The sequence below is a fragment of the Canis aureus genome, chromosome 14 (assembly GCF_053574225.1).
Source record: "Canis aureus isolate CA01 chromosome 14, VMU_Caureus_v.1.0, whole genome shotgun sequence".
Lineage (NCBI taxonomy): Eukaryota > Metazoa > Chordata > Mammalia > Carnivora > Canidae > Canis > Canis aureus.
Genome location: NC_135624.1, coordinates 54,558,693 through 54,630,781, shown reverse-complemented (window position 1 = coordinate 54,630,781; position 72,089 = coordinate 54,558,693). Strand labels below are relative to the sequence as shown.

The following is a 72,089-nucleotide window of genomic DNA, read 5'->3' as shown; positions in this document are numbered from 1 at the left end:
AATCAGCCTGAAAAAAGTAAATATTTATGAAAGGAAAGCATGATGATTTTCTCCAAAATAAAATTTAAATAAGAGAAACATACTCTTCATAATCTAACAAATTTACTTAGCTCAGAATTAACATCTACTTTTCAGTCATTATTAATATAAGTACCTTCTAGATATATGTATTTTTGAAATAATTGTATATAATTGAATATAGAACACAAAATTTCCATAATATCTCACCCAATTATGCTTCTAACTTTAATGCATGACATCTGAGTATGAGATCAGAGAGGGAATGCTTGTAAGCATTCCATATCTTGAAAAAAAAGTATAGACTCTACAGTCAGAGGGGTGGAGCTCTGATTTAATTTCGGGGTTATAGCAATTTAGTGTCTGAGGCCATGAAATCTGGTGTCAGAAACACATAGGTTTATGCTATTTTTTTTTTTTTTGTGGTTTTTTAAAATACTAGAGGAGGAAGTACAAATAGAAGAAAAGCTTGACACAATTCCTAGAATATATTAATTTTTCAGCATATTATTTTTTGATGAGTTGTAGTAGAATCACATTAGCTATATGACAATGTGTATCAAGATGCTATGGGTTTGCATAAATGTGTGTTGGTATTTTAATGAATAAGGGGTACAGTGTCTATATTAGAGAATTTTGAGAACTGTTAATGAGATAACAGGACACATCGTTTGTGCTTTTATACATAGGAGATAGCTCATATCTATTTAATTTGTGGCAATTAATCCATAATTATCAAAGTCCATAATTTGGGGGGCACCTAGGTGGCTCAGTCAATTATGCACCCAACTCTTGATTTCAGTTCAGGTCATGATATCAAGGTCCTGAGATCCAGACCCTGCTTCTCTCTCTTTTCTCTCCCTCTTCTTCTACTTCTTCCCCTGCTTGTACTCTCTGTCTTGAATAAATAAATCTTTTTAAAAAATCCCGTAATTTTCAAAATCACAAGATAAATAAAAAAGGTATTTGAAACTAAGAGAAAATGCTTTAACTTTAAAGGTTAAAGCTGATATATCTGTTTTATATATCTATATCTACATATCTACACCAATATATATCTAATCTTTATGCTAATTAAGGAGAGTTTCACAGATTTATTTATGAAAGGTTCTTCCTTCCAAAATAGTATAAACTATCAAATCTCACCTCTCTTGGCCTTATGAATGGCATTTCATTTCAGTTTGGTTATATAAAACAGGAATCTTATAAAACTAAAACTACTCAGAGAAACAATAAACTGAAGAAATAAAATATAAGAGCATACAGTATTTTTATTTTATTAATACACATAATGATATTTTAATATTTTATATGTTTGTGGTAATTTTTATATAGATATAATTAACATATAACATTAATTTCAGGTGTATATGGTAATGATTCAATATTTGCGTGTATTATGAAATGATTACCACAATAACTCTAGTTAACATCCATCAGCATATACATGACAAACTTTACTTCCTGTGACAAAAACTTTTAAGATGTACAACTAGCAACATCCAAATATACAATACAATATCATTAACTATAGTCACCATATTGTGACTTTAATACCTATGCGTTATTTATCTTATAGCTTGAGCTTTGTATTTTTTAATCCCTTTTACTCATTTCTCCTACCTCTTGTCATCCTCCACCTCTGGCAACCATCAATCTGGTCTCTGTATCTATGAGTTCATTCTTTTTTTTTTTTTAAGATTTTATTTATTTATTCATGAGAGAGACAGAGAGAGAGAGGCAGAGACACAGGCAGAGGGAGAAGCAGGCTCCTTGCAAGGAGCCTGACATGGGACTCGATCCCAGGACCCCAGGATCACACCCTGGGCCAAAGGCAGGTGCTAAATCACTGAGACACCCAGGGATCCCCGAGTTCATTCTTTTTTTTTTAATTCTATATATAAATGAGATCATATGGTATTTACATTTCTCTGCCTTATTTCACTAACCATAATTCCCTCAAGGTCATCCATGTTGTTTATGGCTGAATGATATTTCTGTGTGTGTGTGTGTGTGTGTGTGTGTGTACTATACTTTCTTTATTCATTCCTCCATTGATAGACCTTTAGATTGCTTTTCGCTATATATATATATATATATATATATATATGAGATAACAGGACACATCGTGTGTGCTTTTTATACAGGGGAGATAGCTCACATCTATTTAATTTATGGAAATTAATCCATAATTATCAAAGTCATATATATCTCTCTATATATATATTGTTTTGCTTGGTTTTGTTTTTGGCTATTATAAGTATTGTAATTAACATAGAGCTGCGTATATCCTTCTGAGTTAGTGTTTTCATACCCAGAAGTTGAATTGTTGGATCATACGGTAATTCTTTTAGTTTTTTTCAAGATCTTCCATACTGTGTTCCGTAGTGTCTGCATCAATTTACATTCCCGTTAGTAGTGCACAAGGATTCCCTTTCTCTACATCCTTACAACACTTGCTATTTCTTGTCTTTTTGATAAGAGCAATTCTAACAGGTTTGAGGTGATACTTCATAGTGGATTTGATTTGCATTTCACTGGTAATTGGTGATATTGAGCAATTTTTCATGTACCTGTTGGCAATCTGTATGTCTCTGGAAAAATGTCTATTCAGACCCTCTGCCCATTTTTAAAATTTGATCGTTTTATTGCAATTGAGTTGTATAAGTTTTTCATGTATCTAATTAGATATATGATTTGCAATTCTTGTCTCCTATTGGATAGATTGCCTTTTCATTTTGTTCATGGTTTCTTTTGTTATGCAAAAACTTTTTAGTGTGATGTAGTCCCACTTATTTTTGCTTTTGTTGACTTTGATTTTGGTATCAAATCCAAAAAGGCTATTTCCAAGACTGATGTCAAGGAGCTTATAGACTATGTTTGTTTTCTAGAAGTTTTATGGTTTCAGTTTGTATATTTAGGTCTTTGGTCCATTTTAGGTCTTTGGCCCATTTGTAAATTTTTTTTTTCCATTTGTAAATTAATTGGCCGTATATGCATGAATATATTTCTGGGCTCTCTAGTCTGTTCCATTGATCTACATGTTTGTTTGTATGCCACTACCATACTGTTTTGATTATTATACCTTTGTACTATAGTTTGAAATCAGGGACTGTGATGCCTCTAGATTTGTTCTTTCCAAGATTGCTTTCACTATTCAGGTCTTTAATGGTTCCATATAAACTTTGTATTCATCTAGTTTTTTTTTTTTTTTGAAAATGCCATTGGAATTTTGATAGGGATTGATTAAATTTGTAGATTGTTTTCAGTAGTATGGACATTTTAATAATATTCTTCCAATCTGTGAGCATGAAATATACTTCCATTTATTTGTATCTTTATTTCTTTGACCAATATCTTATAGTTTTCGATGTACCAGTCTTTCATCTTATTGGGTGCATTTATTCTTAGTTTAATCTTGTTGCGGTTGCAAAATGAAATGTTTTTCTTAATATCTCTTTCTGACAGCTCATTATTAGTGTATAAAAAGCAACGGACATTTATAGATTTTGTTTTCTGCAACTTCAATGCATTTATTCTAATAGGTTTTTGGGGGAGTCTTTTAGGTTTTCTGTATAAAATACCGTCATCCACAAATAGAGACAGTTTTATTGTTTACTTTCTGTTTCTCTTTTCTGGCCTAATTGCTCAGGCTAAAACTTCAACACTATGTTGAAGAAAAATGGTGAGAGTGGACATCCTTGTCTTGTTCCTGATCTTAGCAGAAAAGCTTTCAGCTTTTACCATTCAGTATGATGTTAGCTGTTAGCTTTTCATACATGGCCTTTATTATGTTGAGGTACATTCAAGCTATATCCACTTGGTTGAGAATTTTTATCATAAAAATGTGTTGAATCTTGTCAGATGCTTTTATTGCATCTATTAAAATGATCATATTTTATCCATTTATTTTGCTAATGTGGTACATCACTTTGATTTATGGATGTTGAACTATCCTTCCATATCTGGAACAAATCCCATTTGTTTATCGTGTAGGAGTCTTTTAATTCTATTGTTGAATTCAGTTTGCTAACATTTTATTAAGGAATTTGCTTCTGTGTTTATGTCCTTATCTGGTTTTGGTATCAGTATAATGCTATCCTTGTAAAATGAATTTAAGTATTGCTTCCTCTTCTTAAAATATTTGGTAGAATTTAGTTGTGAAAGCATCCTATCTTGGAATTTTATTCCGGTTGGAAATTTTTTTTCAATTGGATATAAGTGACATCTAACATTGTATAAGTTAGAAATAAACAACTTACAAAAGTAAGTTAATTTGATATGTTATATACGATAATATGATTTTCATTATAGTGATATTTAGCACCTCTATTGTATTACATAATCCCTTCTTTTTAGAGGTTGAGATAAATTTTTGTCTCTTTGCAGTATGATGTTCAGTATATTGTACATTAGATATATGTGGCTTATTAGTATATATATTTACTAGTGTATATATATACTGCATATTAGTGTGTATGTAGATAGGTATATTGTGTGTATATGTATAGTGTGTATATATCAATCTATATATACATATATATGTATATGTATATATACATATATACGTATGTGGATACATATATATGTATACATAGTACATATATATCAATATATATCAGTACATATATATCAATTGATATCTCTCTCTCTATCTATATATATATATATATGGCAGATCTTCAAGTGTGAGAGCTCCAGAGGCCCTTGAGTGTGCCTCTCTTCTGCCCTTTTTTTCTCCTCCTCACTATAGAGGCCTCTCCTCAGAAATAGAAATCGGTTCTTTCTAGACGCAGCTTGTGTGTCCTGGAAAACTTTCCCTCATTACTTTCACTGTCTGCTTCTTCTGTTAGAGGGGTCATCACTGCTGCTGCTCTTGCACCCAACTCCCTTGACACTATAGCCTCCTATGTGGTCCAAACTATCTACCTATAGACGCGGATGGATGAGTCTCTGGTGTCCTGGTGTGCTGTGTTAGAGGTACTTTTGTTCTGTTATGAATGTCTAATTACTTGTAAATCAAAACAGAAAGAAAAGAATGACTCACTACTGTGATACTGATGTCACCAGGAGATTTGTTATTTATGATTCAATCTCCTTGGTAGTAATTGGTCTGTTTAGACTTTCTATTTCATGATTCAGTCTTGATAGCTTCTATGTCTAGGAATTTATTTCTTCTAGGTTGTCAATTTTTTTGGTACATAACTGTTCATAGTGTCTCATGATCCTTTGTATTTCTCTGGTATCTTTTGTAAACTGTTCTTTCATTTTTAGTCTGAGGTTTCTTTTTCTTGTTAAATCTAGCTAAGGGTTTGGCAGTTTGAAAATACAAAGAAAAGAACAAGCTCTCAGTTTCATTTTTCTATTTTTCTTTTTAGTCTCTCTGTCACTTGTTTCTCCTGATATTTCCTTCCTTCTACTAACTTTGGGCTTTGCTATTTCTTTTTGTTATGTGCATGAAGATTTTCCTAAAGACTGTAATAGTCCCTATTATGTGGCTCAGGAATAATGACTAAGTTTTATAAAGTTCTCATTTAGTGTTACACTGCGTTGTGAGTAGGCACATACAATAGTGTCAACAGTTGTATGGCATACTTGCCACTGTTGTGAGTTAAAGAGATATTGAAAATTTATAAATATTCAGAGTTTATAGATGGCAAAACTGATTCTTAACAGGTTGACCTCTCCGCCACATTTACAAATCACTATGCTATATGATCATTTGCTATAATTTCATATAAACACTAATTTATTTCTGAAATCTTATATTTTTTGTAGTTCATTAATCTGTTTTCCTGTAATGAACAATCTCAGTATTTCATAGCTTTTGATATTTTACTTTCTAATACATCTATTGGGATTTGGTGATTTCATCCACTTTTGGCATAGTTCTCATTATAATATTCAACAGATGCCTCTGTGTGGTTTGTTATTTTACAGATTTTTACTAGAAATAGACTATCACTTTCTTGAACTCCCAAATTCTCCTACAGAGAGAGATTTGCAATTCAATAAATATATAGTCTCCTGTATTCAACAGAGTTGAGTGTCTCAATGTTGTATTTATGATTTAATAGTACCTGATCTCAGATTATGGAAAAGCCTAGAACTTGAAAGTAGTATAAGAAAACCATATCAACTTTTAAATTAAGTGAATATGAATAACTGAGTCCTAATAACATCTGACAAATAAAAATATAGCTATTAGGACTGCAGTAAAACTTCTTTTTAGTTCTTTAAATAATTGACATAGAACAGGAAATATTTACAAAATATACTAATAACTTTTTATACTGTTGCCATTAAAAATGTTCTGCTTTCTGAATCCAGATGCTCCTTTTGATTTTTGATTAATTTAATATTTTATATATGGAGGATAGTAGTTTATATTTATTCACTGATTGATTCAACAGATAATCACTTCAATCTTATTATAAGCCTACCATGGTACTAACTAATGGGAATGCAGCCAGAATTAAAACCAAAAAGCTCCTGTCTTCATGGAGTTTATATTCATTGCATTTATTTTCTATGTGCCATATATTGCTTTAGGCAACTGGAATATATTAAAATCAGCTTTTATAATAACCACAAATTCTCTGTGTATATTTCTTTAATATTCTTATTATCATCAAAATAAGACCATCTTTGAATATGTCAGTATTCTATTTTTGGTGTGCCTAAATTTCCTCTGAATTAAATGATGTGATATCTAAGAGAGTACTGATCAACTTGTTTTACTTGAGATTGATTCATATCAGATGTAAAGTATAGGAAAAGTACTAACTATAATCATATAGATTATATTAGAAGGACACTTCTGTATTTTATATGTATTATTTATCATTCAATTGGTTAACTCCAATTTCTCATACTGTCCTGTAATAACAAAAATAGATACAATGTAAACATCTGCAAATACAATTAAGGAAATAGTTCTAGCCTTATTCACTTATGTTAGCAGTTGAGCAGAGTTTAAAAACACAATGATCAAAAAAAAAAAAAAAAAAAACAACACAATGATCAATCATAAACCAGAATATATGTTCAAATAATTCCATTATCACTGCCAAAAAAATCAAATGAACTAACCTGAAAGTTACTGTAATAAATAGTTTACAATTGTAGAACATAACATTAAAAATAATTTAAATGCCAAAACAATTGAAAAAAAGCAAATAAAACTAGAAATTCAACAATTTATTTTGAGAAAATGCATTTGTTTTTAAAAAATAAAAATATAGTAATTTTTAGGAAATAGTATTTGATAAAAATTCTGAGGACATTATTGCCTGCCTTAGAAAAAAAAAAGAAAAGAAAATGAAGCAGATTATTTAAAACTTAGCCATGGACAGACAGAGCTACCAGAAACTTTATAAAATTATAGAACAATTTTATTAATACTTTTTATTTCTGTAAAATGTCCGGATTCCTAAACAAACAATATTTTATTGTATGAAGAAATTACATATTAAAAGGTATAAAATTATTTGCAAAAAACAGCCATTTCTAATTTTAAACATGTAAAAATATACAAATATAAATTTCTTTGATAAAAAAAAACTTATGAAAAATAGGAATCTTATTTAAATATAGGACAAATTAAAATGTCATTTAAAATCAGGAACAGGGCATCCCGGGTGGCTCAGAGGTTTAGTGGTGTCTTCGGCCCAGGGTACGACCCTGGAGTCCCGGGATCAAGTCCCGTGTCCGGCTCCCTGCGTGGAGCCTGCTTCTCCCTCTGCCTGTGTCTCTGCCTCTCTCTCTCTCTCTCTCTGTATCTCTCATGAAGAAATAAATAAAATCTTTAAAAAATTAAAATTAAAATTAAAATTAAAAAACATTAAAATAAAATAAAATCAGGAACTAAATCAGCGGTTTAGTGCCTGCCTTCCATCCAGGGCATGATCCTAGAGTCCTGGGATAGAGTCCCACATCAGGCTCCCTGAAGCCTGCTTCTCCCTCTGCCTGTGTCTCTGCCTCTCTCTCTCTCTCTCTCTCTGTATCTCTCATGAAGAAATAAATAAAATCTTTAAAAAATTAAAATTAAAATTAAAATTAAAAAACATTAAAATAAAATAAAATCAGGAACTAAATCAGCGGTTTAGTGCCTGCCTTCCATCCAGGGCATGATCCTAGAGTCCTGGGATAGAGTCCCACATCAGGCTCCCTGAAGCCTGCTTCTCCCTCTGCCTGTGTCTCTGTCTCTGTTTGTCTCTCTCACTCTCTATGTCTTTCATGAATAAATAAATAAAATCTTTTAAAAAAAGCCTAGATTTAAAAAAATATATAAAAATAAATCAGGAACAGAAAAGACTGCTACTACCATTTGTGAAAAATGTCCTTAAGAAACAAGTATAAAATGTTTTGCTGATAGTTTAATTTTTACAATACAGTGGCTGAATATAAGATAAACAAACAAAATCAAAGGATTTTCTCGATTACAAGTGTTTTGATAAGGAATGTTTAATTTTTAAAAATCACAATTATTAGAAAACTTAAAGACTATGCAAACAGTAAATTAATAAAATATGACAATTATAGGTTAAACTTGAATCTTAACCGACAAAAATCTGAAAAAAGGCAACATTAGATACACAAATGTAATGCACGTGTTGTAAAAGCAAGCTGCAAACATGTAGTTTATAATCTTGCAACTTGACCAAAATAAACACATAAGTGGATATATGTGTATAGATTCTGTTTGTTGATATATATTTATACAGTAATGATATAGTAATATGTTATATAGTACATAGAAAGCTGACTAAACTGACTATGTCATCTTGTGGGTGGCAAGTGGTGATGAGGAATAGCTCTTCCTTGATATTTATATTAGAATTTTTTACTTGTTTTAACAGAAATGGTTTACTCTCCTAATCTGAAAATTTGCAAAATTTACTAAAAGCAAAGTTATTTTTTTTAATTTTTATTTATTTATGATAGTCACACAGAATGAGAGAGAGAGAGAGGCAAAGACACAGGCAGAGGGAGAAGCAGGCTCCATGCACCGGGAGCCCGACATGGGATTCGATCCAGGGTCTCCAGGATTGCACCCTGGGTCAAAGGCAGGCGCTGAACCACTGCGCCACCCAGGGATCCCAAGCAAAGTTATTTTTAAAATAATCTTGCTAAGACTATAAACAAACACATTATAAAACACAATTAAATTAATTTTGTAATTTTGTAATTATAAGGCCTACATCCTGATAACCACAAAAAAATAAATAAATAAAAAGTCAGTTCTAAAGAGAACCTGTGATTTCTTCTGAGCTCTCCTCTCTTTGGAGTGCTTTGACATGAAAGGAAAGGAAATCATGAAAGAAAAAGTATTTGCTTTTATCTCAAACTGACAAGTGATATACATGATGGGAAAAGGAGTAAATACTTGCTGATGATGAAAAAGCAAGAAATGAAGGACTGTTTTACATATTTCCATTTTTTAAAAGAATTACTATAGTCCATATTTTGGAAGTTAAAGTATAATAATTGCATGCAAATTCTGAGATTAAGTACTACCACTAAGTTTAAATTTTATATATGCACAGTAATAATACTAAATATAATGCATTGTACATCTGTTTCTACATACATTAGTGACTTACATTTTAAAAACTTGTAGGATTGGCATTATTGTTTCCAACATTTACTGCATATACTGAGATTAAATGTTTTTTAAAGTACATACATGAAAAAAATTACATAATTGGGATTTGAAGTTAGCAAATTTTGAGGCTCACAGTCCTAAGGTTTTAAATTTAGTAGTTGTTTTACTTAAACAAACAAACAAACAAACAAACTCAAAACTAAGCCCTGAGTTTAGAAAACAGAGCAGTTAAACTATTTTTAGAAAACAAAGCACCCGGACTATTTGCTCAGACTAAAACATTTTCTTCACTACAAGGTTAATCAGCATTTTGAGATTCTTAAACAAGCTTAACAGAGTATATTCAGTCCTTCTGGAACATTTTCACCATTTCAACCTAGGTATGGCATCTTAACCAATTAAGGTTCCTGAAAATACAGCTATAAAACAATTATTGGATCACTTGGAAAAATATTTTTTATAATACACATTTCAAATAAGGTTAAAGTTTTTAAAACTTTAAACTTTGGTTTGTTTTCTAAATATGTAACATGCCAAATAATTAAGAATGAACACTATTACAATAAATAGAGATAGCATCTTAAATTATATATAATCCTATTGTGCATTGTATATGTATATGCTCTATTATGTTATGGATGATTATTAGTTGAGATGGTTTGCTCTAGAATTAGAAATCCAATCTTAAATATATTTTTGAAAATCATCTATGTTCAGTTTTATCTTTCATCAATGAGAACCTTACTTGCTGGCTTTACTTAAAATGTGAATGATTTCTTTAGAAAACAAAACTAATTTGTCTTAAAAGCATCTAATTTCCTGCAGAAGTATTGCCATACTGAGATATATGTAAATATATATATTTCCAAAACCATAAAAATATGAGAGACTATGAATGGTTTCCAAAGAATGTATTTAATATCCTTCACATAAATATAATTCTATTGATAGTTTCTCTTTTCTCTTTTTGTATGAATATATGTTTGCATGTTTTTTTTGTATGTATATACACATTCATACATACTTTGATATACGCATACTTTTTACATTCATGAATACTATTTATGATCATACTGTGAACTAATGTAAAACGGAGTACACAGAAATTACATAGGTCAAGCGTATTTATATTTTTTTAAATTGAAATCATTAATGGAAAAATTTCAAATGTATTTATTGCACCGGGAGGAATTAACCTACAAAATTCACGTGAGCATTTGAGAATAAAATCTAATATTGACTGAATGAGAATCACATGAATAAAAAAAAAAACTCATACTTGCAAAATAGTGTCAGCTAGATAATTTTACATGACTTGACATCGGTTTTGTCATAAGTGTCAAATACTTCTGACTGAGTAAAGACTCTGAAAATTTGATAAAATATGATTATTCCAGAATAAAATTCCACATTAACATATTTCATAAAAGAATCTCAATTCTTATGTATATATTTTATTTTTTATTGAAATGAGTTAGCAATTTGATTAAATTTTGTCATTATCAGTTTCCTATTAGATTAACAGATTATTTTACTGCTATCTCAAAAATAAAGAATAAAATACACAGTTACATGCTTTGCTTATGAGGAAACCCTTATATTCTTTTCATACTTTCCAGTAATTTGTTGAATTTGCCTATTCTTTAATTATATAACATGACCTTGATTAATATTTTTATGTTAATATTCTACATTTAAAAGACTAGTTAACCAGAGTGAAGAAAAAATGAGTTTTCTTAAATAGAGAATAGATTTTGATAAGAATTTAAAAGTTTTTTGATATTTTTCCCTTTTTGTGTTTTTGTTTCTTTACATCATTTGAGTTGGCAGGTCACCTGAAGAATTGAAGCACAACCATATTCTCTAAAACCTAGGAATACAATATGTGGTTTAGAGTTTCATTGTCTTTTAAAGTATTGAAAGTGTGCATTGGCATTAAGCTGAAGCCTATAGATTTTCTGGACCTAGTAATCATAACATCCAAGAAAATTTCCATTTATTTTGCATCCTCTTTAAGCAGAATAAATGCCAACACTCTAACACAATAAAATTGTCTTATAACACAATTAAAAAAAAAAAAAAGATGAAAACACTAAGGCAAAAAAAGAGACTTGGAACATGGATCCAATTGTTGATCTACATGTAAATGTGGAAGTTCCAGAGGAGATAGATATTGTTAATGATGAAGTAAATAACAGAAGACAGTTTTTATAAGCAAGCACAGGATTGATTCTCTTGAAAAGTTTGAATTTGAAGTTAAAAATGTCTGCACATATTCTTGTAGAATTCCTGAATTCTGAGGATAAAGAGAATGTCACACATGTGACAAAATTAAAAACAATTTTTTTGAGGCAGGAAAAAAAGTGTCCTCTCAGTTTTTAAAGCAATACTAAAATCTGGAAGATTAAAAAAGGAGCAATAATAGTTTATTAAAAGCAAAAAAAGCATTAAGAAACAAATGACTAGATTTAGCTTGCCAAGAATAATTGAATATAAGCAAAAAATTAAAGATATATAAAGAATGGGCAGCGTGGGTGGCTCAAGGTTTAGCACCACCTTCAGCCCAGGGCGTGATCCTGGAGACCCTGGATCGAGTCCGATGTCAGGCTTCCTACATGGAGCCTGCTTCTCTCTGCCTGTGTCTCTGCCTCTCCCTTTCTCTCTCTCTCTCTGTTTCTCATGAATAAATAAATAAATCTTTAAAATAAGATATACAAAGAAAAGGAAACAAAATTATTTATAGCAGTAACCATATTATTATAAAGCTATATATAACATTATAAAATTAATAGAAATGACAACTTGCTAGACTTGTGCTTATATAGAGAGAGTTAACATTCATTCAGAAATGGACCAATTTAACAAAAAAATTAGGTATTAATCCATTCTCCAATACTTTTATCATCCTAGGTCATATTTATCTGGATATATTTGATGAAAAAAATCACTGACTTGTGTAATGGCAGGTAGAAAGAAAAGAACTAAATATTCCAAAAAGGTAGACATTTTATAGGTCATGTTCTGTGATCCAAATATAAGTAAAAATGTAACCAAAATATTGATGCATCTTGTGAAATTAATATATGCTCAGATAAATAGTATTTATCTGTACATAAACCAAATGAAGATGATGTGAAACTAAGATCATTTAAAAAGCAATAAAAAGAATAATTCAACAAAGAACAAAGTCCAGTAAAAAACAGATTCAAGGGGAAATATTTGTTTTATATGCCTTTGTTTGACTTCTTGTAGTTAAAAAAATAAAGAATAGACATAAACTAGAAATTGAAATTAATGATACAGAAAACAAACTCAAATTTGTAACCTGAGATAAATAATCCTGAGTATATTTTGAGTCAGAAAGAATGACGTGAACATAGTTTACAAGAGTAAGAATAAGAAATAAACATTATTATAGTTTTAAAAAGTACAGTTAAAAGTAATGAAGAGATTACTACATATAATGCTATGGCAAATTATTGAATACCTGAATAATACTGATGATTTCTTACAATTTTAAGTACCTAAAATTGATCCCAAAATTTCAGAAATTGCCACTAGCACAACTAGGATACATGAGATTACTTAAAATCTAGCCTTGTAAAGAGAATCTGAACTAAAATGTTTCATCTAATTTTTAGAATACTACAAAAAACACACAATTACCAATTTGTTATTCAAGACAAAATAATATTACAATTCTCCAAATCATTATAGTAAGCCAAAACAATTTTCATCCTAAAAGCTTATAACAATTTTCATCCTAAAAGATTTATAAAAATAGTATAAAAGTGACATTTTTCTAACCAAAATACTAAGATGATCCAGTAAAATAACAGTATCATAAGATGCTTGATAAAGCCTATTTTATTTGAATTATGGAAACCTAATTAATTAAAAAAAATTATCAGCATAATTCATTAAGTCAATAAAATCAGATTTCTTTAGATAAAAGTTATACTCCATTCACAAATAAATGGAGAAAAAAAAGATTATTTTTCTTTGTAGTCTAGCAATAAGTGCCATTTAGCAGAGTTAGATAAAATATTATTTGCACCTTAGGGAAAATTGCAAAATAATTAAGAATAAATTAAATATGAAACTGGAAAAAGAAAACTACAAAATCTTAATGAGACAATATAATAGAAAGATATGCTGCCATTGTAATAGGAAGATATAATATAAAAATAAGTTATCTCAAAATTGATGCAGTACTAATTTAAAAATTAGAATCCCTATGGAAATTTATTTAAACCAAATAAACAACCTTAAATTTTATATGAGGGGAAAAAGTTTTCCCTTGCTTCTAAATTATGCATATCATTTTTACACTTACTTAGCTGAAGAATTGTCAAAGCAAGTATGAAAATTAGTGAAAGAAGTGTCACAAAACATAGATATTAGAAATCCACATAGTGTTATTATAAAAATTGACAAATAGATCAATGACAAATCAGAAATAAATCTCACTGTCAGTGAAATATTAAAGTTTTAAGTGGAAAAAGTAAAAATGGAGAAAAGAGATTATTTAATAATGGTGCTTGCATAAATAGCTATGCATCTGAAAGGAAACAAAGCTTCTATCTTTATCATGCATAAAAATATATTCCTGATGATCATAAAATGTATACTTGAATAAGTAGTTAACATATAGCCAGAAAATGTAGAAAAAGCAGAGTTCCTAACCAAGACTAGTACATTTAGATAGATATATGGTATCTATGTATATATATGTACATATATATATATATATATCATCTTATCTATCATCTATGTGTGTATGGTAGCTAATAATTTAGCATTAAATACTATATCTTAGAGTGACTTTATAGTTTAATGCTAAAGTATAAGGTACTTTTTATAACATCAATATGCAGGCAATAGATTTTGTCTTTTTTTTTTTTGGTTGATTGAAGATTTTATTTAGGTAGTCAGGCAATAGATTTTGAAAAAAAATTAGCAATGTGCAAAATAAGCAAAGTATTTGTGTCTATAATATGCAGTAAAATTTTACAATGTCATAAGAAAATATCCAATATAAATATGTAAGTAAAAGAAGGGATTTTGTTTTTTTTTAGATTATGTGCAAGTAACAAATCGTACTTAAAACTGCCCATATTGATAGTAGCCAGGGAAATGCAACTTAAGTTTAAAAAAATCATTACATTAAATTATAAGGTAAAAACAAAAACTCTAGTATCTAATACTAGCTTGGAACGTGAACAAAAGCTAGGGTCACACACTGCAGTAAAAGCAAATGATAACCTCTTGATAGATTAAAAGTACCCATATATTTTAACCCAGTAAATCCATTCCTTAAATTCTGTACTGTAAGCATTTTTTTAATTAGTAAGGCATGTGTACAAGAACATTATTGTGCTTTCTATGGTGTCAAAAAACTAATCTGAGTGACTACAATAATAAAAAAAATAGCGGAGCATATCATAGTCCTCCATACCATAAAATGTTATAGAAAAAAGTAAATATAATTTTACATGTTTAGCATGATTTTCAGAGATATTGTGGGGTGAGAGGAAAAACAAGATACAGAAAATGGATATGTATGTGTGTTTTTAAAATTTTCTAATATGAATATGTGATCATAAAAAGATGGAATATTTATAAAAAGTTATCACAACCAGAGATGAAGGTCAGTACCTAGTAGGATTGGAGGAAGAAAGGTAGAGGGAAAACTCTAACAAAAAGAGCAAAAACAACTGTCTAAAAATATGTATTTTCTATTACATACATATATGAACACCTATGTGTATATGAATATGATATCTGTATATATAACATGTTTTGTCAAATTAGAGAACTATGCTTATATATCATGAAATTATTAAAAATATTGGAAAAAAGAGGCAAAATTTATAAAGACTTTTAGTCTAGCTTTTCAAATTTAATTAAATCCAATCTAGGTACAAACATAATCTTTGACTTTCTTCTTTCCTTTGTACCAAAATACATCTAATTAGCTAATAATGCCCATGCAATGTCTATGCAATGTCTATGCCTTCATACATTTCTATTTCCATAAACCTAAGGATATTTGTCTGTTGCTCATAGGTTGTTACGTAACTTTGTATATCCTGATGATTTGTCTAGAAGTGTGCTGCCTACACTATGAAATAATTAGCTAATGCAAATGTGAAGACTGTCCAACAGACATGCATGGGTACAGTATCTTTATTGGAATTAAAAAGCTTACTACAGACATGTATAAATTTGTTTACAGTAAATAATGACTGCTTTAATGTGCTAGTAAAATTGTCAAATTTTAAAAAGTGTCTGGATTCAACCCAGAACCAATAATTATTTTATTTCCTTTCTGATGATGAATATTTGAGTTGGATTATTAATTAGGTTATTGCTTTTCCTTTCTCTTTGCCTTTGATTGATATGTTCCTTTATTAATTCATTCATTTACTGAAATTGGCTTAAGCATTTTGAGATGCACCTTTATGGTCCTTCATTTTACAAATATAATAACTTGGTGACCTCGAGCAACTGCACTTGTGTGTAAGATAAACTCAAGTTGTGCTTAGCAAAAATTCGGAGAAACACTGAAAATTATTTGAGGTATTTATAATGGATAACATGATGTAACTTATAGTTAGATTTATTAATTTTATTAAAATATTTTAGACTCATGGAGACTCACAATCCTTTTATTTTTTTAAATTTTAATTCCACTATAGTTGACATCCTATATTATATTAGTTTCAAGTGTATGATACAATCATACCACAATTCCATATATCACCTAGCACTCACCAGGACAAGAGCACTTCTAAGTCCCCATCAAATATTTCACCCATCTCCATCCCCATGAACCCTTTAATAATCATCAGTTTGTTCTCCATGGTTAATAGTGTGTTTCTTAGTTTGTCTTTTTTTTTTTTTTTTGCTTTTGTTCATTTTTTTCTTAAATTCCACATATAAGTGAAATCGTATGGTCTTTTTCTTTTTCTTTTTTTTTATATGGTATTTTACTTTCTCTGACTTACTTCACTTAGCATTATACTCTCTACCTCCATTCATGCCATTGCAAATAGCAAGATTTCATTCTTTTTTATGTCTGAATAATATTCCATTGTAAACCATCTCTTCTTTATCCATTCATCTATTGATGGACGGTTGGCTACTTCCATCATATGGCTATTCTAAATAATGCTACTATAAATATTGGGGTACATGTAACCTTCGAATTAGTATTTTTGTAATTTGGGGATGATGTCAGTATTACCACTGTTGGATCATGAGGTAATTCTGTTTTTTTTTTTGTTTGTTTGTTTGGTTGGTTGGTTGGTTTTAGTTTTGTATTTTAAGGAACCTCCATACTGTTTTCCAGAGTGGTTGCACCAGTCTGCATTTCCATCAACAGTGCAAGAGGGTTCCTTTTTATCCACATCCTTGCCAACACTTGTGTTTTTTATTTTAGCCATTCTAACATGTGTGAGGGGGTATCTCCTTATAGTTTTGATTTGCATTTCCATGATGAGTGACATTGAGCATCTTTTCATGTGTCTGTTAGCTATCTGTATATTGTCTTTGGAATAATGTCTGTTCATGTCTTCTGCACATTTTTAACTGGATTATTTGCTTACTGGATATTGAGTTTTATAAGTTCTTTATATATTTTGGATACTAACCCTTTATCAGATATGTCATTTGCCAATATCTTCTCCCATTTTGTGGATTGCCTTAGTTTTGTTGATTTTTTTCCTTTGCTGTGCAGAAGCTGCTCCTGCTGCTGCTCCTGATGCTTCTGCTTTTGTATTTCTGCTTTTGCTTCTCCTTCTTTTTTGATATAGCAAATAGTTTATTTTTGGCTTTTATTTCCCTTGCCTAGGAGGCATATCTGGAAAAATGTTGCAATGTCAGAGACATTACTGCCTGTGCTCTCTTCTAGGATTTCTATAATTTTAGTCTTTAATCCATCTTGAATTTATTTTTGTGTATGGTGTAAGAAAGTGGTCCAGTTTCATTCTTTTGCAAGTAGCTGATCAATTTTCCTAACACCTTTTTTGAAGAAACCATTTTTTTCCATTGGATATTCTTTCCAGCTTTGTAAAGATTAATTGACCATATAATTATGGGTTTATTTCTAGGTATTCTATTCTGTTACATGGATTTATGTGTTTATTTTTGTGCCAGTACCATACTGTTTTGATCACTATAGCTTTCTAATATAACTTGAAGCTTGGCTTTTAGTATTTAAAACAAATTTAAATAACAGCTTGAAAATCATGTGAAAATATCATGCCACTTAAATGAAGCAACATGTTGGGGTGCCTGGGTGGCTCAGTTGGTTAAGTGTCAGATTCTATGTCTCAGCTCAGGTCATTATCTTGGGATTGTAATTTCTTTTTATTGGGGAGGGGGTTGTAATTTCAACCCCACTTTGGATTTTGCACATAGCAGAAAGTTTGCTGGAGATTATCTTCCTCTCCCTCCTCCTTCCGCTCTGCTTCTCCCCTGACTTGTGCTTTACCTCTCTCTAAAATAAATAACATCTTGAAAAAAATAAATGAAACAACATGTTTAATTGGAAAAAAAAGTACAAGTATTTTTATAAACATGGTGAAAGAGTCTCCCAAGATATTGGTCAGCTATTAGCACATTGTTTTGTTGATATCAACATGAATTTTAGATAGCTACAAATTCTATTTGGGGGAAAAAACTATTTTTAAATTTTAGCTGAAGTCTCTAAGAAGTTAGCTTCCTGAACACTTAACCTTAGGTTCTATTCCACATATATTTAAAATATATATAACTTTATACATGTTGTTGAATCTAATATAAGTTGACTCATATAAATTAACCATAAATAATATTGAGAGGAGAGGAAGAGAGTTGGTCAACTGAATGGAAATAGCTATCTTGCTTCATTTATCAATATTTAACTAGTGAGGAAAATAGTATTTAAAAATCTTTCTGAGACGCCTGGGTGGTTCAGTGGTTGTGCGTCTGCCTTTGGCTCAGGTCATGATCCTGGAGACCGCGGATTGAGTCCCACATCAGGGTCCCTGCAGGGGAGGGAGTCTGCTTCTCCCTCTGCCTGTGTCTCTGCCTCTCTCTCTCTGTCCCTCATGAATCAATGAATGCAATCTTTAAAAAAAAATCCATTTACTATAATTCTTTGTGGACATCAAAACCTGGGAGTGGTGATGGACCCACCTATGTTGGTTTTGAATTTATATTGTTCAAACATACACTAAATAGAGCAATCATGTACATGCATTAAATAGGCAGAATTTTAATTTTTAATGATTCTCTGTAATGAGAACAGTCTCTCCTAACCAGTTATAATAGCTTTGCTTTCACCTGAGTCGTTTGGTTCTAAGGAAGTGTGTGTAGAAAACTAGCTTTTCCTATCAGTTCCCAGGAATTGTACATTTTTAAAAATGTTCTGACTCCAGAAGGTGAGAGAGATGGAATACTTAGTGATCTGTGAAATATTGTGTCTCTGCTTTCCTCAAATTATGAGTTTGGCAATGTTAGAAGGTAGATCTAGGAAACTTGAAGCTATTTTACATAGCTTTTCCCCCAATGGGTCAGAAAACATCATTTGCCCATATTAAAGATTGATGTTTGTTGGAAGGTTGAAATGTCTTCTGCTGCAACCTCTTTCAAGTCACTCCTGTGCCACTGAGACCAGGCTATGGTTTTCAGATTCTCAGACTGAATGTTGAACACTATTAGGCTTTAAGACTTGATTCACGTTACCCAAAATGATAAGAGTCTGGTTGACCACATTAAAAGGAAAATTCACAACCTGAGGAAGGGATTCACATATTTTCGATATTTTAACTACTCATTTATATCCTTTAGCAGACTCCTTTCTCAGTATTTGGGTATGTGGAAAATCACGTTTTTATAAGAAAATTGCTTAATGAGCAATTGAGAAAAAGATATGGTGCTCTTGTGAATTCCTCCCTGTGCTGAGGCACATTTGATGTCCTCTAGTTATTCTAAAAAAGAAACATATTAAGTATCTATGAAACAGAATTTCAACATAATTGAACTTATTCAATGCTATTTTATCATGGTGAGATGATGTTTTGTCTACCCACTAAAGAGCACAGTTTAAAATGCAACAGAGGCAGCTCAACCCTGAAAAGATTGATATACTGTTTATTGGCAAGTTGAATTTTCTCTGTTACACAACAGAGGAGGAAGGTGTGATCAGTTATTGAAAATTTAAAGAGCTATATTTTCTTGGTTGATTCAAGTGAAGTGTGTAACTGTGAATGTAACACTATATGCATAATTCAAGTCATAAAATGTTTAAAATATTACTCCTATTTGAATCTAAATTGTTACATAAATACAAGAACACAAGCTTGCTAATGAAAAGTATAGGCAAAAGCAAGTAGTGTAACATTTCTTTATACATATAGATTCTTTGTTGTGTGCTTTCTGTGTGCTTTTACATGCATTATTGTACTCCACTGTGCTTCAAACTTTTTTTCTTCTCTTGTGCTTACAAAAATCCTGTTAGGTTTTTGAATAGGTAAAGATACTAAAGTTCAAAGAAATAACTAAATTTTTTGAGGTTATCTGTAAGTACCCTTCTTCCCACATGCATACATACACATAAGTGTCTTTCACAAATTACTGTTCCCCAACTGTTTTTGTAATTCATTTTTAAAAGATTTTATTTTGAGAGAGAGAGCATGGCAGAGGGAGAGGGAGGAGGAGTAGAGGGAGAAGCAGACTCCCCACTGAGCCGAGAGTCTAGGTGGGGCTTGATCCCAGGACCCTGAAATCATGACTTGAGCCAAAGGCAGATGCTTAACTGACTGAGCCACTCAGGTGGCTCACTTTTGACTAGGTGCACATATTTGCATAAAGGAACCAAATATCAATTTATGATTTGAGCACATATTTGCATAAAAGAACCAAATATCCATTTATGATTTGAGGAGGTTTATGATGTGAGAATTATTATCAAATACTGTGTATAGTACATTTTAGTAGTTGTTTTTGTTTTTGTTAAGAGCGCATGAGAGAGGGCATTGGTGGGATCGCAGAAGGGCCAAAGGGAAAGGGAGAGAGAAAATTTTAAGCAGTTCCACACCCAGCACTGAGCTCCATGTGGGGCTCAATTTCACAACCCTGAGATCATGACCTGAACTGAAATCAAGACTGGTCGCTTAACTGACTGAGCCACCCAGGTTGCCCCAGTACTTCTCCCTAATATATTCTACTACCTCTAATAGGTTCCCAAAAATGTGAAAAGTGAGTTAAAGGATGCACATTTTTTCACCTTATAATGCCAACCCTTTTTGAAAATAGTAGAATAATCAATGTTGATGAAGATTTATTGAACTAACAAATGTGATTGATTCAGTAGCCAATAGGAGGATATATCTCATTTTGTTTACTTTTATGAGATCATATTTTTGCTTATTAGGTTACTGATTTAAAATGCATAAACATAATACATTAAATATTTTATCAGTCGCTGATATATTTTTGATACACTAAAGTGAAATTATGTAATTATAATTATGAATAGTTTCTATACAATTATAATTCTTACCTCTCTCTACAGAATTAGGTAATGTTTTTGTTTTCCAGTATTGTTTATTTTTTAATTTTTTTAAAAGATTTTTATTTATTTATTCATGAGAGACACAGAAAGGGGGAGAGAGAGAGAGAGAGAGAGAGAGAGGCAGAGACACAGGCAGAGGGAGACACAGGCTCCACGTAGGGAGCCTGATATGGGACTTGATCCTGGGTCTCCAGGATTGCACCCTGGGCCGAAGGTAGGCACCAAACCGCTGAGCCACCTGGGCTGCCCTCCAGTATTGTCTATAGTCTATTCTTTAGATGAAAAAAATAGTGTGGCAAGGTGTTATTCCTAACATTTTTTTTCAAATTTGTTATTCATCAAATACCCTCTTGTGAGTTTTTTCTGATATTAGAGTATAATTTAGAAAAGCATAAACATAGAAATTATTTTGTGTGTGTGTTCTGTTTATTAATGTCTTAATATTACTATTTTCATTTTGGTTGAATTTAAATATATCTGATAGAAATACTCAGAAATCAAGCTTATTCAAATTAAATAGTTGATTCATGTTTTCTAGATGAACTTTAGAATGATTTTGGAGAATCTTAAAGATAAAATATTTTAAAGTTTGGATTAAAATGCATTAAACCTAGTGACCTGCCATCTTTCCATTATCCAGTCTTCTATCCAAGGATATAATACGTATCTCCATCTCCATTTATTCAAATCTTTTTATATTACTTAGTAAACTTTTATAACAATCTTTATGGGGGTTACGTTTCTTGGCCATATTCCTTGTTAAGTATAGCTGGCATTTTCTAGTTCCTGTAGCCAAACTCTTTATTGTTTACTGCTGGGTTCCCTCCTGGTAGATGGTTATATGTCATAACTGGAATGACCTATCATTGGTCTTTTGGGCTGCTCCCCCCAACACACCCCTCATACTGACTAATCCTGAGAGCTCTATTTTTAAAGGTCTAGCATTCTCAATTAAAAAAAAAAAAAGCAGAAGAATCTTGTGAGTAGACTGTAAAGGAGAAATGGTATCAACTGTAGCATAAAAATAAAACTTTTGGGGCACCTGGGAGGCTCAGTGGTTGAGCATCTGCCTTAGACTCCGGTTCTGATCCAGGGTCCCGGAATTGAGTGCTTCTACTTATGTCTCTGTCTCTTATGAATAAATAAATAAAATCATTTAAAAATAATAAAACTTTTAAGGCTATTGTGGTTTTTAGGATCTGTTCAGCAAGTTTTCAGCTGGATAACTCTTTCATTTGGAATGTTGTTCTACTCCATTTTAATTTATGAAACCCTACCCTTTCAAACCACACCTTAAATAGTCTTCATGTTAGGTCTTCTCTATTAACCCTTCCCAAGATCTCCCACACAACCTCCTTAAATTCTGTCTGCTCAAACACATAGAATTTATCCATATCTTTCATTGTAGGTACCTTTGCATTTTTTCTTCTAGACTGACAAAATACCAGGTTATTCAATATATAAATGGCTAGCTGGGTGAATACATGAATAATGAGTAAGTTACATACAATAATCTCTGACCAAACTACAAATATTTTCTAAGACAATGAATGCTACAGAGTAGCAAAGAGGAATACTTGCTATAGTGGAGGCTTCAGGTGAGCTTTATACAACTTCCATTGAAGAAAATTTTCAAGTTACACAAACTTAATAATTTACCATGTATGATCTGTACCAAATATATATTTTCTAAACAGTTTACATATATGTATTTGCTTAACTCTATTTCAGGCTAATTTTTTTTTTGCACCCATTTTACAGATTTGAGAACTGAAGGAAGAGACTTTAAGGTCTAGCCTATGGGCACAGAGCTTCCAATAGCCAAAATATGGATTAGAATCTAGATGGTAATTCCATAATTTGTTTTTAGACAATAACGTCTACAATAAGCACAGCTTATGGTAAACAAAAATGTTGGATATTTTCCTTTGTATGGTCATCTATTATAATTGCCATATTAAATATTAATTATTTGGTTGACTCCTCCCTAAAAGCCTTCTGTTCCTTAAATCTAACTAAAAAAGGAATTTAACCTGGATTAAAAAGCTATTTCTTCTAAACTCTAAATTTTTTACACTTTTACACTTTTTTAAAATTGGTTCTTTTGAGCAAAGAATAATTGTGAGAGTAAGGAAATGCTGTATACATCTTTTTCCAAATTCAAAAATCATTTCCATTTTTTCCATTATATACATATATTTATATTTAACAAATCTAGTGAAATTTCTTATTTATCATGGTTATAATGACAAGGATCTGATAACCAGGTATATCACAGATTATCTGGAAAAATATATTTGGATGTATAGTCAAATATGTCATTGTTACAAAAACTCAGATTTAAAATTTATAAAATTTAATAGATTTTTTACTATGTTTTATGTAATGTATTCCATACATATACCATATATATATATATATATATATATATATATATATATATATATGTATATACCATGCATTAATGCATTTTAACATCATGGAGGCTTTAGAACTCATTTTCTATGAGATACTTTTTTTTTTTAATAATAGCATTTATATTCAACAACTTTTGTCTTGGCCAAAATACTTTTTATTGAGTGAAATTTAACTTGGATGACAAAGACCGCAGGGTTACTTTGCATATTTGTAATTATTTGGAAGGTAAGACATGGACAAAATGGTTAAAAGACTTAAAGTAGTTCAGCTATGCACATTTGTACTTATAAAGCTTCTGTTAATATCAAGTAAAGATAAGAACAAATTTAGTCCAAGAAAAAATATAAGTAGGTTACTGAGCATTGCACAAAAAATTATATGAATTTATAGCTGGTGAAGTATAATTATTTTCATATTTACATTCTCTTTATTATTAAATATGTCTACTTGAGAACAAACTAAAATATAAAATACTAACACACTTGGAGTGCCTGGGTAGCACAGTTTGTTGAGCATCTCACTTGCTTTTGTTTCAGGTCATGATCTCAAAATTCTGAGATCGAGCCCAGTCTTTGGGTGCTCACTCAGCATAGAGTCTGCTTTAAGATTCTCTCTCCCTCTCCCTCCCTTGTGCTCTAAAATAAATCTTAAAATAATAAAATACTAACAATCTTTAAGACTACATGTTTTTTTTTTTTTCTAAAAGTTGTTACATGCAACATTTGTACAAAAAATATAGAATAAGGAATCTTTAGAGGCACCTGGGTGGGTCAGTGTTTGAACATCTGCCTTTGGCTCAGGGCATGATCCCAGGGGATCGAGTCCTGCATCAGACTCCCCACAGGGAACCTGCTTCTCCCTCTGCCTATGTCTTTGCCTCTGTGTGTCTCTCATGAATAAATAAAATCTTTTAAAAAAAAGAATAAGGAATCTTTATTTTTAAAAAGCCACTTATAAATGAATATATATACTGGAATAAATGTTTACCAAGATATTTTATTATGATGTTTTTGACTTTTGAAACTTCAAGATTATAGCATCTGCAAAAAATTCATAATACTTAAAATTGTTTTCACTACATTGATACAGGCACTCTTTAATTTAGAATCTGTGTAGTTAGCTATTGAGACCTAATCTTCAATGTACCATGTTTGGTAATATCAGAAAATTAAAAGTTTAAAATGTAACTTAAAAACTTTAGTTGAGATTGTAGCCTGAATTCCAACATAGTTTTTTGAAATGATCCAGCTTCATATAGGTTTTACAAAAGGTGGGCCTCAATTTTTTTTTACTCATATGTCTTAAATAAGATAGTGTAGTTCACTATGATCTGAATATAACATTAGACAATTTTGGTTGAAAGAAATATATATATATATATATATATATATATATATATATATATATAATGTAATAGATTTTTTACAGTGTTTTATATAATGTATTCCATGCATGGTTCCATGCATACCATGATTTAACACATTTTATCATCATGGGGGCTTTAGAATTCATTTTCTAGGAGATGCTATTTTTTTTTTTAATAATAGCCTTTATATTCAACAACTTTTGCCTTGGCCAAATACTTTTTGTTGAGTGAAATTTAACTTGGATGACAAAGACAGATTATATATATATTCGGCAGCCCCTATCAAAATTGCGATTCTGTAACCCAGCTCTTTTCTAGGAGCATGTACAGCAACATGGACACAAAGGTATTATAGCTATATGGCTTTAGGTAATTTTTCCCTTATATTTTTTTAGTGTGTTTTCCAAGTTATCCATAATAAGCATAATTATATAAATTAAAACCCATTAGAAACTTAAATAATAGGCAAAGAGCGTCTATCTTTTGTTATCAGTGATACAGGAGATTTTGAGGTTGTTTAAAGACCGCAAAGAGAACAAGCTTAGAAGTGTAAATTGCCATGATTATCTACATGAAATAACTATGCTAGGTAAGGAACTAATGTCAATCTGTGTTTTCTAGCATGCAAAACCTTCTCAAATTAACTGTTTATCTAATTTTAATAGTAGCTCTTACTTAAAATACTTAGAAATGTACAGATTTACATATAAACATTGATGCTGTAGCCTGCTTATTTGTGTGGTATTTGGAATGTTAATTTTTATGATCCTTTTCTGCTTTTTGGGGATGCAAGACACCTTCAAATCTTTAAATCAGTATTAAATATAGAAATGGAAATAAAAACTTAGGAAGTAGGTAAAGCCTGGGACATTAGGTTTCAAGAAATTATACAATTATGAAGTTGATTTTTAAATTATCAAAAAGGAATATAAGAACTTCTAAAATGTTTTAATTTCATAACTGTATATGCAAATACTTCTAGAAAAATGGTAAGGCTATTCTATAGATATACAAATGTGACTCCAAAAAATTTGCAAAATACAAACCCAACTTTCTCCTAAATTTAGTAGTCTGCAGCCTTTCTCCTTAAACAAAAATGCATTTGAGTAATGCTGTATTTATAGTACAAATTGTATGTTTTTCTACTATGTATTACATGTTTTATATTTTAAAATGAGAATTATGAAAAATTGGAAAGAATAAAATTTTAATTTGTTTTTATTTGCAAAAACTTTAATAGCATGAAGTGAAAAGAGACTATATCCTAAAAGTAATCTTTCAAATAACCTAGGAATTGTAAAATGGAAAAGGCAGAAATCAAATTGCCGGATGTTTTTAATTTTTTTTTTTTCTAAATGAATAAAACCAACTTAAACCATGTTTCAACATGGCCCTCCCATCCTCAATTTTTATTTTTCACTTAGATCAAAATGTTGAAAAATTAATCTATGTAAAAGTTAAATCTATCAAACGTATTTGTTTGGATTTCCGAGCAAACCTAAAGTATATTTTCTCCTCATTTTGGTGACGTTATTTCCCTGAACCTGTTAAAGGTGTTTCCCTATTATTTTAAGTCACAGATGTGAAGATCCAAACCCCCCACTCCCAAAGCCGAATTCTCTTTACACTCATTGCAAAACACATGGTTTGATGCTACAGGATATATCTCGGGGAGAGGGCTCTGAAGGCCAGAGGACAGTGGTAGGGTGCAGGAGAAGAAAGGGATGGCAAGATTGGATGGGACCCTTACCCTCTTCAAGTGTCCTCCAGGGGTTGGCACATATTCCTGGGCAGAGGAGGAGCTACAGTCTCATTCAGGTCTTGCACTTGGATACAGCAAGTCCAGTGAGTCCAGCCAGGCCCCTCGCACCCAGGGTCATGTCTCCAACAGTTTCCATCTTCCTCACGGCCTTGTTAATGAGCCATTCCAGTTCCTCGGCCTGGATGTTCAGGGGCTGGGTCTACAGCAGTCCCCTCACGTACTTTAGGGTATCTTGTATTCCTTGAGCAGGTCGCTCCCCACAGCCAGGAAGAAGACCAAATCCTTCCCTTTGGACAGCACCTCCTCCAGCAGCACAGCGTCTCTATGGACGTCCTCAATGCCTGGTCCTTTGCGCCAGGCACCAGGCATACTCAACTGCATGCTCTTGGATATGGAGCCTGCTGCCTTCTCAGCCTTCAGCAGGTTGTCTCACAGACACCAGTTGGTTCATTCAGCACAGCTGCCCCCTGCAATGCTCACATCTAGATTATTATTGTGCTGCAAGCTCTGTGGCCCACTCAAGATTTTTCAGTTTGGGGAGGTCAGCTGAGTCAGAATTCAATCCAACAACATATCTATCTATTTACTGCCAAATATAACAAGTATTTTTCTAATATGTTAGCAGAAATATTGTCTCCGAAGTCTGTTAAATAGTAATGTATGAATTTTGGAGAACGTACCTCTTCAGTGTAAGAATAGAACTTGTCTTGTGATTTAGATTGTTTAGATGCAGTAGTTCTCAAGCAAGGATGGCATCAGTCTCTTAAAGGGCATTTGGGAAGGAATGGAAATGTTTTTGTTCTATACTTGCAAGTATATGTAATAAAATTTGAAGACAGGGCCAGGAACAGTAATCTCTTTATAATAAGAGGGGCATTCCTATATAAAGAATAATTATCTCACAAAGCCAAAAACTTTCCTATGAGAAACACGAATAGGTAGTATACTTTTTTTTTTTTTTTAATTTAGAAGTGCTGTGTCAAGCAATGACAGGAGTTAGAATAAAATATGAAACATCTCCATGGAGCTATAATACATGAGAAACTGTCAAGAAGAGGTAACAGGGAAGAATTGCATGTTCTAAGTAGAGACAGTATGATGTGGAACTGCCTGCAAAGTGAAATGAAGTAAAGCTCAAGACCAATGAATTGTTTTAAAATGCAGCTTTCTTCCCTGCAGTGAGGGTAAGTCAAATGACTCTGTAAACTATAATACTTAGCATGTAGTAATCCCTTAATAATCATGTATCAATGATAATGATTATGGTTGTAATTGGAGATTAACTTTAAGATCCACAAAGAAATGTGAAGTAAGATAGTCTACTTTTAAATGTCATATTAAAAATGCTTCTTGGACATTTTTACAGTAGAACTGTACCTTGAAAGGTCTTTGTTTAAGGAATTGATGGCATCTCTTGGGGTAATAGAATTTATCTAACTATCGAAATCACTTGAAAAGAAAGTAGCCTTGCTTTATTGTAACTAAAGCAAGAGGATTATTATTAGCTTTAACAACTACAGTGGATAATAAATAGAGCAGGAATACTGATGTAATTAATCAAGGCCTTTTTGTTAGTTATCTTAGATTTTTTCCCCCATACCTTCCTTATCTGCCCCTACTACATAGTTACTCATGGGTTTCCATTTATACCATTTCCCAGAGAACCACCTGATAAAGATCTTAAAACAAATCTCAGCCTGTTGGAAACATGATCTGTTTTCCAAACTTGGTGAAGCTTTGTATTAGAAACAGCTTTAAAGTTTTGTAGAACTGGATACTGACATTCTGCAAGCCAGTGTTCCTCAGCCACCAAACTTCTTTAACTACTGTACCATGGTTGCTTTCCTAAATACTGGATAGCATGTCAGGGCTGACGAGGTTTGCTAATGACTTACATTTTAGAAAATATCAGAAAATGATAATATACTTTCTAATCTTGGAGACTGAAGAGAAATATATGCATAATCCTTTGGTTGTTTTCTATTATGACCAAACTAGGAACTGTTCAATTAGTTAGGGAAGTGCATAAATGAAAGCTTATATATAACATAGGTCTTTAACATACACAGAGACTATTTGTTTATCTATGGGGCTGGCACTCCACAGAAGATATATTTACTAGTGGAGGGGTAATAAATAAAGTCCTTTTTTGAGAAAAAAAAAAGGTATTTATGGCTCCTATTTTGATATTAAGGGAAAAATATATTTTTAAAAAACAATGTTGATTTTCTGGGCAATATCTATTTCTAGGAAAAGAGAATTGGTCTTTTAATTGAACAACTTGACTTAAACTTTGGGGTTGAAAGAATTATTTCTTTTAATCTTGAGCCTTAAAGACAGCATATTCTCTTTATTTCAAGGGAATGATGTTTCAACTTTAATGGCTTTTCTATTGGGAAAACCTTCCTGTGTGTCTGTGATGTAGTTTTGGTCACCAGTAGAGTTTAATGGGCAAAGGACAAGCAGATAATACCAAAGTTCTTCTACTGTTTCTTTCCTAATTTTACATTAAAATATTTTACATAGGAATAGAACTTCAAGCACTTGTTCTAATACTGCCTATTTTTGCTGGGCATACAACATATAACAGAAGAATGTTCTATAGGCTGAAATTAGACTAGAAATCTGGAACTAATGAACAAAATATAGAAAAAAAAAAAAAAACCAAACCCTATTCCCTTAATTTCTATAAACCCTATATACAATCCCAGGTATTTTTGGAGGTGGATTTTACCTAACAAAATGTTTTATTTTTCCTTTAACATAATCTTTTACTCAACTGTAATTGCTTATTTAAGAAGACATATATTCATGGATAATATGAAGTTAAGCTAGAGAGGCCAACCTGGACTTGTAGATCAAATGTGTGGACTTAAAAAGTACAATAATGAAAATCCAGTCTCAATATAAATAGTTATAAAGCACTGAAATAAAAATACAAGATCCAAATCAAAAGTACTAAAAATTAAAGCCACTCCCTTGCTGATGCTATATATGCTAGTTTACACAGGAAATGCCACTCAATTTGTCAATCAGTTTTACTTTTTTTTGTGTGTGTGGGGTTCATTATTAAGCATCCAACCAGCTTCACCTTCTAAGTTAAAAACTGATTAAGAGACAAAGACACCAATAAAATGAAGAGTTTTAGTATTAATGTATTAATGATGATTGAGACTTGGTTTACTTAAATTTGTGGCCAAAATGCACTTCCTAATAATTCAACCCGAATAAATATGATCACTCAAAACTTCAAGCCTGTTCTTTGTAGGGAACAGAGTATGCCAGTGTTAGCTTATGTGGTGCTGCAAGAGCACACTTGATCACCTTCTTTCTGTGACAACAGAAAGAATATAAAGTACCCACCATGAACATCCAAGTAGAAAAGACATATGTTATGATTATAAAGGAGGCCTTAATCATGAAGTCTTGAAAACATTATATTGGGTGACAGAATAAGAGGTATTAATATTGTTGGGCACTCATTGTATATCAGCTGCTATTTTATTTTGTTCTTGAGATGTAGCAGTAAACTGGGCGAAAATCCCTACACTCATTCAGTTTATATTCTAGTGACAAAGGTATATATCACATACACGAAATAGTCTGTGTGTGACAAGTGTCAAGGAGAAAAATACAAAGTTTTGGATGATGATATATGATGTCTCCAAGGAGAGGCTGAAATTATTGCCATCATGGCCATGGACACTCTCACTGAGAAAATGATCTTTAAGCGTTTAAGGAAGTGGGAGACTAAGCCCAAATTGGTAGGTGGGAATAGAAAGCATAAAGGTGTGGAAGAAACAGCTTACGTGTTGCCAGATATTGGGAAGAGGCAAATAGAGAAGGATAAAGTATTAGGAGATATGTTCAAAAACAGTAAACTAATTCATGTAGTGCTTAGAAATCAGAATAACTAGATTTTCTCTAAATAAGAAAGGAAGGAACTAAATTGTAAGCAGGGAAATAATACTGTCTAACTTACATTTTGATAGGGTGAATTCAATTGCTAACAGACCAAAGAAGAAGAAGGACAGAAGCACAAGGACAATTAGGTGCCTACAAAAACAAAACAAAACAAAAAAACCCAGAACTATGAAAGACATATTGGTGGCTTGAGACAGAGTAATGGCAACAGAGATCTTGAAAAGTAGATATATTCCTTATATAAATCCAACAACATTAACTGGAGGATATTAGTTTTTGAGAAAAAAAGTGAAGAGAAATATATATTTCTCTTTTAATTAAATGAGGGAGTAGCCTTGGGAAAGAATGCAAGGAGAACAGAATTGGTTGAAGATTAAAGGCAGATAAAATAACTTTTTTTTTTTTTTTCAGAAAAGGAAGTTTTATAAGCCCTCTAGACACATGTCAAATTTTCAAGTAGTCCATTGGGTATATAACTCTAGAGTCTAAGGTGCCTAGCTTTGAAACATAAATTTAAGAATCATCAATACATAGATGCATGTAAAGATATGCTATTAGATGACATAATTCGGGAATTACCTTAGATATCAAGAAAAAAAGACAAAAACAAGTCTGGAGAACTCTAGTGTTAATCGAATGTGCAAATAAAAGTAAGTCTGCAAAGTAGTCTGAGAGAAAGCAACCCCAAGAAATGATGCAAATTTAGAGTCCTGGAAGCCATGTGCAGAATGTTTTGATAAGAGAACATTAGACTACGTTCAGTGTAGCTTATATTTCAAGCAAGGTAAGGACTGAATTTAACTGCTATCTCTAATAAATGAAGATATTTGTTAAGAGCCATTTTGGGTTATGATTGTGGTTGCAAAAGTTATTTAAGTAAGAGAAAAATATAAGATAAATTTGAAGCATAATAAAACAACAGAAACTTCTCCCTACAACCCCAACTGCCAAGCTAAGTTGGAATAACAAGAAAGAATATTTCTGGAGATCAAAGACCTGTACCCTGAAAACTATGTCATTGATGAAAAAAAAAAAAAATTGAAGATGATACAAAGAAATGCAAAGATATTCAATGCACATGGATTGGAAGAATTAATATTGTTAAAATGTCGCTATTACTCAAAGCAATATACAGATTCAATGCAATTCCTACAAAATTCACAGAAATAGAACAAAGAATTTTAAAATTTGTATGGAACTACAAAAGACCCTGAAAAGCCAAACCAATATTGGAAAAGAACAAATCTGAAGGCATTACTCACTAATTTCAAACTGTACTACAAAGCTATAATAATCAAAACAATATGGAACTGGCATATAAAAATGGAGATTAATAGAACATAAGAGAGAGCCCAGATAAACATGCATATATGTCAATTTAGACCAAAAAGAGGCCAAGGATATATAATGGGAAAGGGATGGTCTTTTCAATAAATGGTGTGCAGAAAACGGGACTGCTATCTTACACCATACACAAAAACTAAATCAAAATGGATTAAAGACTTGAATATAAGAACTGAAACCATAAAACTTTTAATAGAAAACATAAGTGATCATCTATTTCACATTGGTCCTGGCAATGAGTATATGGATCTCCCTTTAAAAGCAAAGACAACAAAGAAAAACAAGTGAGACATCATACTGAAAAGTGTCTGTATAGCAAAGGAAACCATCAAGAGCAAGACAGCCCACTAAATGGAGAAAATATCTGCAAATTCTATCTAATAAAGATATTCATACTCAAAATATATAAAGAACTCATAAAACACAATAGCAAAAAATCTGATTTAGGAAATGAGCAGAGAACCTGAAAAAAACATTTTTTCCAAAGAAGATATCCACATGGCCAGTTGGTATATGAAGAGGTGTTGAACATCATTAATCATCAGGGAAGTGCAAATCAAAACAATGAGATATTACCTTACATTTTTTGGTATGGCTATTATCAAAAAGACAAGAAGTAACAAGTATTTGAAGGATATGGAAAAAAGAGAATCCTTGTGTACTATTGGTGGGAACATAAATTGCTGTAGTCATTGTGGAAAAAAATATGAATTTTTCTCAAAAAATTAAAAATAGAACTGCCATATGATTCAGCAATCCCACTTTCTGAGTGGGAGTAAATGAAAACACTAATTCAAAAAGGTAGGCAAGATATGGAAACAATATATATCCCTTGAGAGCTAATGGCTAAAGATAATTTGGTATATACATACAATAGAATATTATTCAGCCATAGAAAAATGAAATCTTAGTGTTTGTGACAATATGGATAGAACTTAAGGGAATTGTGAGAAGTGATATAAATCAAAGACAAATTTCATTATATGTGGAATCTAAAAAAAAAAGTGGATAAACAAAATAAAAATCACAGATACAGAGAACAGAATGGTGGTTGCCAGAAGAAAGAGGATAAATTATGTGAAGGGGGTCAAAAATACACATTTCCTGTTATAAAGTGAGACATGGGGATGTAATATAGTATATGATGACTATAGTGAATAATAACGTAAAGCATACTTGAATGGTGCCAAAAGAGTATATCCTAAAAGTTAACTTTGTATGATGGCAGATGTAACTAGACTTACCAGAGTGATCATTTTGTAATGCATACAAATATTATATTGTACAACCTGAAACCAATATAATGTTATATGTCAATTAAAAAAAATGTTTAAGAAGGATACTTCTGTGACAGAGGAGCACACATATGCAAGGAAATTTTCCCAGTAGAAGACAGAATTAATGAATCTGAAGACAGGTCAACAGGAAATATACAAAGTTCTCCAAAGGGGAGAAAATTGATTACAAACATAGGAAAGAGTATTAAAGGAAAGCAGGACACAGTGAAAATACTTATCATGTGTGTAATTGGAGTCGTGAAAGCATTAAGTGGAATTAATATATCAAAAAAATAGAGCTAGTAATATTCAAAACCTAATAAAGGCCATCAGCCCAAAGATTCAAGTTCTGAAACCCCAAAACAGAGAATGGAAGGAAGGAAAAAAAATACACGTTTCAGTAAAGTTGACAAAAAACATACACAAAAAGAAAATCTCCAAAAGCAGCTAAAGAAAGTAGATCAACAAATTGTAGTGTATTCATTCAGTTAGCCACTTACAAGTAGCAAGCTTATAAAAAAATCTTACAAACATAATTTTGAACATAAGAAATCAGACATGAACATATAGACTTATTTCACATATGTAGAGTATAAAGATAACCTAAACCATGATTTTTGAATTCATAATATTGTCTACCTCTGGATAAAGTAATGATAGGATGGTTCTCAGAAGGAGTTTCTTGACTAATATTCTAGATTATATTTCTTGATGTAATCTATGGTTATATCTATGTGTTAACTCTGTGAAGCTTGATTTGGTCCCATACTTACAGTTTATATATGGATACATATTATGTTTTACCTCATAAATATTTTACAACATTTATATCAGTAGAGAGGGAATAAATAATAATATTGCTGTGTATCTCTCCTATCCCACAATTTTTTGCCCCAGTAATACGTGACAATCTGAGTGTACATATTTCAGATAGTATTTCATATGCTGTAGTTAAGATGAGACTGAAAGCCTATTTTGGTGTTTCTACTAATTTAAGTCACAGATACAGCATGTAGGACTAGATGTATTTGGCATTCTAAGCAGGATGAAGAAGGTTTATACAAATCAAGAAATATATCAAAAAATAACAAATCAAGAAATATAGAACAGTTTTAAAGCTCAAGTAAGAAGAGTCAACATGAGAGTCATATATATTGTCAGAGACATGACAACTGTATGATAAGAAATGATCTAAACTAGTATATAAAATTATAACTTATGAGAAATGTAAGATGATCCCTCAAGATTCCTGTCCTCTGCTCTATATGCCGTGTATAACCATTCGCCTTTGGATTTGGGTGGATATTATGAATCTGAACGTATATTTACTTCCTTATTTAGGTTATATCACTTGATGACGTATTGGGATAAACACCTCCATAATTATATTATGATTCATAAGACTGTCATAGTAGAGTTAGGAGGAATTATTTTGCTGGCCTTGATGATATAAGCTATATTGCTATGAGAAGACCTATAAGGGAGGGTGACAAAGAAAAGGTAGTCCTTTCTTAACAATTTACAAGAACATTAGCTCTTCATTAGTAAAACTTCAAAAAAAGATTTCTGACAATTAGTGAGTTTAGAAGAAGACTTAAAACCTGAGATGAAGAACGCCTGGGTGGCTCAGTGGATGAGCATCTGCCTTTAACTCAGGGTGTGATCCTGGAGTCCCGGGATTGAGTCCCACATCAGGCTTCCTGCATGGAGTCTGCTTCTCCCTCTGCCTATGTGTCTGCCTCTCTCTTTGTGTGTCTCTCATGAATAAATAAATAAAATTATAAACAAAACAAAACAAAATCTGAGATGAAAATTCAGCCAACTTTTTGGTGTTAAGACTGATGAGACCCTTGACAGAGGACATAGCTAACCAATATTTAAACTATTGACCCAGAGATAATATGCAATAATAATAGTTGTCTTTTATTTATTTATTTTTTTTTTAAATTTTTTAAATTTTTATTTATTTATGATAGTCACAGAGAGAGAGAGGCAGAGACACAGGCAGAGGGAGAAGCAGGCTCCATGCACCGGGAGCCCGATGTGGGATTCGATCCCGGGTCTCCAGGATCATGCCCTGGGCCAAAGGCAGGCGCCAAACCACTGCGCCACCCAGGGATCCCAATAGTTGTCTTTTAATGCAATGGTGATAATTTGTTATTCACCAAAAGAATAGGAATACAATATATAGGAGTATAAATTTAGTACATGTATACATTCTCAAGCAAATGACATATTTCATTAGATGTGCTATGAAAGATACAATCTTACAAAAACTCTTATCAGTTTGCTCATTATTCACATTTGGTAGTTTCCTTTTGCTTTTACAACCTAACTTTACCATATTAACTTTACAAAAAATAGCTAGATGGACACATGAACAAATCTGGCTGTCTATAATGGCCAATAATTTATGAAGTGGAAAAATATCAAAGCTTTATGTAACTGACAAGATTCATAATGGGTTGTTACAGTCCTAACCAATTAAAAAATAGCTTTTGATGTGCTTGTATATCAACTAAATGGAATAAATAAGCAGTTGCAGAATGACCCAAAATGAAAGAATAGCAAATAGAAACAACAATAAAATCCATGAGGAAGCAGATGCCTTGAAGTATAAGAATGCTATAGAGATTAATATAATACAAAGAAAAATATGGGTATAGTAATAAACAGTGAAAGAACTAGGTCAGGAGTAGAGAAAACTGTTACTGTTGGGGTATTAGACCTGCTTTCCTATTCAAAAATCCTCCATAATATGCCAAACACTATATAAAATTCAAGTTTTTAAGAAGTCTACTTTGAAGTTTTTAAAACATTTCTCTGTGTCATCATGCAGTGAATTTCCTTTAACTAACATAGTTTGTAATTTGCTTTTTGCAATTCAATAGGACACAAGTAAACACAAATTAAACTATGGGCAAAAAGGGCAAACTAGATGATTAAGCAATTAACACAAGCAGAAACACAGATTACAAATTAACATATGGAATCCAATTTTCTTTGTAAAAAATGCAAATTTACCAAGCATGAGAGCATTTGAAAGTTTCAAATTAGCAAAAATGTGAAATAATATAGTATTAAATTTTAGTAGGTGTGTGATTAGGTGGTGACCTTTAAAATTCTTTGGGTTATAAATTACCAAAATAATAATTCTATATTTGACCTAGAAATTCAAAATACATGAATTGACACAAAGGGCTGCACACTCCAAGTCCTCATAGGCAGATCAAACAGTATGAATAGAGTGCTAAGCATATGGCAATAGGGAATAGTAAAAATTTCATTAATGAATCCTGACTAAAGGGTTTTAAATTCAATTATAAGGATATTTTGGGAATGATGTCAGTGAATGACAAAGTGTAAGGACCTCAAAAATTTTTGTCATCTGTAAAAGCAGCAAGAGCACTGGAAAGAAATTTGTCAGAGAAACCGTTTTAGAACTCTGGATTTAACAAAAGACTTGCCTGAATCTAAGGCTTACTTATTCAAGGAAAACTGCTGAACCTCATTTCCAAAAGGAAATTGTGTCATTCAAAGAAACAGGAAATTATTTCCCATATACAGGAAAAACAAACAAACAAACGAGTCGATATAAATTGTCCCTGAGGAAGCCCAGATGTTGTACTTAATAGACAAAGATTTAAACCAACTATTTTTATAATATCCAAAGAACAGAAGGAAATAGTCTAAAGACTTAAGGCAGAGGGGTGCCCAGGTGGCTCAGTCTGATAAATGTCTGCCTTTGACTCAGGTAATGATCCCAGAATCATGATCCCATCATCCCTGCTTCTCCCTCTTCTTGCTTGCTCATGCTCAATCTCCTCTCTCTCTCTCTCTCTCTCTCTCTCTCTCTCAAATAAATATATAAAATCTTTTTTTAAACAAAGACTTAAGGCAGATATGGGATTAATATTTCAGCAAATAGAGAATGTCACAAAATAGAAAGTACAAAACAACCAAAAAAGTTCTAAAATTGCAAACTACAATCACTAAAATTTAAAATTTCCTTAGACTATATAGTATCTGTTCTGCGTAGGTAGAGGAAAGAATCAGCAAGAGATTATTCAGTCTGCAGGACCAATTTTTTAAATGAAATTAAAAAATTAATAAAGTCCCAGGGTCCCTTGAAAATTAAGTATACCAATACATGCACAATGGAAGTTCCAGAAAGAGAAGAGAAAAAGGGATGGAAAAAATTGAAAAAAAAAATCTGAAAACTTACAAAATTTAGTGACAAATATTAATCTGTGCATCTATGATTTAGATAAATTCAAAGAGATTCATAATGACATTTAATCAAACTGTCAAAAGACAGGACATAGTGTCTTGAAAGCAGAGAAATGGCTCATCACATTCAAGGGTTCCTCAATAACATTTACAATTGATTTCTCATCTGAAATTATGGAAGCCAGAGTCAGTGAGATGACATATTCAAAATTTTGAAAGAAAGAAAAGAAAACTTATCAACTAAGAATTCTATATTCAAATATATGTATATATATTTGAATGAGAGAGCAATTAAGACACAGCAAGACAAAAACTAAGAAAAATAGTCTCTAAATCTTCTGTGTAAGATTTAATATAGGGGCTCCTTTTGGCTGAAACAGAAAGACAATTAGGCAGTATCTCAAATTCAGTTAAATAAAGAAACTAATAAAGGTAACTAAATAGGTAAATAAACAACAGGCTAATTGTTTGTAACTGCTTTTTCTTCCTATCTGATTTAAAAGAAAACTGTACAAAGCATCAATTAGAGATATGTTCATGGAAACATAATGTATAAAGATATATTTGAACATAAAAGTATAAAGAAGAGGGAATGGAGCTGTATTGGAATACATTTTTGTGTACTATTGATATTTAGTTGCTATTAATCTAAATTAGATTGTAATCATTTTAGGCCAATCACTAAGCACACTTGAAATATCTAGTAAAAGAAATGAAAATTGTGTTAAATTGATATTTTCTAGTATACCAATTTATCAAAAAGGACAGTAATGGAGGAATAAAGAAATAGAAAAATACATAAGGTATATAAAAGTCAATAACAAAATGACAGACATAAATTCTACCTGTGTCTTATGAATGGATTAAACAATGCAATTAAAAGACAGATTGGCACACTATTCCACAACAGCAGACTACATTTTCAAGTACACTTGGAACATTCACCAAGTTAGACCTTGTTAGGCCATAAAACAAATTTCAATAAATTTAAAAGGATATAAATCATACAAAATATGTTCTCTCAACACCGTGGAATGAAACTGGAAGAAAATTTGAGAAAGTCAAAATAATGTGGAATTTAAGCAATAATTTAACCAGTGCATCAAAGAACTAATCACAAGGAAAATTAGAAAATAAGTGCAGATGAATGAAAACAACAACATCATAACTTATAAGATGCAGTTAAACCTTGTGCTTGCAGAAAAAAAATTATAGTTGTAAACACATAAGAATGTTTTCAAATACTGTAGTTTTCACATAAACTAGAAAAATGATAGGACCTGGAACAGAAATATATGTGTTATAGAATAGAACCAATAATACAGAATAGCAACAAAACCAGTTAGCTTTCAGAAATTAAAAATAAAATCAACAAATTGATGAAATTGACAAACCAAAGAAGTGAGAAGATAAAATTTCCTAAACTCACAAATTAAAAAAAGGAGGTTACTAAAATAAAAAGGATTGTTAGAGAATATTAGGAACAATTATATGCTAACAATCATATTACTTAGTAGAAATGGGCAGAATAAAACTATCAGAATTGACTCAAAAGAAATAGAAAATATGAAATGAACTATAGGAAGTACAGAAATTGAATAATCAAAATATTTCCTACAAAGAAAATCTCATGACCAGATTTCTTGTCTGGTGAATTTTACCAAATATTTGAGAATGATATCAATCCTACACAAACTGTTCAAAAAAAAAAAAAACAAACAAACAAACAAAAAAAAACAAGAAAAGAACTCATACCATGGTGTAAATATCACTCTGTTACTAAAACCAGATAAAGACACTATACAGAAAACTATGGACTGAAATTTCCTATGATTAGAAACACAAAATCCTCAAAATAGCAAACCAAATTCAGTAACACATAAAGAGGTTATGCAACATGACTTACTGGACTTTTTCTGAGGAAAACTCAGGTAGTTCAGCACAAAAAAAAAATCAACGTACTACACATACTAATATGCTAAAAGACAAAAAATACATGAACAATTCTATTGGTAAAGAAAAAGCATTTAACAAAGTCCAGCACTCTTAGATGATTAAACACACACACACCAAACTAGGTATATAAGATAATATTCTCAACCCAATAGAGGTCATCTACAAAAAACAAACAACACAGTCATAATGATGAAAGACTATAAGCTTTCCCTCTATAACTTGAAACAAGCAAAGGTATCTGATTTTACTATCATGTTCAAAATTGTACTAAAATTCTAGCCAGGACAACTGAGAAGGAAAGAAAAAAAAGTCATTCAGTTTGAAAAAAATGTCCTTTTGCAGACATTGTCCTTTTGCAATATTAATATATTAATATTGTGTATTGAAATTGTTAAGAAATTCACATAAGCACACATAATTAGAGCTAATAAACAAATTCTGCAAGGTTTGATGATACAAGATAATAAAAGTTAATTGTATTTCTGGGGCTCCTGGGTAGCTCAGTTGCTTCAGCATCCAACTTTGGAGTTTTGGCTCAGGTCATGATTTCAGAATGAGGAGATTGAGACCATGGCAAGCACTGTGCACAGTGAGGAATCTGCTTCAGATTGTCTCCTCTGCCTCTCCTTCTCCCTCTGCCCCTCCCCCTGCTCATGAGTGTGCTCTCTCTCCCTCTTTCTCAAATAAATAACTCTTTTTAAAAAAGTTAATTGTATTTCTATATGCTGACAGTGTGATAATCCACTGAAAATAAAATTAAAACAGTTCAATTTAAAATAGCATCAAAACCAATAAATTATTTAGGAATAAATTTAATAAAGTATCAAATATGTATGCTGAAAATTATAAAAAATAAAGTAAATAAATAAATAGAATAAATAAAATTATAAATAATTTTTTATTTTATTATTTGTCTCCCTCCATCATTTAGCATAATGTTTTTCTACAGTTTATATGGAATAAATTTATAAATAGAATAAATGTGAAGCTATCCCATGTTCATTGATTGGAGTTGCTGCCATTAAGAGGGTATTACTCCCAAGTTGATCTATAGTTTCATTGCAATTTTTTAAAAGATTTTATTTATTTATCAATGAGAGACAAACAGAAAGAGAGAGAGAGAGAGAGGCAGAGGGAGAAGCAAGCTCCATGCAGGGAGCCCGATGTGGGACTCTTATCCCGGGTCTCCAGGATCACGCCGTGGTCCAAAGACAGGCGCTAAACCACTAAGCCACCCAGGGATCCCCGATTCATTGCAATTATTATCAGAATTTCATTTGGCCTCTTTGTAAAAATTGACAGGGTGATCCAGGAGTTCATATGAAAATGCATATAACTCACAATAGCTAAAGAAACTTGAAAAGAATAACCATGTTTGAGAATTAAAACTTCCTATTTCAAAACTTACTACAAGTCACAGTAATGAAGATCCTGTTCTACTAGAATAAAGATAAACATATAGTTCGATGAAATAGAACTGGGAATCTAGAAATAAAGTTGTATACATTTATGGCCAATTGATTTTCAATAAAAGTGCTGAAATGGTTCAATAGATCAATTTTTTTTTTCAACAAATGGAAGTAGGAGAACTGGCTATCTGCATTCAAAAGAAGTAATTTGGGTGCCTACTTTATATCATAATCAAATTTTAATTCAACATGAATGAACAACCTAAATCTAAGAGCTAAAATTATAAAATTCTTGGGGCACCTAGGTGGGTCAGTGGTTGAGCATCTGCCTTTGGCTCAGGTTGTGATCCCAGAGTGAGTCCTGGGATTGAGCTCCTCTCAGAGAGCCAGCTTCTCCCTCTGCCTATGTCTCTGCCTCTCTCTGTGTGTCTCTCATGAATAAATAAAATCTTTCAAAAAATAAATTTTATATAAAATTATAAAATTCTTAGAAGGAAAAATAGATGCAAAGCTTTGTGACTGATTAAGCAGTCATTTCTCAGACATGACACAAAAAAGCACAAGCCCATAAAAGTAAATAAATATGGCTTTGGCTTCAGAGGACAGGGTCAAGGAAGGTTTTGAAAAAACAATCCACAAAATGGAAGAATATTTTGCAAAGTATAAATTGTATAAGAGTCTGGTATCCAGAATTCTTAAAGAATTCTTACAAGTCAATTAAAAGACAACCTAATTAAAAATGCACAATGTATTTCTTCCTTTATCCAAGAAATATACACATGACCAACAAGCAGATGAAGGTATATGCTAAACATCATCAGCTACTAAAGAAATTAAGTCAAAACCATAAAGTGATACCACTTTACACCCACTATAATGGCTATGGTAATAATTTTATAAGGGCGATAACAAGTGCTGGCTAGAATGTAAAGTGAATGGAACTCTCATGCAGTCCTTATTGAAACAGAAAATAGACCAGCCACTTGGAAAACTCTTTGGCTTTTCCTCAAAAATGTTAAATATGGAGTTTATTTGATCCCACAATTCTGCTCTTAAGTGTAATATCCAAGATATATCCACACAAAATAATTTCTGCAAAAAAGTTCATAGAAGCATTATTCATAATATCCAAAAGTGAAGATAACACAAATGTCTATCAAATGACAAATAGGTAAATGAATTTGGTCTGTGTATACAGTGACACCTGTACATATGGCTCATTAGACAGCTATAAAAAGGAACTGAGTACCAACACATGCTATAACATGGGTGAACTGTAGAAAAACATTATGCTAAATGATGGAGACAAATAAAAACCATGTGTATGTATTAATTCTTTTTTTAAAGATTTTATTTATTTATTCATGATATACATAGAGAGAGAGAGAGAAGCAGACACACAGGCAGAGGGAAAAGCAGGCTCCATGCGGGGAGCCTGATGTGGGACTCAATCCCAGGACTCCAGGATCGCACTCTGGGCCAAAGGCAGGAGCTCAACCCTAGAGCCATCCAGGGATCCCCGTATGTATTAATCCTTAATAAAGAATAGATCCTTCAGGGACTGAATAATATTTTATATAAAGAGAGGAGAGGGACACCTGGATGGCTCAGTGGTTGAGCGTCTGCCTTTGGATCAGGTCACGATCCTGGAGTCCTGGGATCAAGTCCTGCATCAGGCTCCCTATAGGGAGCCTGCTTCTCCCTCTGCCTATGTCTCTGCATCTCACTCTGTGTCTCTCATGAATAAATAAATAAAATCTTTAAAAAATTAACAAAAATAGAGGAGGGAATGATAGGCTTTTCTTTAAAGATTTTCCCTTTAAATGCCCCCAAATACGTCTCCCTTTTAAATGCTCATATGCTTCTCTAATGGAGATTTGGCATACACTGACCCTGGTCAGATTTCTTACCCTGAGTGCATTTAAAACAATGTTTATGGTGCATTCTCTATTTACAAGGCACTTTTCTCTGTAGTCCTCTTCAAGGAGCTTATAGATTTTGGAGGATCCCAGAAACAAATTGTATATAATGATATGTATATGATATACACAAACATTATCTATATATGAATGATATACGATTCACTGATATGTATAGTAAGTAAAGTAAAATGTGTCAAGAGTCAAATAATACTTTTCAAGAGAATATATACTAAAGTCAAGAGTGGAGAGAAGCTGTTAGTTGAGATAGTTAGTCAAATTAAGTCAGTGAGGATGGGATCTGAAAACAATTCCAGTCAAGAGAGTCAGCAGTGACAATAGATGCAAAGGCAGGAAATATACCTGATGAGTTAGAAAAACACTGAGGATGAATGTTAGTTCTTATGAAATATTCTAGTGGGAAGAAAATTTGAGATAATTGTCTCTACTTCTTGAACTTCAGGGATTTATTAAAGATTAATATACTGATACTCCTTATACACTCAGTAGTCTTAGCATAGTGGTATTTCTCAAACTTGAATAGTATGTGAACAATCAGTTTTGACTATTTTCTTATAATGTTATTTGAATGTGCACAAATGCAACATTTAATGCTTCTAGCTTTTGAAGAACAGTGTATCAAACCAAGTGTATATGTCAAATATGAATAAAAATCTTAACATTTTCAAATTAGCAGCATTAATATGGTGAATGACATTTGAAAATCACTGCTGCTGACATGACCGATAATAAGTATTTCATCATGTGCTCTTAATTCTGGAGATTTCTATGGCTGTGTGACACAGTATATCTCAATCTCCCATTTCTTTTCTAAACTTGAACTATATAGTTTTCTATACAGGATGTTACTTATTCCTTTACTGTGACTGAATGCATCACAAAGATAGAATATTTAACACAATGCTTTTATTATTATCTTAGGAAAATCAAGGTAGCATGACTTAGTGCCAATATAACTGGTCACACAGAGATGTGTGGTCATTGAGTTTTTTTCAGTATTTATTAAAAGTTGATCATACAGATAATTCTACTCTGCTTAGTTTTTCTTCCAGTTTATTATACTAGAAGCCACAATTTTTAATCATAGAAATCTTGCAGAAAATTTCATGAATATGAATGTAAACAAATAAAGCTTTATAGTTATGTACTTATATACTTAATTATTTATATGTATAAAATTGCCAAGAACATATAGTATTTCCTAACAATGAAAGATTGTAATCTTGTCGTAATTTTGGAAATAAGACAAAATGGAAAGACAAAATTTGATAAATTTAGTACCAGGTACTTTGAGTTTGAGATATTACTAAAATATTAAAATAGACATGGCCTAAATATAGGAAGTAAAAGGAGCCAATTGTTGCAAACAATGACAATATATTTTTCTTTGCTAGATTTATTTATTTATTTATTTATTTTATTTTTATTTTTTTATTTTTTTTTTTACTTTTTATTCACCTTTTTTTTTTTTTTTTCAGGAAACACAAAATATATTGGAAAAAAAGAACAGCACCACCACCAACAATAACAACAAATACCAAGAGGGTAACAAATGTTCCAGTGAAATGGTTATTTTACATATTTTACATAACCATAAACTTCTACAGTTCTTTTTTTTTTTGTATTTTTTTTTATTGGTGTTCAATTTACCAACATACAGAATAACCCCCAGTGCCCGTCACCCAGTCACTCCCACCCCCGCCCTCCTCCCCTTCTACCACCCCTAGTTCGTTTCCCAGAGTTAGCAGTCTTTACGTTCTGTCTCCCTTTCTGATATTTCCCACACATTTCTTCTCCCTTCCCTTATATTCCCTTTCACTATTATTTATATTCCCCACATGAATGAGAACATATAATGTTTGTCCTTCTCCACTGACTTACTTCACTCAGCATAATACCCTCCAGTTCCATCCACGTTGAAGCAAATGGTGGGTATTTGTCATTTCTAATAGCTGAGTAATATTCCATTGTATACGTAAACCACATCTTCTTTATCCACTCATCTTTCGATGGACACCGAGGCTCCTTCCACAGTTTGGCTATTGTGGACATTGCTGCTAGAAACATCGGGGTGCAGGTGTCCCGGCGTTTCATTGCATCTGAATCTTTGGGGTAAATCCCCAACAGTGCAATTGCTGGGTCGTTGGGCAGGTCTATTTTTAACTCTTTGAGGAACCTCCACAGTTTTCCCGAGTGGCTGCACCAGTTTACATTCCCACCAACAGTGTAAGAGGGTTCCCTTTTCTCCGCATCCTCTCCACCATTTGTTGTTTCCTGCCTTTATTGTACTTCTAAAGAACATGTGATTATTTTCTTTCTAATATAACACCCAAGTGATATCCCAACATAATTCACTATGCTTTTTTTTTGTCATCTCATAACAAACTCCAGAGAATCATTACTTTCCATTGATTCTACTCATCCTGTACTTGATCCACAAGCCTGAGATTTACATATAGAATTTTGTTAATTTTTGTTTTGCTTCCCCAAAGTTACTAAAATAAAATGTTAGTACTATGAAGAATTACCAAAAGATATAAGGACAACAAATAAACTGAAGTATAATTCTAGAACCTACTAAAAATCTAAAATGACAGCCATTGGGCAGCCCGGGTGGCTCAGTGGTTTAGTGCCGCCTTCGGCCCAGGGCATGATCTTGGAGACCCGGGATCGAGGCCCATGTCGGGCTCCCTGCATGGAGCCTGCTTCTCCCTCTGCCTGTGTCTCTGTCTTTCTCTGTGTTTCTCATGAATGATTTTTAAAAAAATATTTTAAAAAATAATAAAATGACAGCCATTATATAACATGTTGTAATGAAAATCACTTGCCCTGATTTACTTATATCCTTAGTTGTATTCCTGGTGGTGAGACTCGACAATAGTCACCTACCCTTCAATTTCTGACCATGTGAAGGTTAACACCCTCAGTCGTTCCTTGATAAAATCTCCATAGGGGCCTGAAGAGAGATTTACCATAGACCAGTAAGATTTTGCTCCACTCTAATGGGTAAGAGTAGAGAAATCCCATCCAGTAAGTGGGGGCACATTGTAATTCTGTACTGGGCAACACATTTTACAGTATAGAACTATGCTAAATTCATGGAAAATGTAACTCAGTACTCGCAAAATATTAGTGAATCACATTCAACAATCCATTAAAAGGATCATTCACCATGGTGAAGTGTCATTACTCTAGAGACGCAACAACGGTTCAATATCTGTAAATCAATGTGATACATCACATTAACAAAATGAAGAATAAAAATCATGTTATCTCAAAATGCAGAAAAAGCACTTTACAAAATTCAACAACCATTCAGTATCCTGATAAAAACTCTCAGTGAAGTGGGTGTAGAGACAACATACCTCCACATAATGAAGGCCGCATAGGAAAAATCCACAGCAACATTGTGTTCAATGGTGAAAAAATGAGAGCTTTTTCCTTAAGAACAGGAACAAGACAAAGATGTCCCCTATCATTTATTCAACATAATACTAGAAGTCCTAGTCACAGCTATCAGACAAGAAAGAAAAATAAAAGGCATCTAAATCGATAAGAAGTTAAACTGTCACTATTTGGCATGCTACTACACATAAAAGTTTGAAAGACTCCACCAAAAAACTATTAGAATAAATGGATTTAGTAAAGTTTTAATATTTGATGTTTAAATATTTATATATTTAAATAAATATGCATATTTAAAATAAATATATAGACGTATATTGTACTTCTATACATGAATAATGAAATATCAGAAAGAAATTAAGAAAATAATTCCATTTAGAATTGTACAAAAAAAAAAACCTAGAAATAAACTTAACCAAGGAGGTAAAAGATTGTACTCTGAAAACTATAAAACACTGATGAAAAAAATTAAAGATGATGCAAACAAATGGAGACATTCCATGCTCATGGATTAGAAGAATTAATATACTTAAAAGGTTTGTACTACCCAGAGCAATCTGCATATTCAGTGTAATCGCTATCATCAATAGGGATATCACCCAAACACCAATAGCATTTTTCATAGAACAATTTTAAAATTTGTATGGAATTACAAAAGAGCCCAAATAACCTAAGCAATATTGAGAAAGAAAAATAAAATTTCAGGCTATCACAATCTCAGATTTCAAGATACTCTATAGGGATGCCTGGATGGCTCAGTTGAGCATTCAGACAGCTCTTGATTTTTGGCTTGGGTCATAATCTCATGGTTGTGAGTTTGAGCCCCAGCTCAGACTCTAGACTCAGTGCTCCATGGGGAATCAACTTGAGATTTTGTCCCTCTTCCTCTACCCTTCCTCTACCCTTCCTCTTTCTCCCTCCCCATGTCTCAGACAAATAATTAAAAAAGAAAAAAAGATGTACTACAAAACTATAGTAATCAATACATCATGATATTGGAACAAAAAGACACATAGATCAACAGAACAGAAGCAACCCATGCTTATGTGGTCAATTAATCTACAATAAAGGAGGCAAGAATATACAATGGGAAAGAGAAGTTCTCTTCAATAAATGATGTTGGGAAAACTGGATCACTCTCTTATACATAAAAAGAAACTCAAAGGTGATTAAAGATTTAAATGTTAGACCCGAAACCATAAAAGTCCCACAATAAAATATAAGTGGTAATCACTTTGACATTGGCCTTAGCAACACTTTTATTTTTCCAGATATTTCTCCTCAATCAAGGGAAACAAAAGAAAAAAAAAAAAAAACAACTAATGGCCTTATACCAGAATAAAAAGCACCTATGTGTAATAAAAAGCTTTTTCATAGCAAAGGAAACTACCAAGACAAAAAGGTAACTTACTGAATAGAAGATGTTTGCAAATGATATATTTGATAAAGGGTTAATATCCAAAATATATGAAGAACTCATACAACTCAACAACAACAAAAATAATCTGATTTTAAAATGGACAGAAGAGCTAAAAGGACTTTTTTTCCAAGACAAGATACGAATGGCGAAAAGGAAAGTGAAAAGATACTTAACATGACTCATAATCAGGCAAATATAAATCCAAACCACAATGAGTTATTCCCTCACACCATTCAGAATGGCTAGTATCAAAAAGACAGGAAGTATTGGTGACAATGTGAAGAAAAAAAGGAACTCTCATGTACTAGGTGGGAATTGGTGTAGCCACCTTGGAAAACAGTGTAGAGGTTCCTCAAAAAATTAAAAATAGAACTACAATATAATCCAGTAATTCCACTACTAGGTATTTACCCAAAACATATATTCACCCTTATATTTAATGCAGCATTATTTGCAATAACCAAGATATCGAAGCAACCGAAGTCTACATTGAGAGACAAATGGATAAAGGAGATGTGGAAAAATATATATATATACATATATATATTAGCCATAAAAAAGAATGAAAGATTGACATTTGAAACAACATAGTCAGACCTAGAGGGCATTATGCTTAATGAAATAAGCCAGAGAAAGACAAATACCATTTGGTTTCACATAAATATGGATCTAAAATAGAAAACAAAGAAACAAGAAAGAAACATAAAAAAATACTATAAATACGGAGAACTGGTGGTTGATAGAGGGGAGGGAGCTGGGGGGATGGGCAAATGGGTGAAGGGGAGTAGGAGGTATAGGCTTCCAGTTGCAGAATAAATAAGGCTCAGAGATGAAAAGTACAGCACAGGAAATATAGTAAATAGTATAATAGCATTGTATGGTGACAGATGGTATCTACACTTGTGAACGTAACATGTATAGAGTTGTCAAGTCACTATACTATACACTTGAAACAAATGTAATATTGTGTGTTAACTGTACTTCAATTAAAAAAAATGTGGAAAACCAAAAAAAAAAAATTCAATGGATCTATAATATCACTTCCAAATAAGAATATAACACAAGCACTCCTGAGCCTTTTTTAAGTGATTTTTTTTTTCTGTGTTACCCACGTAATACAAATACTTTGGGAGCAAATGCAGTTTTTATTTTTTATTTATTTTAATTTAAATTTTTTTTTAAAAAGATTATATTTATTTATTCATGAGAGGAGCAGAGAGAGAGAGAGAGAGGCAGAGACACAGACAGAGGGAGAAGCAGTCTCCATGCAGGGAGCCCGATGTGGGATTCGATTCCGGGTCTCCAGGTTCATGCCATGCCCTGGGCTGAAGGCAGCGCTAAACCGCTGAGCCACCCGGGGATCCCCACAAATGCAGTTTTTAATATATTCTTTATGCCTCCTAAATTGTGGATATTGAAGTTAAGTAATAACAGCAATGAGCATAGTTAATATTTACAAGGTTAAAAATGACACAATATCATCCTGATGGTGTTTCCAATTGTCCTCTTTGTGAAAACATGAGGATCCTTATAATTCAACAGATTGAATAAAATAAGCAGTGTGTTGCTATCTATACAACACACTTTCTCTATTGGGATTTTCCATTTCATTTTTCATGTGAATGGCATTAATAGGGGTTTCCAAACATATTTGACAACTACAAATGGTCCTTCAACTCTTGTCACCAATACTCAAATTTGCATATAAATTCCTGTTCTCCATCATATGACAAGTGAATGAATAAAACAACTGTTTGCTTTTCAGTTGGAGAAAAGCATTTCAGGTGAACTGGAGGTGTGATGTTGATAGCAAGTTACAGAAGACAGCTGCTGGAGATGATCACCATAAAAGCACCTCTGGGAAGGATTTGAAGATGTGTTTTCAAGGGTGACTGTTCCACAGAGCTGAGATACCAGCAGCCATGGTAAGATCCACACATTCCAGTAAACAAATTTTCTAAATTACCTCTTTACTGCATGCCTCTCCCATTAGCACGGCCACCTCCTTGTCATTCACACGGATGTAATGATCACTTCTGCAGCATTTACACCCTGAGCCTGACTGGCTGGTTGCCTCTTACTCTGTGGCAAGATTATTGATTGCAGATGCTTATTAAGCAAGTATGAGGCAATAAGCCATGAGAGCTGTTGATAATTCAAGAGGCAAAGCTAGTAATTATATAGGGATTGGGAGGATTATTACATACATGGCCTTGGTAAATATGACTGATTGCTATTGCAGTGCTGTGATGACTCTTTGAATTTAAATGTATTATTATCGATTTTTTTTGTTTTTATTGCATTTTAAATTGACGGATTTTTAATGCAAATAGTCCATTCCATCCAACTGCCAGAACATGCTACTGTAACTTGATGATTAACGGACATGTGCTGCAGTTAGGGTTTCTACTGCTCAGTCCAAGACAAAGCCATTATCTTTTTCTTCCAGATGTACTTTCCTTTCATCGCTTCTAAATGTAACACATGTCGTGCATCAGAATTTTGGGTCATTTTACTTTTTATGTATTGGCACTGTCATGCCGCTTATAAAGATGCCAGTTAAAATCATTAAATAACAAAGTGTCCTACAGTTTGCACTCAGTTGTGACTATGTCTTCCTGCCTTTGTCTTTTTGTAAGTTCACTTTGCCAAGGAGACAAAATTCTCAAAAGGTAAAATGTGATAAAAATTTTAAGGAAAACTAGATAATGCCAACAGTCTGAAATTTGTACTTAGCAAAAGTAATTGTTTTCAGTGGTCAATATTGTGATTCTTTGAGGTATTTTAAACGGAAGAGGTAGAGACATGTCAATATTCTAAAATACTGATCAAAGATACTGAGTAGGGTGAAGAAAAGTATGTATTTTATTGTATGTTCATATTTAGCCCAATTTTATTTCCCTTGAAATATGCACAAGAAAATGAACTCATATTCAGAATTGTGGAGGCTTGCTAGCTAGTTCTAAAAACAGAGATTATAACATCCAACTGCTCCATGGAGCAGATGAATAAACAGATCCCAGAAAACATAAGAAACTTGGCTGAGGATATACATTGCATCAAAGTTAAAACTGAAATAACAATATTATTACATTCTATTGATGGTAAACATTTATGGGCTATCTCCCATACACAAGCTTTATATTATCCCAGTACTAAAAGAACTTTATAAAGTAGGTATTTTTATAATCTATTTGTACATAGAAGGGAACTGAGGTTAAATTAGTCACTTCCCTGAGGATAGATGACATAAAAGGAAGATCCAATAGAATTAATATCTAGCTACAAACTTCTTGTCTTTAATCTCAGTACTATTGGTCTCTGACTGTAGTATTGTCATTTTTCCCTTTAAATGCATGTTATTAATTCATTCACATGTTCAAGAGATATTGAAGGATTACTATATAACACTACTCCAGACTTTATAATGTAAGAAACATGAAAGAGGGAGCTTATCCATCTTTATCACCTACATATCCATAATCAAGGAAATAGCAAAAATACATAAGCCACTATAGTTTAAAATAGAGATAATTCTATCAAACTTTAATGATGTAAAGAGATAAAGAGTAATAATGACAGAATTAATATTAGGAAAATGAAAGGGATTGAGTTAGTTGGTCTGAAAAATAAAGAGCCCTGAGTTCAGTGAATATTAAACTTAAGGTTCTTCCAGCATATCTAAAAGGAGATATAGATAGTTGACTATATATGCCTAGAGCTGTGCTGTCCAATATGGTTACCACTAACCACATATGGCTATTTAAATTTAAATTAATTTAAATTAAATACAATTACAGTTCGTCATTTAGACTGGCTAGATTTTAAGAGCTAAATAGGTACACAGGACTACTGCCTACTTACCCTATTGGGCAGTACAGATACGGAACATGTCTACCATTGCGGAAGTTTCAATAGAACAACATTGGTTTAGGGTTCAAAGAAAAGGTCATATGTAGGGACATAAATTTGAGAATCAAAAAATGACTCTTTTCTTTTACTTGAACAACAAATTAGTGGTATGTATTTCTGAGATGAGTAAGTTAGAGAAAAGAAGAGAGGTAATATGTAAGTTGTGGATTGAAAGTTTTCCATCTAAGGAGTATAAAATTGAATAATACATTCAAATATTTAAAATAATATATAGTAAAGAATAGAAGGAAATTTGTAAGTAAAAATGTCAGAATCAAACTTTAAATACTATTTAGTCTCCTTTGCAAAGAAAATAAATCCCTACAGTCTCCTGAATATATCTGATAATTTTTGAAAATGCATTGAAGACTTTTTTTAGTATCATCATCTCCAATTCATATAGTTCTGTTCCTACAGATCCAAAATATCCTATGGATATTAAAATATAATGATAAACATCTTAAATTTTTTTTTTAATGATAAACATCTTAATCCCATTCCTAAGATACTGGTAGAGTCAACCATTCCACTTCCACATATGCACAAGAACCAACATTTCTGCTGATAATTAAGATTAGAAAAGTTCAATCACCTAAGCCACCCAAATAACTCCATTTTAGGACAAAATGACTGCATAAGCAAAATCCATATGTATCATCTGTGTAGATTCTTTCTTTGATCTTCTGCATCTTTTAAGATTTGTCTTATTCTTTCACCAAAATTTCAAACTTCTATTGTTAGCAAGTGCAAGTCTGAGAGTCCCAGACCTTAGCGTGCTTTACATATACTTTTATATATAAATTACGTTATTAAAAATGTAAAAAGTGAAAGCCGTACCCTATTACTACCATAAAATTAATTTTAGGTTTCTCTTCTCTTTCTAGTTCCTTCCTATTCTATTTTCTTTCTAACTAATTTTATTTGGAATGGTACATCTGCTATTATTATAGTACTGAAAATGTCTTAAAATATGAATGGTTTGTTTTTTTAAAGATCCTCTGAAGATGATAGCTATTGTGTGTATATGTGTGTATAATCACTAAAGCCAGTGCAAACAACATGTGGCAAGAAAGCAAAGGTTGTATAAACAGGTCAAAAAAGGACTTGACAGATCCTTAAGAAAATGAAATAAGCATGACCGAAGTCTACGAAATATTTGGTAAATATTCTCCTTTAAATTGATAAAAGTATTTCAATAATTGGATATTTCTTCCCAGAAAAACACTCTATATTCTTTGTAAATATTGAGATATTATAATTTAATTCATTTTTGTGAAGTATATAAGCCAAATAGCCTCTTCCATGCTAGAACAGCAAATAAGTAGCACTCAGTTTACAGATAGATGAAAGGTATGAATAATTAGTATATATGCTTTGGGCTTATCACATTCAAGGCAATTTCAATCCAACACTGAATCGCAGGCATTTGTATTTAGAGCAGATCAATAATGTTAATTATTAATGAATTTTTAAATTATTCTTCCTTTATATTAGTGAGGAAGATAAAACAAATAAATTCAACTTTAATTGTTCTCAGATTTATTTGTGAATGATTATTTTGATCAAAACAATCCAAGATGCTTTTCAAAGTCACTTGCGTAAAATTCATAATTTCCAGCTAAGCGGCAGGACAATTATACATGTTCTTAAGCCTTTGGTACCTTTGGAAAAAATCAGGTTGCCAGTTCATGCTTCACTATACCTTGGGTTTAAGATCTAACCGGATACAAATATCTTTCCTTTATGTGTTTTGGGTACACTGTAATATTTTTCCATTCAGCATAGAAGGATTCAGGCTTTTCTAGATATTTCCATATTTAGTCACTTCCACTTTCCCATTATGAATAAATCAACCTGATAACCAAACTTATATAGAGTTTATGTATTAGAAGAGAAGAGGTGAAGTATCTTAGGACAAAGGAGTAGATTTTTAAGATGTTGCACTTTTAGGGGTGATTGTGTGGCTCAGTCAGTTAAGCATCTAACTCTTAATTTCAGCTTAGATCATGACATTGAGACTCCTGTTGGCTCTGCATGCTCAGTGGGGAGTTAGTTTGGGATTCTCTCTCTGTCTCACTCTCTCCTCTCAAAAAAAAAAAAAAAAGATGTCCCACTTTTAAAAGGAGCCAAATACATATCCTGGCCAAATGCTAAGTGTTTGAGAATCAATTATCTAACATTGTCATTATATCAACAGTGTAGACCGACTTAGTAGGATACAAGAATAAATCTAAAATTGGAGATAATTGTTACTATAATTGTATTACTAAAGCTTCAGTAGACAGGTTTTTAAAAATAATTTGAACTTGTTGCATGGGTACAGTAGTTTTTCAGCACAATAATCTGCTATATGCTTTCAGAGTCCTTATACTTCATATTTGTGCTATAAATAGTTCTTCACGTTCATTTACATGGTAAAAGAGCACAAGGCTTGCTTTTGGCTACTTTTTCTTTTCTTTTTTTAAGATTGTATTTATTTATTCATGAGACACACACACACACACACACACACAGAGGCAGAGACATAGGCAGAGGGAGAAGCAGGCTCCATGTAGAGAGCCCGATGTGGGATTTGATCCCGGAACTCCATGATCACACCCTGAGTCAAAAGCAGACATTCAACCACTGAGCCACCCAGGCATTCCTTGACTATTTTTTCATGTAAAAGATATTGTTGAAAGGATGCTAGTGACAAATTATTACATTTGTCTTTAATAGTGGGTAGGATAAAGACTATTTTCCTCTTTAATCTTTGAACTTGAAGATTTGATGATGGTGGTGGTGGTGATGATGATGATATTTAAGTTCACTGAAAAACAGACTGAAGAGTTAAGCAATGACAAAAGAATAGAAATTTGGCCATTTCTGAAGCAGACCAAGATTTTCATCCTATTTTTACACATACTCATTTCTTTACATAATCATTTGAAAAATATGCTGTTAAACCATGGATCTAGAAATGTGGCACTAGAGTAATATAATTAATATTCAAAATAATGAGTGATTTATGAGGTTTTATCTGTATCATCTTTCAGAGAAGAATAAAAGGGGATTTTTTTTTTAAACAAAGATTCATTTATTTATTTGAGAGAGAGTGTGTGTGGAGGGGAAGGGAAGAAGGAGAGGGAGAGAGAGTCTCAAGTAGACTCTATCCTGAGCATGGAGCTCAATGCCGGGCTTGATGCCACTACTCTGAGACCACAACCTGAACTGAAACCAAGAGGCAGAAGCTTAACCAACTGAGTGCACCAGCCACAGGCCCCAAATAAAGGAGATTTTTTGGCAAATAAGAATTATTTTTACTTTTGAGGCTCAGCACTTCAACTATTTCATTCAAGTTTCTGGCAAAGTATTTGGCTTATCTCGAAATACCTTTAACTACTAAACATGCTGATAGTCATTAACAGTGATTTAGATAATTAGTTATTGGTATAATCTTGCTATTTTAGTATTGATAATATCCTTACATTATAAAGATTCTTTGATTCAAGCACCCTTTTACATATTTTTAGTTACTTCTCCATTTTTAAAAATAACTTTTACTTGGTAGAAAACTTCAAAATTAGTTGAAGAAAAGCGGCAGATGTGGCCCACTATGTTTTTGCATATAGTCAGTAATTCTCTTCTATTCACTGCTATAATTCCATTCTGAACATTCAATTAAAGTGTATTGGGGGAATCATCCTTATGTATTTTTTTTAAGATTTTACTTATTTATTCATGAGACACAGAGAGAGAGAGGCAGAGATATAGGCAGAGGGAGAAGCAGGCTCTTTGTAGGGAGCCGGATGTGGGACTCGATCTCCAGACCCAGGATCACGCCCTGAGTAGAAGGGAGACACTCAACTGCTGAGCCACCCTGGCACCCCCTCCTTATTATTTTAATAGATTTTAACTACAACTCTGTCCCATTGCTATTGAAACTTACATGAATATTTTCTTCACTGATTTTCCTTCCTATAAATATTTATTTGATCTGATTCATCATGATTTTGCTGTGTCATGCCTAGACATCTTACGGCAAGTAAAAGAAAACCAATGACTCATCATGTTATTAGACTCAAGATAGAATTCTGATAGTTTCTTTATGTTTAGATATCTGATGAATAAAGCAAAAAATGAGACATTTAATGACTTTAGTAAGGGAGGAGGGCAAAACAACCTGTAATTAAAGGAAGGAGAAGGGGACATCTGAGTGGGTTAGCAGTTGAGCGTCTGCCTTTGGCTCAGGGCTTGATCCCAGCATCCCTGGATTGAGTTCCACATCAGAATCCCTGCATGGAGCCTGCTTCACACTCTGCCTATGTCTCTGCCTCTCTCTGTGTGTCTCTCGTGGATAAATAAATAAAATCTAAAGAAAAAAAAAGGAAGAAAATGTTCTAGTAATTTTTTTCCCTAAATTTTCTAAGGACCATGACTTTTAACAAATATGAAAATTCTTCTGCAAATGCTGAAAATGGTGACAGTTTCTAGCAAATTACTTTTTATTTAAATTTTGAATTTCCAAAATGACAAATTATGAAGGAGTGTTTTCTTGAGCAGTTTTTAAAAATTTGTTTGAAATATGATTAGTGAGAATAAAATGTGTTTTGGAAAACACTTTTCATATTATTTTATATATGTGATTGATAGTATTAATGATATTAGGGATTTGTTAACTTACAAATATGTCAAAAAGTTAAAATTCTTATAATATGTAAAGTTTCAAAATACAATTTTTCTGGAAATACTTACAGCTTATGTGGAAATATGTTATTTAAAGAATTGTTCAAGAGCTATTTTGATATTATGAAAGTTAATATCCCAATTGTACAAAATTAGTTATACTATATTATGATCACTATAATCTTGCTGATATCAAAGTTAAAAATCAAAGAGATTTGTGGACTTAAGGATATTTTTCTAATATAAATATGTGGTTAATAATACTGCTTGAATAATAATTTTAGGGGATCCCTGGGTGGCGCAGCAGTTTAGCGCCTGCCTTTGGCCCAGGGCACGATCCTGGAGACCTGGGATCGAATCCCACGTCGGGCTCCCGGTGCATGGAGCCTGCTTCTCCCTCTGCCTGTGTCTCTGCCTCTCTCTCTCTCTCACTGTGTGCCTATCATAAATAAAATTTAAAAAAAATTTAATAATAATTTTATCAGGGCAGCCCGGGTGGCTCAGCGGTTTAGCACCAACTTTGGCCCAGGACATGATCCTGGAGACCTGGGACCAAGTCCCATGTTGGGCTCCCTGCATGGAGCCTGCCTCTCCCTCTGCCTGTGTCTCTGCCTCTCTCTCCCTGTGTGTGTGTCTCTCATGAATGAATTAAAATCTTAAAAAAATAATTTATCAACCTATTTCTCTATTTTTAAAATATTTAATATTAACATTAACATTATTTATGTTCAATAATAAACATATACTCATATTTATGCATGTATATAAACAGAAATTAAACATATAAAGAATATACAAGAATGTTTTAAATACAAGTTATATCTAGAATATAAATGTTTTTAAGATTTATATTAAGGTAATCACTCTAATAAATATCTTTTTAATAGTACTGAGATTATACTGATTAAATAGGATGCACCTTAAGAAGTCACTTTATAATTGATTACCTACAGTATTTCCATAGATATGACTGGCATACACACTTATTTAGAATTTTAGGGCAAAAATAAATGTGACACTGAGTGATAGGTTGTATTGAATACCAAGAATGAGGCTCGACTCTGGTGTACCAACAAATAATCAAGTACCAATAATCAAGTACAAGGAGAAAACTCTAATTTTACTTAAACCTAGAACAGTTGTCTGATATATAAATCAGCAATCCAGTTCACTCTTCTAATGAGGGTATAGACAGACAGACACGCACACACACAGTTTATTGAGTGCACTACTGATTAAGCACTAAACTAGAAATTGCATATGCTTTATAATGTAAACTATAACAGGTATAAAACTTGAGCATTATTATGTTAATTTTAGATATGAGAAAGATTGGTTACCAAACTAATCAGTAGCAAAGTCAGGATTGGCACATAAAATCAATATGGTCACAATATCCCTGTTATAGCTTATTTTATAACATCGATGTCATAAATTATATGATTAATAAACATAGGAGTAGTTCAATGTATTTATATGATAGATTCACAGAAGGAATAATCTCTGCATTAGTAGTCACTAATGCAGAGAAGCTTGAAGAAGCAGACAGACCAAAGAACATAAAATACCACTTTCATATGAGTGGCCAAAATTGCATCCCACCTAAGTAGATACACCATCCTGCATGGGAGGGAGACACGACTTGATCTCCTGTTTGTAAAATGTCAATTACTGAGTCACTTTAATGTGCTTCTAAATAGTCTTGTATGCATAACCAACAGAAGATTTGAGAGGAGACATACTTTGTTGTATCTAAACAAAGCATAAGAACAGAAAACATGACAGTTTTAAATATAGATTATAAATTTAGTGGAATGGTAATATCCATTTGTAATACAGTTATATTTACAAATCTGCCTCTGAAGGTAAACTTAACAGACTGTAATAAACACTCACAAAAATCTGGGCTATGGAGTTCAGGGGATTTCCCTGGACAATACAAACCATGCTCAGGATATTCTGAATATGACAATGAAGTTTGTGTTTGGAATGAGGTTTTGTGAACAAAACCTGCCTGACTTCTAACTTCCTATTAAAAGTTCTGCTTCTAACCTAGTGATTTAACATACTCAATATTTTCAGAAGAGTGCTGTCTGGAGCAAAGCTACTTTGTGAGAAACAAAATTCCTAGAGGTCAAGACTGAAATATGTGAGTCTTTTCATGGTCTTGTTCATATCCTAGGTTACATAATTTGCTTGGATTGTGTTAGGGTTATCAGTATTCACAGCTGATATCTACTACCCCATTTTTTTTTCAAGTTAGAAAAATCCATAGGGATTTATACATATTTTGATGTTTAGGTAACTCAGGATCAAGTCAAATTGATGGCAATTCCAGCTCTAATATCTTGGCCCAATGCTTACATATGGGGTTCTGTCCTGCCCTGGTAACCAAGATTATATCTGCTAACATAATTACTGGATCCTTTTATTGATACTTTTTTTTCCAAGGTTTTTTATTTATTTATTCATGAGAGACAGAGGGGGGAGAGAGAGAGGTGCAGAGACACAGGCAGAGGGAGAAGCAGGCTCCATGCAGGGAGCCCGATGTAGGACTGGATCCTGGGCTAAACCACTGAGCCACCTGGGCCATCCCCTTTTATTGATTCTGAATCTAAATCATAGGGATACTCTATCCAATATTCAATTCCTTCATCCCTGACTCCTGTTCTTGGCCTTATTTTCTTCTTATCCTCTTATTTCTTCTTCCAATAGTAAGTCTTTAATAAATATATTTCCTAGGAATAGTTTTAATTTGTATTTCACTTCTCATGTTACTTTGAAGTACTTTATGTTATTTTACAGGCAAAAAAAAATTAGCAACTTATTCAGAGTTGCACTGACATTCCATGCACATGGAAACATATGAATGGAAAAAGCTGGTTTAGCTATACTTTTATCCAAAGTAGAATTTAAAACAAATAAAATAAGTCAGAGGCAGGGAAAAAATGGCTCATAGCCACAGAGAATAGATTAGTGGTTACCAGAGGCAGGGGTTTAGGGGTGGGGTGTGCAAAGTACGTGAATGAAATCAAAAGATACAAATTTCCTGTTACAAGATAAATAAATTATGGTGACATAATATAGAGCATGATGACTAGTTAATGATACCGTATTGCATATTTAAAAGTTTCTAAGAGAGTAGATCTGAATAGGTCTCATTATGAGAAAATAAAATTATGTACCTATATATGGTGACAGATGTTAAATAGAGTTACTGTGATAATTTCACAATATAAACAAATATCAAATGTTGTGCTGTACCCCAGAAATGAATGTAATATATGACATTGTACCTTTATATATAAAAAAAAAAAAGCAAGCAAGCAAAAAGAGGCCCTTGAAAACTTGGAAAAAATAGTTTTAAATGAATATATATAATAAATATGTATTCATATTCATATAAAATAAATGAATGTAGAACAGAATATGCTAGATTTTTTAATGACCAACAGGCCTCTCAATTTTGTCACTATTAGGTTTAATCGCCCCTTAACTCTAATATTTGGTATCTATACTTCTTCTTCCAGGGAATTCACTTTAATATATGATAACTTAAATTATGAGATTAATGGACACAAAGTTGATTTTGGAGCTGTAATAAGGTAAGTGGAAATTTGCATTATTTTAGGGACTATGACAATTAATTGTATTTGCATATTTCTATAAGCTCACGTAGGGAGCCTTCAAAGATGTAGGGGATCAGATTTTTTATTAAAAATCATAAAATTTAGGATTGAAAATTTACTAGGACAATGTAGAAAACCTTATTAAGAACATAGGTTAGCATACAAAATCAAATGCACTTATTACCATCTCTCTTAAAGTATGTTTAAATTCCCCGAAATGTAAATATGGCCAGAAATGCTATGATCTTCTTTGCATCTGTTGTGGTATGTCGAGTTATCACAAATTCAAAGAGAAATGTACTTACTGAACATAATAATTGCCAGAAATTTATTTCAGTGTTTATATTTCTGATACTTCTTGCTTATTCTATTCCTTACATTATCAGTAAAAGCCATTCCTCACACTCTACTCTCACGGGGGGTAAATATTTCATGACCCCAAACATTGCTTGGCTTTGTCTCCATCATTAGTCTACTCCAACATCTGCCATGTAGAAACAGTACACGTCATCATAGCATTGGATTCCTGCTCCTACCTGGCTTAAATCTATTCTTTTTTTTTTTTTTTAAACTTCTTACAGATATTAATCACAGTGATTTCAACTTTATCACCAGGAACAAAATGTATTCTATGTACCAAACTCCACTCTCTTAGAGAACTGTCTATCTGGAGTATTTATAATAGCATACACATTCAGAAAAGATAGACATAATGGATTCATTTTTTTTCTATTGTGATTGTTGCATCCTGGACTTCATAACACTCAGGGTGAAGTTCTGTCTTAGTAGCCTAAGTTTCCCGATTCATCAAAAACTTCCCCTCTGAAAGATTTAAACAATAAAACTAAAGAAAACCCAACAACTACTCCAAAATAAAATGGATCCATTCCCCTTACTCAGCAATTTCAAATGACTCCGACATTCTACATGGTCACTGTTAAATACACCACTGCTTCCTTACACTGAGAAACTGAAATAGCTCATTCTTACTTGAATGTTTGGGACTTAAACATCTAAATCCAAGTAATATGTTTCTATTCCCTACCAGTGAGTCTCTCTGGTCAAATTACAGATCCATTCGAAGATCTCCTCAACTTTGACAGCCACAATTCTAACATAAAATGACAATCTGTGTGACATTTGATTAATATGTAATAATTAGCATGAGGATAACACCTTTCCATTAAATCTCACAGCTGAACAATGAAAGCAGATTGTGTCAAATGTCTGCTGAGGCAAAACCAGGGGATACACAAAATAAAAGTAAAGAGAATGCAAGCGATGTAGTTCACAGAACTAATTCACTTTCCTTGAAATGTAGCTCTCCTGAAATAATTGGCTTTATGCCTTCTTGATGTGCGTACGTTTCACCTCATTCCTGATGACGGCTTGCTCTTTCCCTTGGTTCACATTTTTTTCACTCTACAATTCCAGTTCTCTCATGACTATGTTTCAGTTTGCCCTTCTTGGCATCTCCCTAGGAACATAAGCCAGCCTCTTTCAATTTTTTTTCTTGGCAAAAGATTATCACATGTTTTTTATCCTTTTTGTCCTAAATACTCAACTTATATAAGAAAGTGAATTATGAACATTAGTATTTAAAAGTTCACAATATGAACAATTATTAACCCCCTTGTTTTGGCTGAATAAATCATTTGGCTAAATCAATCAATTGACTGAATAAATCAAAGATACTTAATGAAAAATAATTTTAAAATTAAAAATATTTCTTAAAATATGCTTTTGAATACAAAGTATTAACATTTTCAGAAAATGATCTCACATATGTAATAATTCGATTTTATTTTACTAATACTAATCAAAATCATGCAATATTTTTAAAAGCACTAATAAGTAGTTGCTAAATTGTTCTTTTTATTTCTGGGATTATTATTCTTGTGGCTGATTTTATGATGGGGTTTGAGTTGTAAACATGCTATAAAAATGCATTATTTAGTATCCATTCTTATTTTTGTAAACATATATTTGTCTCTCATTCACTTTATAGCCTCTCCGAGATCTTTCCCAATACTAAAGATACTAGTTATTGCTATAAAATGACAAAAGACATGAATTATCTGCTTTGCATCTCTAATTAAAACCCTGAGAGTTAGCAGTTCAAGGTAGTGCCAAATGACAAATATGAATCCTTGTTTTGACAATTTATGAAACAACTACATTGTGTATGATGTATATATTTTATTTTATGCTCTTGAAATGTCAAAAGACTGGTGCTAGTTGTTCCACTGATAGACAATCTGTGGGGGTTCAATTATAGTTTAACACATGAATATTTGTCAAATTCTACTGTTATTCTAGATTGTTTTAATTGAGGATACAGTTTTCTATTTAAATAAATCAAATTTGACTTTTTTTTTCTAAAACACTGCAGTTAGCAAAAACTAGGAAAGAAATCTTTTTTATGCATCCATGTTATTATTGGCATAGAGGAATAGCTGTGAATATAGGAAACTGATTAGATTATTTTGGCCAGCCATCTGTCTTAATAGAATACATTTAACCCTCTTTCAAATGCAACTGCATGACTGAATGGTTAAACCAAGTACAAGGGAATAAAGGCCCAACTTTCCTTAACAAGAACAGTTTTGCTTTTATCTGTTTGATAGAGACATAATTACACAGATATATTCATTTGAAAAGGATCTTTCTAGTTTCAAACTAGCAAATTTCCCATCTACCCCGACTACTAACATAGTGAATATCTGCTTATATAACAGAGTATTCAATTTTCATAAAGGAAAAACCCATAACAAATAATGTCTTTTATTTTTTTTTATTTTTAAAGATTTTATTTATTTATTCATGAGACACACACACACACACACACACACACACAGAGAGAGGCAGAGACACAGGCAGAGAGGGAGGACCAGGCTCCATGCAGTGAGCCTGATGTGGGACTCTATCCTGGGTCTCCAGGATCAGGCCCTGGGCTGAAGGCAGCGCTAAACCACTGAACCAACCGGGCTGCCCCTTAAAAAAGTTTTATTTCAGCTATTTAATGCTACTTGTATTTGATTAATTTATCATCACTTTGAACTCATTATATTTAAATTCTATTTCATGTCACACCCCTCTCCTCCATCCAAACCCACTATTTTCATATGCATTTTCCTATTTAATACATTGGTATGTTTTAAGACTGGGAGACATGATTCAAAATCATTATTTGTATTACTTTTTTGGTCATCTCCTAAATGAACACTACTAGTAAGGAATGTTGTTTATGTCTGGAACCTAAAATTCATGTTAAAATTATAAACTTTGCTGATTAGATGGTATTTTTTTCTTCTCAAAAATTATATAATAAAACCTTAGATATTATTTCAATGCAGGGTCTGCTCAGTACATAATTGTTAAATGAACAAACACTACAGCACAAAAACATGACAAAATTAGAATTCAGCTTGTTCCTGGGACCTGAACATTACTGGAAATAAATCTCGAGACCTCCTTCTAATCACATACAAAAGGTGTAATGGTCCTGGATTAGGGACATTTATTTATTAAAGATGTATTCATTTATTTTAGAGAGAGTGCAGGGAGGCAGGAGCAAAGAGAAAGGAAAGAGAAATTTTAGCAGACTCCCTGCTGAGTGCAGAGCCTGCCACAGAGCTAGATCTCATGACATCTGAGATCATGACCTGAGCAGAAACCAAGAGTCTGATGCTTTACCAACTGCACCACCCAGGTGCCCTTGGACTGGGGACATTTAAAAATATTCTGAATTGTTATTTGGATAGTATGTTACAAGTTTTGGGTGACTGTAGAATTTAATTAGGCATTTATTCTATTTTTCTTGTTTTTATATTCCTTTTGGATAACTAAGAGCTGCCCCTTTCCAATGTAACTCAAAATTATTTATGATTATTTTTTCTTAAATTCTATATTTCACTTATCTATTTTATCCACCTTGATGCCAGGTAGACATAAATTAAATAGATCAAGCACAGGAAATTAATTCTTCTATAATTAGTGATCAAGCATGACCAAGGAATAATACAAATTAGTTTTTAGTAAGCAACTAAATTAAATAAAGGGTAAGCTGATTCATGTATTCATTTGAACACTATACTTGCTTAATATAAATAATCTTGAGTTTTTATTCTACTCAATAATTATTTAAGAATTTTTAAATGGCATGTCTTTGATCAAAACAAAAACGCTGAGAGAAAATGAAAAATTTCCAGCTAAAATTCAGTAGGTCATACACATATTTATGAACACATGAAACATTTTTATAACTCTTTATTCATTTCTTTATTTGTTGTTATATAACTATATTTCCTGCTCTTAGGATATTTGTAGAGCATGTAGCCAGATGGTTTATTTTAGAAGCAACATCTAAACAGCTTATGTTTGTGGTGTAACTATTGATCATAGTCATAGCTTATGTAAAGCTTTACTACCTTATTAAAAAAGAGGTCATAGTTCAAATATTAAATAGGAATTTGCCTCTAAGTTCTACAAACATAAACGTGGCTATAATACTAACACCTTGCATTTTACCTATCAAAAAGTTTTTAGTTTTTACTTGGTAATGTGTAAACTAAAATGCTAGAGTGAAAATTATTAATTGGCAGAGAAATCCCAAATTAAAACAAGTTAAAGTAGAATGCTGGAAGGCATGAGATATCCTATTCAACTCATTTATCAAGCTGACACATAACTATCAGTAGTTTATTATTTTAAAATAAATACCATATCTATCCAGCCACTACATTAGTGTAATTTGAAATGCAACTATTTGCCTTCAATCAAACTTGACAATTATTTTTGTTATTTGTTTCTACAGACTTCGAGTCATGGAAGTATGGTTTTGATAGTGAGGCTTGAGAAAAAGAACATTAAAGATAAGAAGAAAAGGGAGATGTACATTGGAATATTCTTGAAGTAAAAGAAACTTTTACTATTATATGTATTCATATGGAAAACAAAGTGTATTATACGGAAACCAAAATGCACTACCATCCTAATTCACATTTCATCTTTATTTTTAAATGAAAACAAAAGCATAGAAGATTTAAAAGTTGTTCCTAAGAGTATCAAAACATAAACCCTTGTCTTTATCCATAAATTTGGCCACCACAGTTTCTTGAGTATTATATATATGGATATATTTATTCAAATGATTTTACTATGTTCCTTATATAATTTTTATGTATCACATATATTGTGAATCACACCTCCCCATAAATACCAATACACATATATACAACAATATCTTTTAACCATTTGTGTTTTTAGCATTTTAGGGAGTTTAAAGATTATCAAAGTATGAAACTTTTATTTAGTTAATAGTATCATTCTTGATATTTTGACTAATGAGAATTAGCTTAAACCCCAAGTATATATAACTCTCTCAAATAAAAAAACTAAGACTACCAGAAATTTTTAAAGTAGAATAAAGTATTCAGCTGACTCAAATTTTCTGTTTTTTTTTAAATCTTTTTTAAGTTAATGATTACATTTATCCTTTATTCTCCTAGAAATAAACTTCCTAGCATAGGTCCCAAAATCCCACTACTTTAAAGTCTTCATAAGAACCTATTTGTCCCTGTTGCACTGTTTAAGCTCTTAAAAGTTAATATTATGACTCGTTAATATTTCACATGATAATATATTATCAAGAGAAGGTAAAAATCTGAAAAATAAAATTAAAATACCACCGGAATGTTTCTCATTTATATTTTTTGTCTGTGTATATGTGTGTGTCCTTCTGTGTCTGGTCTACCCATCTTATGCAGTTCTACACCACATAATATGATGCAATGTCTGAAAGTTTTTCTCATCACATAGTTATTAAACTATTATTCGGGCAAATTGACTTTTGCTCCTTTTTAGCAAGACTCAGACTTAAATTTGCTAGTTTGAGGCCTAATCAATACTGTGCTAACTGCTCCATTAATCCTCTCTCACTGCTTTTCTCTCTCATCTTTCCAGAAAGCTGTTCACTGTTGTTACCTCACAGTAGATCATTGATTTTCTAAGTAATAACTTTAGAAGCTTATCACTGATTTTTTCCTTTTCCTCAGCTATAGGACCAATCAAGTTTTGGATATAACATTCATTTCTGATTATGTAAAATGGAATATTCCATAGTCCAACTTAATGAACAAAGAAACAAAGAAAGGAGATAAAGAAGAAAAAAGACTTAGCCACTACAGTTCCAAATAGAAATAATTAATAGAGTTTATAATACTTGGTTCCATGGATTGAAATAATTTGGCAATGCCTGAACATGAACACTCTGGATAAATTTAAATATTTTCCTTGTTGTTCAAGAAACATGGAACATGGTAAAAATGTATGTGGACATCAAATATCCTCAAAATTATAGAGAGAACAGTTTTATAAACTAAAACTTATAGATTCTATTATGCAAATGTCAGAATTTTAAAACTCTAGCTAAAAAAAAAAATAACACACAAAAAAACTTCTAGCTATTGTCTAGTAGCCTAAGCCTTACTTTTTTCTTACTCATGTCTGATTTCTAATAATGTTCTACATAGTAGGTCTTTGTAATTTATCTGTTTAATTACACTCCTATATATTATTTTTAAGCTAATAGCCTTCATATTACCTGCCCTACATTGTAATAGTGACTATTGTGGCTTATGGCTATAAAAGTTTTCAGTTTTTGTCAGTTTTACAATGCCAAATCTGTATGCTGGTAGAAGAATACAAATTATGCTTTAAGGAAAAAACTGTGAAAAGTCTGGATCATATGCAAAATTCACCCCCTCAAGTTTTATCCCAATACTGCTTAGAGACTTGCAGGGAGCTTTTGGTTTACACAAAGGGCAAGGCAAGGGGTAAATGTTAACATTTGTAGTTGCGTTATGGCCATTGAGCAATTCCTCTTGACTATACTATATTGTAAGAGTCAGGGAAAGGCCTTTTCAGTTAGTAGCCACCTGGTTGTTTAACCTAAGAGGCAAAGGAAAAGAATGAGTAATGGTATACTCGTAAGCCAGCATTCAAGGGTGGAAAGAGTCCCAATTTACACTATCTGCTGATTTCTGTGGTTTAAATCCTCCCTACGATGGCCAATTTCAAGGTACCAACAGTTTAATTACTGGCTTGCAAATTCTTAAAATTTAACAATCAGATATTGTGAGCTAGGTAAGGCCAGTTCTAGCACACCTATAAATAGGGGATCACAAACTATCAACATTATTTAAAATACATTAAATTTTAACTTATTTTAAATCTTACATGTTAATAATATAATTTTTCATAGGATATTTTGGGTATTGGCATGTGCACGCACACAGATACATTCATACACACATTCATGCATATCAACAAGTTGCCCTGATAGTCTTTTGCTACATTTCCAAAGCAGTAAGCTCTACAATTTTTGGAATATGCTTACTCTAGCCTAAGAAAGATCAAATGTATAATAACTGCCTTTGCCAGTCCTTCATCAAGCTATCAGCCAATGTAGTAAAAATATCAAGGTTTGTCTTTCTTGCTGCATGTGCATATTAGATGCTTATTAGCTGCACTGAGATCATTATACAGATTATACTTTTCCATATAGATTAAATTATTACTAATAATATAATGATCACATATTTTAAACGATTTAGGAGACTGAGTATATTCTGGATTACACTTATTATCAACTATCACCAGTCAATATGCTAAGCAATTCAATCAATGGCAAACCATCTGGGTAAAATTTAAAAATACATTTCTCATGCTTCAATTAGTTTCAATTCTAACATTTTATTTCATATGAATATAATTATTCTTTCATTCAGGATCCAGTTCTTAACTTCTCAGGAGTGTTCAAGACAGAGTTTCTCTGGAAAGAGCTTTGTAGTGATTCATCTTGGCTAGGAAACTACAGGTGCAGAAAAAAATAAAATCCAAAAAAACTAAATGTACTTCCCAATATAAACATGGATGCTTTAGCACCACAAAATATGGAGAAAATTGAAAAAAACAGTCATCCAATGAAATTATTTTTTTAATAATTAAAGATTTATTACAGTCTTTACCATAATCCTATCTGCTACTCAACACTGGTGGTACAAATGCAAAAATAAATTTTTCCCTTCCTCTTTACCTTGTAATTTTAAGTAAAGTAACATAAGTATGTTAAATTTAAGGTGTGGAGACATGAAAAAATAATGGATCAAAATTTAACTTTTAATAATAGATTTGCATGCATTTAGACTTTACACAAATATTTTGGGAGTCAATTGGTTCCTGAAGGACTTAATAGCTAAATAGCAATAATCCTTAATCTACTCTAACCATGGAGATTATGCGGGCTACTACTTTGTTTTTATTTTAACTTGCTGAACTGGCTTTCTTTCAACTAAATCAGCCAGGCCTTAAAAATTACTATATGATAAGAATGACTTTCCATTTTCAACATTTCATCACTTTAACTCTTCTTTTACCACTATTTTCTAGTTCGAAGTAAACTGTCTTCATTGTTTTGTGGATTGACAGTATAACTTATCCTATAGGAAATAACTGAACAGACTTCTGGTTTTATTTATGACATGTAAAGGTCTTGGAAGTTGTTACTCCTGGTCTTTAAAATAAGAATAATATATCGTAACTGATATCAATGATATTTTTGAACCCATCAGAAAAGAGAAGGTTTTGGGAATTGATAACCCTCTCCAAATCTAGAGAGTCAGGCATATATTCAAAGAAATACAAAAATTACAAGGCATATCAAAAGGCAAACAAAACAAAACACACACACAAAAACAGACCAAAAAGAAACAAAATAGTCAGTAGAACTAGATTTATTTATGACCCAAATGTTTGAAATCATTAGCCAAATAATCTAAAATAACTATAGATAATATGTTAAAGATTGTGTAAAAGAGATTCATCAGGTCTGAGTTATTGAAACTGCATTATTTCCAAGGCCTGCTTTATTTTTTTAAAAAAGATTTTATTTATTTATTCATGAGAGACAGAGAGAGAGAAAGGCAGAGACACAGGCAGAGGGAGAAGCAGGCTCCATGCAGGGAACCTGACATGGGACTCAATCCTGGAACTCCAGGATCATGCCCTGGGCCAAAGGCAAGCTCTAAACTGCTGAGCCACCCAGGGATCCCCAACCAAGGCCTGCTTTAGAACTGATCCTTGACTGACTCCTGGGAGATGAGCTCTGTGCCCTCCAAATATTCTGTTAATGTTTTTATATGTATGAGGCCTTGGGCCAAGTAGTACAAGTTTAATCAGATAGTTAATATGGTAAATGCCAGTTTTTGCTTGGAAAAATGAGTCTGAGTTGCTGAGGTCAGTTATATATGTATTACATGATGATGTGAATTATCCCCAATAAACAATCCTAACATCAAGGTTTGGGTAAGCTCCCTGGCTACCAATATAGGCAGATTTCATAACTACTGTGGGTTTCAGACCACTACAATAAAGTAAATATTGCAATAAAGTGAATCAAGTGATTTTTTTAGTTTCTCAGTGCACAAGCAGATCAGAGCACACCTAGTTAAAATGCACAACATTTAGGCCAAGGACCAAACACTGCCTACAAATAGGCAAAGAGTCTTTGCAGATGACTGAAGGATAAAGTGGCCAGGACACAACAGCAGAGAATGCACTGGAGACAATCCTAGAAGCAATAGGTTCTGAGGAATAGGTGATACCATACTGCAGGGCACTGCAGGGCCTCTTCTTCATAAGATCATTACCCTCAAGAACAGGAGACAGGCTGACTTTCCTAACACATAGAAACAGGCACAGAGACTTGGACAAAAATGAGAACACAGAGTAATTTGTCCCAAATAAAATAACAAAACAAGGCCATGGCTAGATATCTACTTGGAAGAGATATAAGTAGCATGCCTGATAGAGAATTTAAAGTAATAATCATACTCACCAGATTTGAGAAGAGCGTGGAAGGCATCAGTGAGATGCTTAACACAAATATGAAGAATAACATACAGAGATAAAAGGCTCAATAAACAAAATAAAAAATATACTTCATGGAATGAACAGCAGAAAGGAAGAAGCAGAAGAATGAATTAATGGCCTAGAAGACAGGAATAATGTAAAACAATCAAGATGAACAAAAGAGAAAAAAGAGCTATGCAAAATGAGAATAGACAGGGAACACAGACTCCATCAAACATAACACTCATATTATGAGATCCCAGAAAGAAAAGGGAGAAAAGGTGGCAGAAAATTTATTTGAGGAAATAATAGCTGAAAATGTCCCTAGTCTGAGGAAGGAGACAGATATCTAGATCCAGAAGTCACAGAGAACCCCCCCACCAAAATTAGCAAAAAACAGTCACACCAAGACATATTGTAATTAAAATGGTAGAATGTAGTGATAAATAGAACATTTTAAAAGCACCAATACAAAAGAATACATTTACATAGAAAGGAAACTCCATAAGGCTTTCAATGGACTTTTCAGCAGAAACTTTGAAAGCCAAAGAGAGTGGTATATGTAAAGTAATGACTGGGAAAATCTACAGCCAAGAATACTCTAGCAAGCAAGGCTATCATTCAGAAAAAAAAAAAAAAAAGAGAGAGGTAAAGAGTTTCCCAGACAAACAAAAACTAAAGGAGTTCATGACCACTGAACTAGTGTTGCAAGAAATATTAAAGGACACCTGGGTGGCCCAGTAAGTTAAGAGTCTGACTCTTGGTTTCAACTCATCTCATGATCTCAGGGTCATGAGTTTGAGCCCTGAGTCAGGCTCTTCCCAGTGTGGAGTCTTCTTGAGATTCTTTCTCCCTCTCCCCCTGCCCTTCCCACTCATGCTCTCTCTCTTTCAAGTAAATAAATCAATATTTCTTTTAAAAAGAAGTATTGAAAGTGACTCTGAGTGGAATGGGAAGACCAAAAGTGACAGTATGAAAGTAGGAAATGCAAAAACAGTAAAAATAAATATTCCTGTAGAAAACAGTCAAGGAACTGATTTAAAAAGGGGATTTAGGGCAGCCCAGGTGGCTCAATGGTTTAGTGCCGCCTTTGGCCCAAGGTGTGATCCTGGAGACCCAGGATCAAGTCTCACATCAGGCTCCTTGCATGGAGCCTGCTTCTCCCTCTGCCTGTGTCACTGCCCCTCTCTTTCTTTTTCTCTCTCTCTCTCTCTCATTAATAAAATAAATAAAATCTTTAAAAAAATGATTCAAAATAGAATATCACATGCCTAAAACATTGTGGGGAGAGGAATAAAGAATGGGCTCAAACCTAAGTGACTGTCAATTTAACATAGACTGCTACATGCAGAGGATCTTATATACACACCTAATGGTAACTACAAATCAAAATAGATATGCAAAGAATAAAGAGAAAGAAATCCAAATATATCACTAAAGAAAACCAGTAAACCAGAAGAGAGAAGAAAGGATCCAAAGAAGACTTCAAAACAACCACAACACAGGTAATAAAGTGGCAGTAAATATATATCAGGAATCACTTTGAATGCAAATGGACTGAGCCCTCCAATCAAGATATAGGGTGACAGAATGGATAAAAAAAAAAAAAATAGCCATCTCGGGCAGCCCAGGCAGCTCAGCAGTTTAGTGCCACCTTCAGCCCAGGGCCTGATCCTGGAGACCCAGGATTGAAACCCACATCAGGGGATCCCTGGGTGGCGCAGCGGTTTGGCGCCTGCCTTTGGCCCAGGGCGCGATCCTGGAGACCCGGGATCGAATCCCACATCGGGCTCCCGGTGCATGGAGCCTGCTTCTCTCTCTGCCTGTGTCTCTGCCCCTCTCTCTCTCTGTCTGTGACTTAAATAAATAATAAATAAAATATTAAAAAAAAAAAAAAAGAAACCCACATCAGGCTCCCTACATGGAGCCTGCTTCTCCTTCTGCCTGTGTCTCTGCATCTCTCTCTGTCTCTGTCTCTCATGAATATATGAATAAAATCTTAAAAAATATAGCCATCCCTGTGCTGCCTACAAGAGACTCATTTTAGACCGAAAGACACCTGTAGATTGAACGTGAGGGGATGAAGATGCATTCATCATGTAAATGAATGGTGAAAGAAAGCCAGAGTAGCAATACTTACATTGGACAAAATTGATTGTAAAGAAAGACTGTAACAAGACACAAGGAACACTATATAATAATAAAGGCAACAATCCAACAAGAAGATATAACAATTATAAATAGGTATGCATCCAACATGTGATAGCCCAAATACATAGGACACTTAATAACAACCATAAAGGAACTAATCAATAGTAATACAATAATAGTA

General features: G+C 32.5%; 1 long non-coding RNA gene and 1 pseudogene across 1 annotated transcript; one reads left to right on the top strand and one right to left on the bottom strand.

Annotated features, from left to right (window-relative positions):
- The window catches only part of LOC144283030 (peroxynitrite isomerase THAP4 pseudogene), an 8,403-nt pseudogene extending 6,412 nt beyond the window's left edge, over positions 1-1,991 (bottom strand).
- A 25,721-nt stretch (positions 1,992-27,712) lies between these two features.
- On the top strand, positions 27,713-65,495 carry LOC144282960 (uncharacterized). The gene is made up of 5 exons (XR_013351369.1): positions 27,713-27,918; positions 49,405-49,564; positions 52,545-52,710; positions 59,747-59,821; positions 64,662-65,495. It is a non-coding gene; the product is annotated as an uncharacterized LOC144282960 (long non-coding RNA).
- Positions 65,496-72,089: the final 6,594 nt, after the last annotated feature.